This window comes from Camellia sinensis, chromosome 9, assembly GCF_055761805.1.
Source record: "Camellia sinensis isolate YWXY chromosome 9, ASM5576180v1, whole genome shotgun sequence".
In the NCBI taxonomy this organism is placed as follows: Eukaryota; Viridiplantae; Streptophyta; class Magnoliopsida; order Ericales; family Theaceae; genus Camellia; species Camellia sinensis.
In genome coordinates this window covers 55,721,244-55,793,332 of record NC_138969.1, presented here as the reverse complement: position 1 = coordinate 55,793,332, position 72,089 = coordinate 55,721,244, and the positions used below count along the sequence as shown (strand labels likewise).

At 38.4% G+C, this 72,089-nt stretch overlaps 3 protein-coding genes across 4 annotated transcripts; 1 reads left to right on the top strand and 2 right to left on the bottom strand.

The window, feature by feature from the left end:
- Positions 1–24,994: 24,994 nt before the first annotated feature.
- LOC145799437 (uncharacterized) lies at positions 24,995–25,396 on the bottom strand. The gene has a single exon (XM_082889021.1). The coding sequence runs from the start codon at positions 25,394–25,396 to the stop codon at positions 24,995–24,997; it is 402 nt and encodes a 133-aa protein (XP_082745147.1).
- Positions 25,397–33,574: 8,178 nt separating this feature from the next.
- Positions 33,575–43,755, bottom strand: LOC145799436 (uncharacterized). Its single transcript, XM_082889020.1, has 2 exons — positions 42,439–43,755; positions 33,575–33,640 (listed from the first exon to the last, which is right to left on the bottom strand). The coding sequence occupies exons 1-2, from the start codon at positions 43,753–43,755 to the stop codon at positions 33,575–33,577; spliced, it is 1,383 nt and encodes a 460-aa protein (XP_082745146.1).
- A 14,469-nt stretch (positions 43,756–58,224) lies between these two features.
- On the top strand, positions 58,225–61,100 carry LOC114259868 (transcription factor bHLH112). Of its 2 annotated transcripts, none has more exons than XM_028199912.2 (7): positions 58,225–58,690; positions 58,958–59,477; positions 59,583–59,693; positions 59,766–59,831; positions 59,945–60,004; positions 60,163–60,210; positions 60,313–61,100. In XM_028199912.2, the coding sequence occupies exons 1-7, from the start codon at positions 58,350–58,352 to the stop codon at positions 60,463–60,465; spliced, it is 1,299 nt and encodes a 432-aa protein (XP_028055713.1). In that variant the 5' UTR covers positions 58,225–58,349; the 3' UTR covers positions 60,466–61,100. The 2 variants fall into 2 exon arrangements, with proteins under 2 accessions (XP_028055713.1, XP_028055706.1); XM_028199905.2 differs by having other exon boundaries at positions 59,945–60,010.
- The last annotated feature ends 10,989 nt before the right edge of the window (positions 61,101–72,089 follow it).

Genomic DNA, 72,089 nt, shown 5'->3' with positions numbered 1-72,089 from the left:
TGTAATTTTATTCGCTCTTTTTTTTCAGTGAAGATATGAGTATTTAGATACGAATCCAACCCGAATTGTGCTTATGCAAAGAAGTTTATAATCTCGAGCCTTTCATGTTTGCCACTTCGCTAAAAGCTCAAGCGGTTATTTGTGCACTCGAGCGGTGAATAGGAGCATCCAGTATTTTTGCCTACAAATTGAACTTCTGGTAAAGATATTTCACAACTTGAGTGATGAAATGTGCACTTGAGCGATCTATACGTTTTACATCGCATTTAGTCATATCACTCAAGTAGTGAAGTGTGCGCTCGAATGGTTTTCCCAACCCTGTTTACTATAAAGTGCGTTGTTTACTGTTTTTAAGATTTACGTCATCTAAATTCTAGGAGAGTAGAGCTACCAAAAGTTTCTATATTGGAGGGTATTTTCGTAAGTGTTTCCTTAATGATTTGAGTGTGATCGATGGATCTATAAGTTTTATATTGATATCATCAAGGGATTTTTCTTTATTCTTTTATTAACAAAAGAGAGAGGTGTTCTTCGGTAGATTCCAAGGAACATGGTGTTAGGTTTTTGAAATTGGCAATCTCATTTGACAAAAATCCTTTCAATTGTAATTTTATTCACTCTTTTGTTTTAGTAAGTATGTAAGTGTTTAGATGTGAATCCATTTCGAATTGTATCTATGAAAAGGAGTTTATGATCTTGAGGCTTTCATGTTTGTCATTTCGCTGACTATGTACGGGAATCGAGCTGTTCAGTCAGCTCACGGGGGTCTAAGATATAGTGTTCCGTGGCAGGTTCGGGATAACGCCCTGACAGGGTCGAGGGGTAGCGCCTCCAAACCAAAAGCAAAAATGCAGTCAAAATTGTTTGACTGCTTAAGCAATCATTTGTGCGCTCGAGTGGAGAAAATGATCATTTGGTATTTTTGTAGAACGTCTAAACTTTTGGGAAATAAGTTTTACTACTCGAGCGGTGAATGTTGTGCTCAAGAAATCAGACTATATGTTTTGCACCACCTTTACTCACATTGCTCGAGCGGTGAAACGTGCGCTCGAGTGGTTTTCGCGATCCAGTTTATTATAAAGTGCGCTGTTTGCTCATTTTAAGGTTTGAGCCATCTAAATTTTCAATGAGGAAGAAAAAACTAAGTGTTTTATATTAGAGGGTGCTTTATAAGTGTTTCATTGATGATTTAATAGTGATCAATGGATCCATGAACTTTATATTAACATCATCAATGGGTTTGTTTGTTTTCTATTCACAAAAGAGAGAGTTGTTCTTCGGTGGATTTCAAGAAACTTGGGCCTGAAGCTTTGGTGGATTCTGCAGTGGCTCATCATCGTAGATTCGACATCAGCGTTGTGGATTCAACATTGGGTAAGACAATTCTGAGATGAAGACGGTGGTGGGAGAGGCACATCGGGGTCGGTTCAATTCAGGCGTGGATTCGCTAGGTAATTGAGGATACATATGTGTAATTCTTTTTTGTCTTCTTAGTAGATTGTTTTATAGCTTTGGCCTGTGATTTTTTTCTATCACAATTAGAGGCGCACTAATTGTAATTTTTTCTACGTTAAATTGTTGTGTCGATTTGTCTTTAATTATTTGATTATGATTGTTATTCATTGTTTAAAATTGAAACATAATTACAAATCAAAATCTCAAGAATTTTAGATTTTTCACTTGGGCCTGAAAACTTTGATGGATTTGGGGGAACTTGGCATGTGATAACCCAACTCATATTATGCTTAATTATACATGTGTTTATGTGTTTGATATGAAATTGATTTTGGGTTTATATCTGTTGAATGTAGGAAAATCTATTGTTATTGGAACCTTGAATTGAAAATTGAAAGCCTTAGAGGCACGATAAGCTAAAACCGATTTCATATCTGTGTTTAGTATGATTTTTAGAGCTTATTGACAAATTTTGAAAAATTACGATTCGTAATGAATTAATTGAGTTTAATTAGCCAAACCTAGATTGAGTTAACCTAAGTTGGTTTAGCCTAAATTATGTGTATCTATATGAGCCTTTTAGTAGAGTCTTGGGGTTAGACTAAAAAATGTCTCATGGAGAGATAGAAACAAGAGAAAGAAAGAGAGAAAGAGAAGAGCTCCAAGAATTGTAGAAGAGGACTAAAAATTTACAGAGATTCAAAGGAAAATTGAAGGATTTGAGTTAAGGTATGTGAATTCAACTATAATCTTTGTGGGTGTTTCATCTTTTGCATGAAATCAACAAGAAATTGAAGATTTAAAACCTAAATGAGTTAGGGTTTTGAGGTTGTGTGATTCTTTGAACCAAACTTAGGAAATTAGGCTTTGATCTTCAAGAATTTGTTTGATTTAAGTTTAATCTTGTGATTCATTCATGAAATGAGTTCTAGGGTTGTAAATAACAAGATTTTGTATGAGAATCATCCGTGTATAAAGTGTATCTACATGATCTTGGTCATATATTATGAAATCTTGAATTTATGAAAAGATGAGACTTTGATTTTGAACTCTAAGCAAGATTGATGTGTTTGAATTGTGATTACACTTGTATAGGTTAGTATTTCATATTTTGAAGGAAGATTACGTGAGATCTTGACTTGGAATTGGGTTTGAAAACTCACACTTTGAACCATTTTCGGACTGTTTGATTTTGCCTAGACCGTACGAGCTGCCATGGGCTCGACACGAGCGGAACATAAAGAAAAATGGAGATTTTCATTCGGCTCTTTGGGCGCTTGAGCTGCCATTGTTTCCACTCGAGCGGATTTGGGCCACATTAGTGGTGAATACTTCCGCACGTGCGGAACACCTGTTTCAGGCCAACTCAAAAAAGGCATATCTTCTTCATCTGGACTCCTTTTTGAGTGATTCTTGAGCCTAAATTCAATCCCTAGAAGTCTATTTTCTAATGGTGGTGGTCTCACATCCAAATTCTAAGTTTACAAATAAATATGCTCAAATTAGTGAAGGCTGTTTATTTTTCTTTAACTGTTTCATGCCATTTCCTACCCTAACTTAGTTTCCTTTCGCTTCTTGCTATTTCCTTAAACCTTAAATATGTAAACATGATATTTTCAATGAAAAACATATGAAATTTTTGTAGGAAACATTAATTTAAGTCATGAACATTTAGGGCCGCTTAAAATATATCTTCGGCACATGTTTTGTACATGATTCACATGCAGAGAATATTAGTATTAAACACTTGAGAGAAATTAAAGAATAGGGAACGACTGAATGGATATGTAATGAATAAATCGATTGAGTGAATTGAAGGCAATGTGTTTTGAAATGTTATGCTTGGTTATGTTTTTGCAGGCTGAGTCGTTAAGGAGTATCATCCAACAAAGCACTATGACTAATTTCTTTGTAAGGATATTTTCATATGAAATATTTTAGAATTTTGAAACTTATACTTTGTATAAATTATGTGCGTTGACGAGTGTTTTCAAAATGATAAAACACGCTTGAAATCTTCGGAGTAATTATGCTATGGGAAGTTTCTGAAAAAATGTTTTGATAAGAATGAATGAGTTTCCTTTTGAGTAACGATTATGATAAATTGGGAAAATATACTTTGACCCTCAGTAACTGTTATTTGTCTATGATCTGTCATGGACGTTTTGTATAAGCTAATGATTCGTTATAAACGTTATGTATGATGTCAATATTTGACGATTGTCCTGAATGGTAATTCAATAAGTTAATTAAGGCCTAAATCACGATGAGTAATAATCTTGTAAAGATATGTTCCTAACTGAATATTTTGATCCAAGTACAGCGACTTATTCTAATATCGTGTTTTGATCAAAATGAACGAGTTTATGAACATTAAATGACATGTGCGATATGGACCTAAGCTCGTTCTGTTTTGATATATGTGGGCCTGAGGTTGTTTTGAAATATGATTGGGCCTAAGGCCATTTTGATATATGTGGGCCTGAGGCCGTTTTGAATATGATTAGGCCCGAGGCCGTTTTGATACATAATTGGGGGCGAGGCCATTTTGTTATATGTTGGGCCTGAAGTCGTTCTGTTATATGTTGGGCTTGAGGTCATTCCGTAATATATTGGGCCCAAGGCCATTCTGTAAATATGATTATGGATATTGTTGTGAAGGACGAAATTAAGAAAAGTATTGTGTTCACATAATATTCTTCCTTTGATTCCAGATTATTCATTTGATAATCTTTACTTTATTATTACTCATTGAGCTTCGCTCACCCTATATTATGTATGCACATGTAAGTGATCAGCAATATGGAGCCCAACCTTAGAGTCAGCTTCAGGAGCCATTTTACGAACCTGTTAAGTCATGCCTCCAACATGGAGCTTTTGCCTTTGACTCACATCATGCTTTAACCTTTGTTTGATTTTTGTTATAAGGGTCTTAGGATATGTAAACTATATGTATGAATTTTCCTATGGTACATAAGTTTTTGCATGGCCTGTTTAAATATGTAAATGTGCTATGTCGTAAGTCATATAATTTTGATCATTTTGGCATGGCTCAATGGACTTCTTCATTTGTGTTATGCTTTCACTTATGGCTCAATTATTATAATTATTCTGTATGTTTGTTTGAGGCCAAAGGTAATCAAGTGATTACTAGCTAGTTATGGTCTAAAGCTCTAGGGGCGGGTTTGGGTCATGACATGGCAATCCCATTTGAGAAAACTCATTTCAATTGTAATTTTATTCGCTCTTTTGTTTCAGTAAGGATGTGAGTGTTTAGATACAAATCTAACTCGAATTGTGTCAATGAAGAAGAGTTTGTGATCTTAAGAGCTTTTCATGTTTGTCACTTCACTAACTATGTACATGAATCGAGCTGGCGGGTCCGGGGCAGCACCTAGGCAGGATCGAGAGGCAGTGCCCCTGAAGCCAAAGTTGTTTGACCGCTCGAGCAGTCATTTGTGCGCTCGAGCCATGAATGACATCATCTAATATTTTTGCAGAGCAAACTGAATTTCTGAGAGAATTCGTTTTGCGCTCAAGCGATGGAGCCTTGGCTCAAGCGATGGGTCCGCGTTTTAGTGAGTTCGCTCAAGCGATGAAGTGGTTGCTATCACTCGAGCGGTCTTCGCAGCTCTATTTTTTATAAAGTGCGGCGTTTGCTATTTTTAGGGTTTAAGCAGTCTAAAATCTTAGAGAGAGAAAAACAAAAGAAAAAAAAGACAAAATATTTTCTATTGGAGGGTGTTTTACACGAGTTTTCTTGGTGTATATAAGATGATCGATTGATCAACAAACTACAGATTATCAAACATCAACAAGGGTTGTTCTTGTTCTTTTATTCACAAAGAGAGAAGCGTTCTTCGATAAATTTCGCAAAACTCGGGCCTGAAACTTTGGTAGATTCTGGAGTGGCTTATCGTCGTGGATTCAACATCGGCGTCATGAATTCAACGTTAGGCAAGACGATTCCGAGGTGAAGACGGCGGTATACTTGGGGTCCATTCAATTCGAGCGTGAATTCGCTAGATAATTAAAGGTATACTTGTGTGATTACTTTTTTTGTTTTCTTAGTGGATCATTTTGTGGTTTTGACTCGTGATTTTTTATCACAACTAGAGACACTCTAACTGTGATTTTTTTTCACGTTAAATCATTGTTTCGATTTGTCTTAATTGTTTGATTGTGATTGTTATTTATTATTTTAAATTAAAATATAATCACGAACTAATATCTCGAAGATTTTATATTTTTCAATATTAATTATTTAAAATTAAAATATAATTACGAATCAATATTTGGAAAATTTTAAAATTTTTAAAATTGACTTGAGTGAACATGGGTTGACCCATGTGGGTTAGCGCTACATGGTGAATCAAAGCTAGCACACACTTTGGAGTCTTCATGGGTCCCATTATGTTTGTTCGGTGGTGAGTGAGTACACAAATGTGAATGTAAAATGTGTCAAAGTGTGCTTCACATTAACAGTATATACAAGAACCATATGCGCCGCTGCGCATTTAACGGCAGCTGTGTTTCACAAAACATATGTGCCATTTTACAACCACACCACGTGTATTTCGTTTCTTTTTAATTTTTCTGTTTTTTTATTTTTATTTTTATTTTTGTTTTTTTAACTTCTATATTTTTTAGGATACTTATAATTATTAAATTATGCAAAATTTTAAAGGTTAGAATTGCAAGATATGATGTAATAGTTATATATTTTAAGACAAAAGACAAAGGATTTCATACCTTTATTTTTAAGGTTAATTACACGTCGACTGTTTTAAATATCACTAAATATCATATCACGTTCCTCAATTGTAAAATTGGATACTTATTAGACTCATCAACTATAAATAAATAAAAAACCGTACATATCCTCTTTTGGAGTGGGTGAAAACTAAGCAAAGTGAAACAATTTTGATAATTAAAGAACCTATGGGCATGTTTGATTGGAAGGATTAAAGCATGGGATTAGGATTATTAATCCGTGGGCCCAATCATCCTATGTTTGTTTTGACATTTTGGTTTAGGACTATTAATCCAATGGATAATTAATCCAATAAATTTGTAGGATTATTAGTAATGGGGTAGGGGTGGGATAGTTAATACCACACTAATTTGATAGGATTATTAATACCTCACTATTAGTATTGTGAATCAAACATGACCTAAAGGCATTATTTAAGAACAGAATAAATTAATTAAAAAGTTAATATAGAAAGTCAATTTATTCTTTATTTTTTTATATATTTTTTCATAAAAAATTAAAAAAATAATTTAAAAAGTCAGTTCCTAAACAAATTATATCTACGATTTTAAAGTTGAAGGAGATAAAATGATGGTGGTATTTTAGGAAGTTGGTAAAAAGTTAATTTTTTAAATTTTTTTAGTCTATTTTATCTTTTTATAAGTAAAAAATGTGAGACGTGATGTGACTTAAAATAAATAAAAAAACTAAAAGTTGACTTTTTTTTGAAAAAACCCCTTAGTGATAATTAATTAGATACAGTATAGTTAACCCTTATTTTTATTACTTACAAACACCATTTAGATTTCGCTAATATTTGTTTATGATGTCAAAAAGTGGCTTTTGAATTTTTTTATTAATATTTGTTTATGATGTCAAATCATAATCAAATGACTAAATTATCCCTATTTAGTTTAAAATATTACAACTTCATCCATGTAGTATATTTTGACTCATGAGGGGTAAAATTGTAATTTTACCTTTGGCTAAAAACCACCTTCCCAAATGAAAAAAAATTCAAAAAAGCCAACTTTTGGCTTTTGCTACAAATCAAAAAAAGTGACTAAAAGCCAACTTCCCAAAACAAGCCTAACATGCAATTTTGACTTTTTCAATTGACTTTTTGATTTTTTAATTGGTTTTTTTAATTTTTTGACTATTTTAATTTTTTTACTTTTTTAATTTCTGTAAAAAAAAAAATAATTATAATTTGAATATGACATTTTATATTATTAATTTATTTAATCTATTTTATTTTTTATATTTTTTTAAGTCAAAAAGTTAAAACACATGAATGTTATGACCATTGTTGCACTACTGAGAAAAGTAGTTGAACATATATGGGTAATGATTTTGGCTAGCTACTCGAGGGTCACTAGTGTGAACACAATTAACAAATTATATTTTTTAAATCATTAATTTGTTAATTATACATTGACCATGTGTACATAATTAGGGTATAAGGAAGGGGTTGTTTGAGATATTCTAAATAAGTGTATTTTTTGACTTTTGAGACTAAAAAATTAAGAAAAAAAATATAATTATTTGGATTAATTTTTTGACTTTTTATAAAAAAATGTGTATTAAGAAATTATATAAATTAATATATAAGAAAAAATTAAGATCGGAAGTTATGCAAATACTAAAAGTGTGAGTTAACAAATGTTCTTAATCACAATAATGGTTGGTAAAAACATGCATCAATTATGCAAATGCTAGTGGGGCTAAAGACAAGGAGCCTCTATGAGTGGGCCTAAGATAATTATCTCAGTGGAAGGGTTAATATTATAATGAGTAAAACATAATTCAATTACGTAATTTCTTTTCTCAAATCACCTAAATGGGTGATAAGTAAAATTTAAAATGTTGACTCATATTTAAATATTTCTTCAAAATTCTTCTTACATGCATTCTATCTTGTCACCTGATTAAGATGATTGTGAAGAAAATAAATTGTGTAGATGTAACACTACTGTTATAATTATCATTATCTTATTTGTTTTCTATTTCTTTAATTGATAGGAAATAAATTATAAATATTTTGAGAATTATATTTAACTATGAAATAAACTTGCACACCCATAAACAAACAATAAACCTAACCACAAAAGCAAAACTTATATAAGGCCTAAACTAGATAGAATTAATTAACTTAACTTAGTTGGTCACTTGTATACAGTCTTAATTGAGAAGTCAATCTTTGCAAAACAAAAGATTAGTTGTTTTTTTTTTTTTTTTAAGTTTTAATTTTATTTTATTTTTAAGATGGTGAAAAACAAAAGATTTGTTATTTACTCCCTACTAGAGGAAGGTTATTTCTTGTAATGATAGAAGGTTTTTGTTTAGTTATTTATTTCTTACCTGGGTTGTTTCTAGTAATGGTCTTATATGGTTGATTGGTTAACAGCAAAAAAAAAAAAAGCAAAAAAAAAAAAACAAAAAACAAAAAACAAAAAAACAAACAAAAAACAAAAACAAAAACAAAAACAAAAACCGAGTTATGTTATTAGATTTTTCTTACATATAGTTGATTGTCTAGTTTAATCAATTACTGAAAAAACAATTAAATAAATAAACTAGATGGGAGAGAGTCAAGTGTGAATATTGAATATAATAAGATGTAAAGAATGTTTGGTCATCATTTTAAATCACATTAGAACATTCTTGAACAACTCTAAGTATATGGTAGAGGTCATGAGGCATGACATGAGCATTAACAAGAGGCCAAGTGGGGACTATAATTCATTGGAGAGGGAACATTCCTCAAACCATAACAAGACAAGTAGATAATCCAAGAGTTTTTATTTTTTATTTTTTAAAGGTAATAATAATCCAAGAGTTGGTGAGTGTGACCTTGTTCCTTTTTGCATCAATTGGAAAGCGACTGTGGTCTCATATTGAGCCACATTGCAATCCTCCCACATAGCCCTTTCTCACTTCTTGTCATAACCTAACTATCCTACTCCATTAATATTTGTTAATTTTGTTATGGTGACTAAGATAGTGTTTAGTATGCTTTATTTGAAGTTAACATTATCTTTGAAATAGCTTTATTAATTTTCTTTAAATTGGGCTTTTAGTCCTACCTTTTATAGAAACGATAAACAATAAATGAGTTTCTTTGGAGTTGTTGTTAGGCCTCGCAAATAAACATTTTGTTCCATTTTATTTGTGTAAAATAAAATAAAATTATGACTTTGAGTTACATTATCATTCGGGTATTCACAAACTACCATTGGCAACTCAACTCGGATTTCATCACACTCAGTACTCAAAAAATTGGCAAGAAGGCAACCAAGTTTGCTGCGCTCACGCAGATCATACACCGGTGGTAAAACTCTATCCACCTGGTCCCCCGAGAAATAAAAGCAATCACCGCTCAAGGTATATACAGTAACCCTCTGACGATAGTAGTCTATACCAGCCCGATAGGATGACAACCAGTCCATACCCAATATAATATCAAAACTAGTCATGTCAATCAACACAAATGCAAAAGGAGTCGGCGGCAAGCAACCTTTATGTCACAACCCCGACACCCTTGCTTCAAAATAACCTCACCAGCAATAGGTGACTCTACATAGATAGGAGATGCTAACCGAGCCAATTCTAACCCCAGACGAGATAAATGAATGGGATGCACCCGTATCAATTAACACATTAGTAACTAAATTGCAAAACAAGAAGGTACCTCTTACTACCGAAGGTGCTAGTACCAGATCTGGCGTGGTAACAGCATACACACGCTCTATTGGCCTTTGATCTACCTGCTCTTCCCTCGGAGCATAGGCTTGCTGCACTGACTGAGCCGAAGAGGCTCCCTAATTAGCCCTTGAGGTCTGCACTGACTGTGCTGGCTAGTGACTTTGTATCTGTCTAAAACCAGACGCACCAGGTCTGCCACCCAACTGTGGGCAAAATCTCTTCATGTGCCTCGCCTACCCACACTGATAACAAGTGAGCGGCTGTTCTCTCCCTTGACTCTAGCTCTGAGAACGAGTTGAAGACGGTGCAGACCGTTGCCCTCCCCCTCTCTGCAAGCAAGTTGGAGACTTGTGGCTCAACTGATCACATTTGAAGCAAGTAATGTCTCCCTAACCACCATTTCCAGAACCCGAACTCGGTACTGGAAAAGTAGACCTCGACTAAGCTCTTTGAGATGGCTGTGGATTAGAACCCCTCTGTCTCTTATTGTCCCCCTGAATGTCCTAGCTTTTCCTGGAAACCTTCATCATCTCCTCATCCATCTGTATCACGGTCTCCAAATGAGCCACCGCCTCTACAAGGCATCCATAATCTCTAATCATCGACCCGACCACCTTAAACATTAGCCCGGCCCTCAATCTTTTTTTAAACTCTAAACAACGGCGCTCCTCAGTCGTCACGAGTTCCAGTGCAAACCTCGACAGACTAATGAACACGGCCTCAAACTCGGCCACCGGTGTTCTCAACTACTTGAGTTGAGAGAATTGATCCCTCAATCGTCACGAGTTCCAGTGCAAACCTCGACAGACTAATGAACACGGCCTCAAACTCGGCCACCGGTGTTCTCAACTACTTGAGTTGAGAGAATTGATCCCTCAACTTCTCCCTAGCCGTGGTTGGCAAAAACTTGTCTTGGAAAGCACTAACAAAAGCCTCCCAAGTCCCTTCAATGCGCCCATGCGCATACTTCCACCATTGACCTGCATCTCCCTTCAACTGGAAGGATGCCAAGGTCACTCTCAATCCGTCGTCCTTGATGCCAAGCATCTCGAACGTCTTCACTATCAGTTCTAGCCACTCATCTGCCTTCAGTGGCTCTTTGGGATCACCCATAAACTCATCTGGGTTCGCTCGGAAAAACTTTCGCTTCAGAAAAGATGGCCCTGCCTCAGTTACTTGGGTCTGGACTTGATTCTCAACCTTGAGAATGTCCATGGATTCCGTCAATGCTCCAGCCATTTCGCAGGCTAAGGCGCCCATGGCCTGTTGACCAACTGGTTCGGCCACATTGGCCTAACCAACACCCTCTTCCTGTGCAAGAATTTTATTCGATAAAGACACCCCATGCCTCCTAGGCGTACCATGCCTACCACCGCCACGTTCTGGCATCCTAATGAACGTAATAAAAGAGATTAGCATATTTACAAATGTGCCGAAGCTAACTTACTCGCGTTCTAATGCGGTGGACAACAGTAATTCATTCCACATAAGCATATATTCACGTAGACACATACAAACTTCATTCCTGGATAATGACCATCCTGCGGCATTGCTAGAGTTCTAATTAAAATCAGCAGTGATCAAGTGCTCTTCTAATAAGACTTCCAGAAACCTGTGGATTTAGTCAATATCCTAGAAATTTGAATCGCATACCCATATAATCACATAAACATATTAGCACATAGCATTGCAAGCATATAAACATCTCTGTCAAATGAGATAAACCCATTTTGGTACAAACCACTCCTCATGTACCCAAAGTATTCAAACTAGGTACGCTCTGATACCAAGTTGTAACACCTTGAAAATAATACAATAATTCAACAGTAAAGAATAATACAAAATGACATAAACAGAGTATTAGGCTTTCATTAATGAGAGTCCATTTACAAAAAGGGCACATGCATTACACATTCATAAGCTCTACCCTGAATCTATAGTACGTGGCACCAAACTAAATAATCAACGAAATAAATGCCCTACGAGCTTACAACTTTTCAAGACGATACTTGGTTACAACAAAACGAGTCAGAAGCTCAATACAAAATAAAGCCCTAAGCTTGTACAAACGCAAATACAAAATAAATAAAAGTGAGCTCTCAGCTCCACAATCCTCCCAAGCTACTGCCTTGGTAGCGGCATATCACCGGCACCTGAAAATGGTTTTTCCCAAATAGGATGAGCCAAAGCCCAGTAGAAACAACCTAGCACAATATATGAATTTTAACAAGGTTATAAACATGATGCACATGACCAATGCTCAATGATAAAATCATTTATAACCTTTTTTCCAAGACCATATTATGTCAAGTATTATATTCCAATCTATTTTATATCAATTCGTTTCACGTCATTTCATATCTCCTCAATTCATGAGTCATACCCATTGTTATCCAAACAATCCAGATTACAACTCAGTGGTTTTCTTACCACACAACCATTACACACAAATATTTCAATTTGCCATTTTACGAAAATTTCGTCCGCCTCCCATGTATACACAATGTTTTCATGACTTTCACCCTAGAAGCACAGGCCAACTTAATTCAATGGAGTCCACTACCTTTCTCCTCTCAAACATGGAGTAGATCCCCCTTCTCCTCCCAAATATCATACATATACAATGTATTAAACACGGTCATATGCAACGACAATCAATAAGAGATTAGTTTCAATTCACTTAATCTTCATACAATTCCTATAATAATCATGACTATCCTCCACTGATAGCCCAAAATAGATATTTCTAAATATATATACAATCTTTAGAATAGATAAATTATGCAAATTTCCAAAGGTGGGAGATGATACACATCCAACTTTCCCATTTATATAAACATTCATCTAATTTCATATTCCTATTTCTAATTTCATTATTAATGTAATATAATTACTTGAACATTTTAGGAAAAAACCTTATTTCCTTCCAAATCTCATCCCAACCACCAAATCATATATTTTAACACAACACAAGTTCATATCCATTCCTATAATCATTTCCAAGACATCCTTTTTAAAACTCATCTTTTGAATTTAAACCCCAAACCCTAGGTTTGTTAAAATCACCTCAAAACCCAATGTTTCTCACACACCAAGGAATAGCCAAGTTAAAACTCATAGAGAGTGTAGAGAGTCCCTACCTCAAGCTTAGAAAACCAAGGAAAGATGGAGAAACTTCAAAGATGCCGAAACCAAGCTTCAATCGGATCAAAAGAAAGCTCTTGAGACACACTACCTTTTTAACAAAGGCACACGGGTAGGGTGATCACTAGATCTAGGTGAAAATGTAGAGAGAAGATGAGTTTTAGAGGGAGAGTCTCGATCTAGGGTTTTGGTGGAAAAAGATATGAAAACTTAATGTAAAAAGGTGCTGCTGCGAACTGATATACGCACAGTCCGCTCGAGTGCAAGAGTTGACGCTCGAGTGTCAGATATAATAAATTGTTCCGCTCGAGTGCAAGAAATGATTACTCGAGTGCAGAATACACACATCCAGTAGTTTTGTAGACAGAAGAACATCGCTGGAGCACAAACCCGCTCGAGCGTAGAATACACTCTCCTAGTAATTTTGCAGACCTGCAAAAGTATTGAGAGTTTGCAAAGCCCGCTCGAGCGCAAGAAGTGCCACTCGAGCGCAAGAGCAAAATTCTGGGAACCAAGAGTTGAGAAACCGAATAACCAACCTATTCCAAACACAACCACAACAATCCTATTGCCAAGTTTAAGGGAAAAGAAGATAAGCAAGACATATTCAACAGTACGAAACCAAGAAACCCGTATCTAGATTACAACAAGTATCGGGTCAAAACCGAAATCACTATATTTTACAACAAAATTTTTACTTTTAAGAATAAAAATACTTTGCCCCAAAAACTCTATATGTTGTTGTAATTTCTAAAAAAACCTTGGAAAAGAATTAATGGATTATTTATTTCATTTCCCCAAACAGACTAACATCAATACTAATAGTACACAATTAATTAAAACAAAACCATCGTAGAAGGTTCAATTATTTGAATTAGACTTCACAAATTTATCATCAACATTGAATCCTGCACATCTCACATATGTAATACCAGTGGTTTCTAAAAAAACCATCAACTCACCAACACACTCTGACCTAAACAAGCCCAAATCAACTTGTGCAATTTGAGCAAGTGTGCAAGTGGGATTGGACTAGCCAGATGATAAAAATTGATTAGTTAATTGTCATGTAATTTAAAAAGTGACTACTTGACTACAAATTTACCTAATCTACTTATACATAAAATTACCTTAAACTTGTTTAATACATATTCTAACCCTAATATTGTTAATAAGATGACACTCACCTCTCATTTTTATTGCATATATATATATATATATATATTTAATTGATGACATTATGTATTTGATTAAGTTCTAGGTTTTGTGTTGGGAGTTGAAATTAATAATAAGTTTTTGGTTAAAGTTGTGAAAACTATTGTTGTATGTTCAGTGACATTGTTTCAAATTTTATACTTTGGATCTGCCTAAAGGAAACAAAATTCACTAGTTTAAAATCGTGAAGATATTCAATTAACTCACCCATTTTGAGGGATCAAGGGGCATGTTGCGCCTATAAGACATAGCATGAGGGTGGTGAGATTCAATGGGGACTTGTCTTGAATTTATTTTGATAATTTAAATCGTTTATATTATAAAATTTATCAAACAAATTATCCACACAAAATCAAGTTAATTAAACATGTGTAATCCTATGATCAAGACCTAATTGTTTTAAAATAAATTATCAAAATTATTTTAACTATTTATTTTTTTGAAAGCAAATGTGATTTTGTTTTGAGTTTACAAATATTCAATGAATTTGATTTTTTTTCATGAATGATCTACTCGTCGAACTCTACAATATGAACGGTTCAAATCAATAATATAGATTCGGGACAAGGTCCCTAGGCCTTCACAACACTGTGTCGTACAACATGCACCAGGTTCCTATTTCGAGTAGGGATGTAATAATAGCCCGACCCGGTCCATTCGAGGTAGGGCTCGGGCCGGCCCATCCGAGCCTCACAAGCTTCTGCTTTTTTAGCGGGCTGGCTCGACCCAGTCCATGGGCCAAAAGGTGGGGCCCAGGCCCAAGCCCACTCATAATAGGGCCTAGGCCGTGGATCACAAACTTGGTCTCGGGCTACGGGTTGGGCCTAAGCGGGCCTTTTTTTTTTTTTGAAAAATAAACGATAAATACATTATATATGTAGATTATTTATTAGAAATAAAAAAATAAAAGAAAAATTGAACTACAGTATTTTAGTTAACATTAATGAGATGATTTGTTTGGTTATGTTTCATGGTGGTATTTAAATTTAATTATGTACGCCTTATTTTTTTTTAATTATGAACTTATAACTAAAAAACTATGCAATTATGTATTTTTTTTCTTTCGAAATGAATAATTTTTATTTCAAAATGAAATAAAATATTACAAACTTTTATATTATTAAATAAAATAGGTGACAACTATTGATGATAGTAGAGCAATTGCATCACTATAGGTCAAGCATATCCCAACTAGGTTTGCACCTACTAGCCTACAAATCACTTGCATTATACTCCATCTCAATAATCTAATACAAAAAAAAAAAAAAGAAATGAAATACAATAGTAAAAAATAAATTGTTGATCAATCATCGGAGAAGACAAACATTTCAGTCGTGTTGTCCGAGAATATGTTATCCAAATTATTTTGAATTTGCTCATTTTTGATATAATTTTGTCTTATTATAAGCACATGCATATGATATCTGGATATCATAGTGCCTCAACCATTTGGGGTGAAAGCCTACTTCGATAATCGCTCAGCACCCATCCACTTGCACTAAAAGTTGTTTCTAAAGCAATTATAAAAATAGGAACAGTTAGTATATCACGGGCCATTTGTGAAAACACATGCCACATAATTTCATTTTGTTTCTATGATTCCAAAATGTCAAAATCATCGGAATCATCCACTGACGGCTTTCCAAATAACGTTGTAGTTCAAAACTACTTACACTTGTATATTGAGATATTCTTCTACTTTTTATTGCTGAAAAAAACACTTAATCTCCCGCCTTGAGATGAGATTGCTAGTGTAGTGTGTGTAGGTGTATTTACTGATGCAGCTACCCTGTATTCTTCAAATAATCTATTACATGTTTGCTTAATAGGGGCAAATTGTGTTTAATCAATGAAAATACGTTTTAAAAATTCTTGTAAATCAATTTCTTTACACTTAGGATCAATTATTATGGCTAAACCTAAAAGATGAGGCAAATGATCAAAATATTTCTCAAATTTTGCTTTCATTGAAGTAGTAATGGTTATATAATATTCATTACTCATGTATTTTATGAAAAATTTAATTATTTCTACTAGCATATATAAAACAAATAGTGAAGTAGGAATATATATATACACAAGAAAATAATTTTTTTGAAACATCAAAAACTTTTAAAAAATATTTATACAAGGATACTTGGAGCCAATTAAGTTCTGTGCGAGTCAGTACTCCTCCTATTGATGTTGTTGTAAAAAATAAATATATTATTTTTCTTTATTTACAAGCTATTTTTAACATATTATACATTGAATTCCACTTACTATCTACATTTAAAATTAATTTTTTACATAACATATTTTCTTGTTGACAATTTTTTTTTTATATCCCGAAATTTGATTAGCAGAAGATATAATAGTAACAACTGCATTTTTTATTATAAGTACAAAAGTCTTGGATACATGCATAGCTTCTCTAACAATCAAATTTAAAATATGGGCACAGCAACGAACATAAAATAAATCACCTTCAACAAGTAATTGTAAAGTTGATTTTAAATAGACTATAGTTTGATTATAATATGTTGCATTATCTAAACTAATCGTAAATATTTTATTTTGTAAAGTCCACTCATATAATATATTTATTATTTCTACATCAAGTGAATGACTAGTTTATGAAAGTTTAACTAATTTAAATGAAATAATTTTTTTATTTAATTTCCAATCATTATCAATAAAATGTGCAATGATACATTGATATTGAAAACCATTATTTGACCACATATCAGATGTTAAACAAGCTCTTCCATTCAAATTTTTAAAGATGTCAAATAATTTACTTTTAACATCATTAAATTTCTTTAAAATCCTCTTTCTAGTAGGATTCTTGAAAAACTTTGATATTGCGGTACAAAATTTTTGTGAATCATTTCGGTAAAATCGAGACATTCACTAGTAGTAAAAGGTTGTTGTTCTTTTTTAATAATATAATAAACTACAAAATTTTATGCACGTGTATAAGATTATATGAAAATGTTTATAAATTACCAGTTGAAGAAATCTCTAATTGCATTTGACTTCGAATATCAAGTTGTTGACTTTGTAAATGTTTGTTATCATGCATTTTTAGATGACTAGTACCCTCTGCAGATGCAACAGTACATAAATGTGCACAATATTTACATTTTGCTTTAAATGTAATTGTACCATTAGAATTATTTATAGATATTTTTTCAAAATCTTTCCAAACACTACTAGTTCTGCTTCTATATGCTGATTCAACTGTTGGAAGAGAGATATCAGAAGGAGAATCAACAAATTTATGTTGTGTAGTATGTGTATCAATATCAATATAAACATTAGGAATATTAGGATCCATAGTAATGTAAGTAAAATAATATATAAGAATTAACAGTTAATTTAAATAATGTGTAAAAAATAATAATTAATATATGTACACAAATAATTAATGAAAAAAATGAGTAGATAATAAATTTAATTAAACTAACTAATGTTACCGACTGGTGAATGCGATACAGAAATTAGCTTTTTCTGATAAAAGTTTTTTATTGCACAATTGCAATTGTCACTTAGGGATGACACTTCAAAATTAATTGAGAGTTGAGAGAGATTGAGAGTTTTAGAGAGATTGAGAAAGTTTGAGAGAGAGAGAGAGAGAGAAAGAAAATTATTTGTGAGATTTATTTTGAAAAAGGAAAGATATTTATAATAGTTTGAAAGTGTGAAGTAAATTTATAATATATATATATATATATATATATTACCATTTGAATTATAACCGTTTGAATATATATATTCATTCAATGAATGAAGAGTGAGTTGAGTGCTTGAGATGTAACAGGGTAGGTTGGTAGGGGGCAGGCCACAGGCAACAAACCGTTTGAATTTTATTTATTTATTTATTTATTTTTCATTCAATTGTAATTTCAAATTTGCAAGTGAAAAGGGTTGTCAGGGGATGATGCGATGGTAGGTTGGGCAGGGTAGAAAGAGGGTCTAGAATTATTATATATATATTTTTTTAATTCATTCATTTTAAGGACATGACATTAACTGTTATGTTTATTTTGTTTTTGTTTTTATTTATTTTATTTATTTTTGAAAGATCAATCTTTTGTTTATTTTATTTGTTTATATTATATATATATTTTTTAATTATTTAACCGTTGCAAATTGTTTTTTATTTTTATTTTTTAAAATTTGATCATTAGTAGAGAGAGGGTTATGTGGGGTGGGTTGGGCTGGGTTGCCCGAGGGGTTCGAAAATTTTTGGGTCGGACTGGGCCGGACTTCAAATGAAAGGCCTAGGATCAAGGTACTAGGCTGAGCTTAGGCCCAAGCCTAGTCGGACCGAAACTGGCCGGACCTATCTCGAGCCTCGAGCACGTTTTGGGCCGCCCACAACCCTCGAGCCATTTTTACACTCCTAATTTTGAGTATACACAAATTGAGGGTGAGCTAAAAAATTTCAACCTACTTAGAATGATTTGGTTGATTTGTTAGTATGTTAAGTTATTAATAGCTAACTCAATTTACAATTTATACTACTCTATCACTATTTTTTGCATCAAAAGATACGAACAAAAGTTGGTATGAATATTAACATTTAGATGGATGGAAATGACGGAGAAAGAGGAGACAGAAAATTGTAAATGTCTCTAGAATAAAATTTCATAAACTGGGAGTGAAGTAGAAAATATAAAGAAAAAATGTAACCTTAATATGTCCCAAATAGGGGTGTTAAAATAAATAAATAAATAAATAAATGTGGAACTGTCAAACAAATGTACATCGATTTAAACTGTTCGGTTTAATCTAGTTTTTTAGGGAAATAATTTTGTTCTAGTAATTAACAATTTAATTATGGTATGTTTCATGAATTGGGGATTTTGTTCGGTTTGGTCTAGTACTATTAGAGTACCATTGCTATAATTATATTATGGGTAAATTACACTGACACCCCCTCAAATTTATGTTTATTACAGTTCCTCTCTTCACCTTTTGAAAATTACATCTCCCCCTGAGATTTAAAGTTTCATTACAGATTCCCCCCTCATCCCTTTTAATTTTTTTAAATACCAATTTTACCCTCATTGGGTAAATTAAATTGACACCCCTTACATTTTAGAAATTACAATCCCCCCTAAGGTTTAAAGTAATATTACCAATTGCCCCCTCGGTTAGTATTAGTTGGAAAAAAAATTCATTGAAAAAACAAAATTAATTGGAAAAAAATTAATTGAAAAAAAAATTGTTAGTAAAATTTTTAAATTTTCGTTTAAAAGCCAACGCAAACTCATTTTTTGAATTTATGTTTTTTTTCTCAAATTTACTAATTGAGACAACCATTTATAAATCAAAAAAATTATCAAACAAGTTTTTATGACAGTTTTTAAAATTTTTGTAAATATAAATTGAAAACTGAAAACGAAATAGTTACCAAACATGCTTTAGATGGTAAAAATGTCATAGAATTAATAAATAATTAAATAAGTTACCAACATAAGAAATGACTTATCAAAAGATTCTTAGGCTATGTATGGTTTGATTTTTAGAAATTTTTTTAAAAAATTAAAAATTAATTTTCTTAAGAAATAAAAAATAAAAAAATAATTTTCATTTCGTTTAAAAAATATTTTTTTTATTTTTTATTTTTTAACCAAATTAATTTTTAATTTAAAAAAAAATTATAAAAATTAAACCATACATAGCCTAAGAATCTTTTGATAAATCATTTCTTACGTTGATAACTTATTTAATTATTTGTTAATTTTACGACATTTTTACCATCTGAGACCTATACGGGAGTGAAATATCCTTCGCTTTCCGTACTCCTTGAGCTCAAGCTTCGCGTAACGTTGTCTGACTTGGAAACAGAGAAACGGTTAGCTGCCCGGCGGTGTGTTGCCAGATAGACTCTCCGACGATCAAGTCAGATCACTTGAAGAAGAAGAATGCTGTTTTAGAGAGAGAGAAAGAGAGTTGTTTTGATAGCATACCCCCAACGTTCGCCTCCTTTCCTTTTTCTGGGCTGGCCATGCAGCCTCAGGGATTGTGCGCGCACTACCTTTGCTGTCATTCCCTAGACAGCTGGCAGTGCTTGCCTCTTATTACCTTACGTGTGTAAAGGCCAAAACCTCCGGCGGTATGTAAGGAACTGCCAAACGGTATTGACGCGTGCCAGGAGTGGATTTCCCTTCCGTCACGCCATTGGTCCAAGTGGCACACTCCACCAAGCCGTCAAGACCGACCTGTCCCTTAGAAAGAAACACAGCCATGATCAACAAGGCCGAGCCGTAGGATGTCAATCCGCCCAAACTGCTTGGCCATGTACCGGACAGGCCTTTACCCTGGTCCAAATTCATTCCGAGCCATGCTTTGCTCGGTCCAGTCATACCAAAGCGGATTCGATCAAACGCGCAGCCGAATCACAGCTCAGTCTGGCTCTACGCACAGTTCCACGCTCCGGTCGACAAATCGCTCGAGTCACAGCTCGAGGAATCACTCTGACCGAGCAAACGCTTGTCCGTCATGACCCGCGTTATTTGTAGCTCGATCGTACTTGCTCGGCGCAAGTCTCCCTCTCAATTGCCCCTTAATCCCATCCGAGCTGAGCGTGATTAGGATTACCGCCACTGCCGAGCTATCCCATTTGGTCGGTCTTCTGCGTTACACCAGTAGTCTTGTCACCGGTTGTACAGCCGTACTGACAGAGTCGTCTTTTCGACGCCACGTGGCCTCACGCCATTGGTCCCACACTGCCCCACAGTTGTTTTCCCCACGAGCAAAATTCAAACGACTGCCGCCCTTTGGTTTCCCCCTCCTTTATACACGCACTCGAGGGGTCAAACACGCCCTACTGTTCATCTTCTTCTCTCTCAAGAAAAACCCTAGCTCCAAAGCTCCTGCCATTACTGCCATCACTGACGTTACTCCCCATTCGCTTCTTCTACGTCCATTTTTGCTCCTTTAGAAGCTACAATTAAGCTTGTGAGGCTGAACTCTGTTTAGCACCTGATATTGGTAAGCTTTTCTACTCCTCCCTCATATTTTCTGTTTCCGTTCTCCAAGTTCTTCATCTTTGTTCTTCCTGTTCTTGCTTGGGAATGTTAGAATTACACCAATTCCCCCTCTTTGGGGTTAACACTGGTACACCCTAGAAAAACTGGAATTGAAGAAACAGCTGGGGCTACCATGCCCTTGGTTTCCCCAAGTTTGAATGCATAAATTCATCATTTAGGATAAACAGTCTGAACCCTGGGTAAGACCGAGCCAAATCCATCACTTAGATCCATAAATAGGATTTAACCGACCAAAAACTTGTTTGTGGCCTCATTCTAGGGCCTCGACCTAGCTGAAAGCAGGAAACTGAACTAGGGAGGCCAAATCGGCAGAGAGTCGAGCCGAGGTAGGAGTTGAACTGGTCAAACGCCCAAAAACCTTTTACAGAGCTAGGAACTCCACATTGAAGCCGTGCAATTTATGCCGCGCTAACCCTTGGACTTGTTTCTTAACAATGCAGAACAAACTAGGACCGACCAGGCCCATTTAGCATTACCATCGGTGAAGCTCAAAGTCCGAGCAAACACAAACTTTTCACCGAGATACGAAATAAATCACCCAATAACTAAAACCGAGGTAGATGGGGAAATACCGATTCATGGTGAGTTCTCCCAGGGCAATGGTCGAGTTCCGTAGAGAGTATAGCATTCAGGATGATGTTCATCTAGAGCTGGCCAAGAAAGGAGACACCCCATGGGGCGACCTAGACAAGTGCCCCTTCACCGTTGTGTTCATAGTTGATGGAGGATTACGCTTCTTGGTCCAGCCCCTTATCTGCGAGTTTTTGAGGCAGCCAAGGCTTTGTCCGACCCAAGTCTCCAACAACACATACAAAATAATAAACGGTGTGGCCGAGCTAAATAGGAGACTCGGTCTGAATCTCGGCCTTGCCAAGATATTTCATCAATACAGTCTTAGCAAAAATAAAGGTGGGCTTTGTTGGTACCTGAAGGTCAAAAAGGGCCGAGCAAAGCTCATAGAGGGTAATCCAGATAAAGAAGCAAACGATGACGATTTCCTGTGGGTGTCAAGTCATTACGAGGACACCGAGGCGCCCATACCGGGCTTGTACATTAGGAAAGATTTTGGGAGTGCTAGTGAGCAGCTCGGCAAACCACATTATCTTCTTTCTGCATTGGTTTTTCTCTTGCCGATCTAACACTTCATCTTTTTGCAGATTACAAGCTTTTGGTAGAAGATTACTCCCGCGCTAACTAGGAAGCCATAAGGGTTTTGCTGCGTCACCCAGCCGAGGAGAGAGAATCACCAAAGCTACTCGGCTTTGAACCGACCTACCATTACAAGCTTTTGGTAGAAGATTACTCCCGTGCTAACCAGGAAGCCATAAGGGTTTTGCTGCGTCACCCAGCCGAGGAGAGAGAATCACCAAAGCTGCTCGGCTTTGAACCGACCTACCATTACACAGTGTTGCGCAAGAGCAGGGTAACCGACTTTCTGCGTGCACCATCTCCAGAACCAGACCCAAGCCTTCCACCGATCAAAATAGTCCCGTTGACAGCCAAGCAAGAAATGGCCAAGATCCGAGCAATTAAGTCCATGATCACCGGTGAAGCTAGCGAGTCCCAGCCACCGGAGGCATCTGGGGGGACTTCCTCCATGCCAGTTGCGCCAGAAAAGGGGGCTGTGCTAGCTCTGGCCAGCGAACAAGCAACTGGCCAGTCAAAGAAGAAACAGAGGAAAGATATGATCGGACAGCATCTGGCAGACGAGGACTCAACCGAGCAAGCTTCAACCGACTTGGGGGACCAGACCACGCAACTAATCTCCGGGCCATCCAAACAGCCAAATGCCCCCCCAGTCTAGTCGCTTGAGTTCAAATACAAGAGCGGGGCTGTCTCTGTTGCCAATTCAGTCTACGCGGACAAGGATTATTCTCTCGGCTTCAATATGACCAAGGGGCTGAGCCTTCCCGCCGACATGAAGAAGCACGACGAGCTGTCCGACCTGAAGGTGCTTCGCTCGGCAGCAAAATCAATTGTGTTGGTAAGTTGAGAGACTAGTTTGTTCACCAAGTTTTTGCTCGGTTTGTGAATTCTAACAATCTCCATTTGCTTTCAGGCCGCGCAGAAAAACTACCTGGCTCACGAGCGCATGATTACCGTGCGACAAAGTTTGCGAGATGCAATTTTTGACAACAAGGTCAAGACGGGCGAGCTGGCCAAGCTGAAGGCCGTGCAAGAGGCGGTGGAGGCCGAGCGCGACAAACTAAGTGAGCAATTGGCCCGGGCTGAAGAAGACAAGCAGAGGGCTGTTCAGCTAACGAAGGCTCGTTACCTCACCGAGCTGCGTAAGCTTCGGGATGCCCACAAAGTCAAGAAGGACAAGGCATTAGACGATGTCGAAGACTGGGGGTATATGGAGGGTGAAAGGACTTATGAGTGACAAGTCCAGGCGACCAAGGACATCTTTTTCCAGTGCAGTTGGAAAGCTGCCGTGGAAAAAGTTGGCCTTGGTCAAGATGCCGAGAAGTTCCAAAATCCTCATGCTGCCTTCATACCGCCCTACATGCAAGCGTACACAAGCGCTGCGCAAAAAAGGCTCATCGAAGAGGCAAAGAAAGCAGCAGAGGAAGAAGCTACTATTGCGCAACCTGCCGATCAAACTCCTCCTGAAGCTTCTGAGAGGGCCGAAGATGAAGAGACCGAGCAGGGGGTCGTTGCTGTGGAAGACGCTGATGATGAGGACGAGAAGGGCTTGACTGAGCAGACAGTTAAAACTGTCGAGCAAACAGTTGACATTGAGCTAGATTAATATTCGACTGTTTTTGCTTCTTTTTTTTTTTTTTTGAATATAACCGGGCTTGGCCCCACTTTTGTAATGCAACTTCCATTATCAATGAAAATTTAAACTTTTTGCCCATCGCGTAACTATTGCTGCGTGGTTGTAATGTGCGAAGTTTCTTTCGATTTGAAATGTTCATGAATCACAACTGGCAGCTTGGCTCTCAGATGCTACGCAATATGCTAACACGTTATTTTGGGCGAGCAAAAATCAGATCGGCCGAGCTAAAACCAGCTCGGTCCTTATAAAGTGTGCAAAACGTCAACATTTAGATTCGGGTGAGCAAAAATAAGCTTGGCCCTTATAAATTGGACAAAACACCAACATTCCATTTTGGGCGAGCAAAAATCAGCTCGACCCTTATAAGTTGGATAAAACGCCAATACTTCTTTCAATCGAGCAAATTTCGGCTGGGCCTTGCAAATTGGGCAAAACACCAATATTTCCAGGGGTCGAGCAAAATCATCTCGGCCTTTACAGGTTGGATAAACACCTTTCCATTTCATTTGGCTAAGCAAAATCAGCTCGGCCCTTATAAGTTGGACAAAACACCAACATTTCGTTTTGGGGCGAGCAAAAATCAGCTCGGCCCTTATGCAAGTTGGACAATACACTAACTTGTCTAATTGGACAATACACTAACTGTTTAATTGGACAATGCACCAACCGTTTGTACGGTCTCTTTCTATTTCGGCGAGAGAAAATCAGTTCTACCCGGTGCAGGTTGGTCTCCTTGCCCCTAGCATCCACAGTGGCCCAATATCCTTGCGATGCCATTGTACAGAAAGACATAATGTAAGACAAGAAGTAGGGCTATTTTTCATTATAAAAAGAAGGGCTATCCTTACATCAAATGCCAAAAGGTCAAAAGTTCAAAAGGCTATGTAACAAAAACGATTACATTTCAAAAGTAAAAAATCTTAAGGTTAGCTGCATTCCATGGTCCGGGATAGCTTTACCATCTAAGTCTTCCAGATGGTATGCCCCTTTGCCTGCCAGGCCAGTCACCTTATATGGCCCTTCCCAATTTGCGCCAAGTTTTCCTTCGCCGGGGACTATCGTGTTGCCCAATACCTTTCTCAAGACCCAGTCCCCTATCTTGAATAGCCTTCGATGCACAGCCTTGTTATATTTCCTGGAGAGTTCTTGCTGATAAGCTGCTATGTGGATTAGAGCCCGTTCCCTTCTTTCCTTGGCTAGGTCAAGCTCCAATGCCACCGCTTCATTGTTCAAGTCTGGCTGAAAACTCTCAGACCGGATGGTCGGCATACCAACTTCCAGCGGGATGACGGCCTCCATGCCATAGGCCAAGGCTGTAAACACCCCATTTTTGACTGACCTCAAGACTCAGACGTCACCAATTGAGCGCTCGGTGATGATGCATATTGTGCTCGTTCTGAGGTTTCAGAGCCTCGGCTGCGAGCCTTGCCTCCAGACTTCGGGGCTCTTTTGTCCTTTGCCTCGATTTGCAGACTAGGTCTTGTTTTCTTTGTTTTCTCTTCTTGAAGAGAGGGAGAGGTCTCGTAGACCATCTCTCAGTGGCCGTAGGCTACGTTTCGTGGTTGTAGGCCATTTTTCCCGTTTGGAGACCAGTTTCTGGTTTTCGGAGCCGTCAGCCGTGTGCCTCGATTCGGGACCGCTTAACTACCTCCGTTTGCTCCGGTTTTTGGCACACACCTTGTTTCCTCTCTTTTGAGGGACACTGTGGCTCGAGAGACCACCTTCGTGGTCGCACGCCACTTCCGGTACCTAACAGCCTGTTTTCGGGGCCCCAGGCCGCGTGTTTTGGCCCCTGAACCCTCGTTTTGCATCGGTTAGGGTTCATTTTTGGTATGGACCCTATTTTCATTGTTTGGAAGATGGTAGAATGGTGGGAGACCAGTAATTCTTTTGAAAATTATTTTCTCTCTCCTCCATCTGATTTTTCTGACAGAAAGCTGGTTTTTCTCACTTTTGGGCCATAGTTTTTGGTTTTTCATACTACCATTGTGTTGTGCTCATCTGGGAGGCCACCAATATGGGTAGGCCGACCAATATTTCTTCTTGACCCTTTTGAACCTTGCTAAAAAGCTGGTTTTCCTCTCTCCTAGGTCACATTTTTTGATTTTTCACCATACAGCTGTGTTGCACTCATCTGGGAGGCTACCTTTCCGGTATGGCCGACTAGCATTTCTCATTGACCCTTTTGACCCCTGGTTGGCTGACCAGGGGGAGTGGCCGGCCAACCACCTTAACTGGTCGGCCTGCTTCTTACTTTTTTCTTTTTCTGAATGCATCACAATTGTGCCAGTTGGGGGGCATTTGGACCATCCAACTGAAGCTTCCAAGAGAAGCTTTGACCTTTCTTCTCTATAAGAAAGGCCATCCTCTTCCATTAGAGGGGTTGAACAATTTTTTTTAAGGCTTATACACCTCTCCCTTCATAGCTCACTATTCCAAGCTCCAAACCCTAATATTCTTGCACCATTTGCACCACACCTCATAGCTTACCACCTCTACCATCCATTCCAGCACTTTGGGACTGATTTTCAGGAGTTGAAGGTTCACCAACTTGGTCCAGAAGTTGCTGCATTGCTGTGCTACAAGGGTAAGTCTCCATTTCCCCTTTTCTTGCATTATTTTGCTCCATAGCTTAGCCCTATTTGAAAGCATTTCTGGACTTTGTCATAAACTGTAAAGTGCCTTATTTTGAGTTCCTCTTGAAGTTTGATTCAGGATACTTTTCTTTTTGAGGTCTCCTACATCCTTGTATGCCTTATCTCTTTTTTCGGGCTTATTTTGCATGATGTCTTAGCCTTACTTACAAGCATTTTCGAGATTTTCCATGAACTAAAAAAGGTCTTATTTTGAGCCCCTCTTGAAGTTTGATTAAGAGAATTTTTCTGTTTAGGGGTCATCTACCCCATTTCATGCTTTATTTCCTCATGTTTTGAGCTATGCATGTGAGCATTTGCATTGGCCTTGGTTTGGCCTCTTAGCTAGTGGCTTAGATGTGTTTTTGAGAGCTAAAATCAGAAGGGGGTGACCCCATCTCTCATTGTCTTGTTTGTTGGCGCTTTTGGCCTTCCAAAGGGCCCCTTACTTGCATGTTGTGAAGTCACTTTTTAGGCCCAATTTGGTGAGTTTCAAGGTCTTCCTTAGCTCTGTCCGGAGCCTCTTTGACCATATTTTATGTCTATAATGCATGTGTAGAACAATTCCATTGAAGGCCTCTCAAAGGGACCTTTCATTGCGCGCTTCCTTGACCCATTTCAGAGCCAATTTGGTGAGTTTTAGGGCTTTCATAATTGATTTCTAGAGTTGGTTTTTCCATGTTAAGTGTTCTTGTTGTATGTGTTGAGTAACCCCTTACATGGCCCTCCAAAGGAGCTCATCATTTTTGCATACATTGGATGCATTTCAGTGGTTATTTGGAGTTTATTTGACATATCATGTTCCTATTTTTGGCTGGTTTGGTGACCTCTCTTATGCTTCATGTACATGCCATGTAAACCATGCTTACTAGCCTAGGTTGCGTGTTGTTTTAGCCCCTCATGTTTGCATATTTTGGCTATGCCTTATACTGATAATGCGCTTATTTTGGACTGCCCTAGCTTTGTTTTTGGGTCTTGTGGTTGAATGATGTTAGTTTTGCATGCTTGTAGTTCAAGGTCCATGCTTAGCTTTGAGTTTTGAGATCCATTCCATGCATATACTGAGGTGTGTTCATGTTTTGAGCCTATTATTCATCACATTTCAGAGCTTGTTTGAATGCCATGTTTCCATATTTTCATTTCTTTAAATGCGTTTGAGAGTCGAGCTTGTATACCCCATTTACCGACCATTGAATGAGCTCCATTTCGTTGCATTCCGAGTCATCATTTTAGGTCAATTTCCCACTGTTTTAGACCTGCCTAGGGTCTTTTTTGGGTTGGTTTTGCCTTTGGTGCAGTGCTTTGGGTACCTCCAGTGTAACGCATTTCATTAGTTTCGGTACCCGGGCCCCTTAGCTTGCATTGGGTGCCATATTTCCATGATTCGGGACCATTGCGCATCATATTTCAGTGCTGGAAATTGCATGTTTGTATGCCATCTTTCATCCCTTTCCATGCTTTGGTAGAGTGGCATTTGATGCCTTAGGTTCGGTCCTCGGTATACGTGCATATGTGCACACATTTCGGTTGTCTCATTTTCATCTAATGGCCACTGATGTGAGTGTGGCTGAGGTCCACTCATGTTGGTGTAAGTCCATCGTGCATTGTGTATGCCATTTCGGTCCATAGCATTGTGTATGCTGAGTTGCATGTTAGAGCATTGTGTATGCCATGTTACATCGAGCATTGTGTATGACATTTCATAGTATTGCATATGCTTGGTTGTATGTTAGTCGCATTGTGTATGCCATCTCATTTGCAACGTGTTTGGGATAGGAGTTAGCCCAAGCACGGGAAACGAGGGACGTTTCATATCCCGAGTGAGGGAACGTGTCTCAATTCCTGGTCGCCGACACTCCGGATTACCCATGATGGAGTTTAGGTCTTGTTGTGTTTTCATGTGCATTCATTTCACATCGAGTTGTGCAATTCGACTCCTCGGCCATCATGCATCGAGATGCGTGATTGGTGGCACGAGGATCGAGGACTACACTCCTTGAAGAGTAGTCATGCATACATATGTGAAAATACTTTGCCATGCCCTTTTCTTGCTCTCTGTTGCAGCAAATCAGAAATCAACAGCCTTCTGGAGCTTCGCACAGCATTCCGGGATTAAGTGTAAACAGAGGCGAATCGGGGCATCGCAATGGATTTCTGCGCAAGGCAACTTGAACATGCATCATTCATCATTCGGAACAAAGCTGAGGCGGTCCATAGCTTGCATGCTAATTTATCCGCTTTCCTAGTTAAGTTGTTAATTAATTAGGATTTTGTACTTATTCGAACTGTAATTATTTATTCGGACTGTATTATTTATTCGGACCCTCCAAGCGAGGGCACACTTGTAATAAGTGTGCGTGCGTGTGATGTATGTCTTCCAATCCCACGTCTTTCTCCCTTTTATTTACCAGCTTATGATGCTTAGATTAGGGCATGTTTCAATTAGCATACTTATGCTTGCATGTTTGCATCATTCATCTGTCTTGCATGCACCGGGCTCGGCGCATCATACTAACTGCATTTGTATTTTAATTCCAAATTTAATACGTGTTAGTTGTAGCATCATCACATGTCATCTTTAGAATGGCCGAGTGCATCGGCGCATCATTCCTGTATGTGTTGTATTAGGCATTTTTGTATAGTTAGGATCATGCTTGGATTTCTAACATAGCTTCTGTTTTGGCTTGGAGTACTCGGTAAGTGTTTATACTTTAGCATCCTTGCATGTGTGCGAGTGACTGCCATGATAGCATGCTTACCATGAGACTACGTGCTTACGTGGTATACCTGTCTGAATGCCTGTGGGTGAAGGTTGGGTTATTTGGATTGGAACAATTCATCAATTGTGAGTTTTAAGCCCACTTGAGAGTAGCAAATCATCTTATTTTCTAAGCCCACCCGAGGGTGTCAAAATCTGCATTTTAAGCCTACTTGCGAGTAGCAAACCATTTTCAAAACAAACATGAGATGTGTTGTTCTAATTCAGGCGATCCGGTCTACATTTGTATGCTATGCGCATCACATAGTAAATCTACGCTAATAACCGGAATAAGAGCACATAACGTTTTCAAAACTAGATATCATAGTTAGTAGAGGCCGATCTTTGATCGGGCGAGCAGGGGTGCTCATGAAGTGACCTTCCCCAATCGTACCCAAGTTCTCGAGCCGAGGCAACTTTGGTGATGACGGACACGTGGCCTTAGGCAACGAGTCAGGGTTTCCTAAATTCCCTCAAAATAAATATTTAGGTGGCGACTCTGTATTTGGCAAAGTAGTCCATGTTTGGCACTTCTTTCAAAAAATCTGTTTTGAAAAATGATTTGCCGGATTTGGACTCTTTGATGATTCATCGGTCTTGCATTGCACTCCGCGAGATTAGATACAAGACTGTGACAATTGAGTCCGAACTGTAGTGAGGCCCAAGGGCGCGTCTACAGTTTCTGGCGACTTTGCTGGGGACTTAGAAAACTTGACTCGAGCTTGTGATATCTGGTTTTGACTACACTTATGTGTTTCTTTGCATTGCATGTGCATTGGTGCGCCTAGGACACTGTGTTTGTCGTATGCTATTCCTGAACGGTTTGCCGGCAGCTCGCTTCGAGAAGCGTGCCATAAGGCTGACCGGTTGCCGGCTCTGCCACGACGGGAACACAAACCCTGGTTTTACCGGGGCACCCTTTTTGACCATTCGACCTAGTGCATATTCAGAATCCATAGTGACCATTCCAAAGCTAGGACAGGTTGCTTACCCGATTATAGGTTGTTTGAAACCGCTGTGTGCGTAGTGAAACCCTAGTTCCTAACAAAATAGGAGAGGGAAACCCTACCCCCAACATAGGAGTGTTTTGGCTCTCATTTGCTTGCTATGTGCTTTTAGAGTGTGCCTCTACAGGAATGCATGCATCAGTTTGCAAATTTGGGTATCAGGCCTGCGGGCACCAGCATCAGCATTTTGGAACAATCAGTTTTACCTGAGGGTATCAGATTACAGGCGGACTTTTGGGCAGAATTTGGTAGAGAGCACGGTCATTCAGCTACACTCATATCTATTTTGGTGAAATCAGGCTGAGATGCTTCATGTTTTCTCTTTTGCTAGGTAGTCTTGGAACCGTAGCTTCAGAAGACTCCAATATCCCCCAAGGTTCATCGGACTTGTGCTGATAGACTTTGTCAGGTTAGAGATTTAGTTCAAGGGAAATCAGTGTTCCTTTGCCAGAGGCAGGGTAAAAAGGCCAGCCAGGCACAGATCATCAGTGCAACAGTCTTCGGATCAGCAGTCATTATCCATTTCACATGTGCGCAGTTGGGTTGAGATATCTGTTTTTACAGAGATAGATACACTGGCAGTTCAGATAAATCAGGGCAGTATGTCAGGGGGCAATATGTCAGGGATGGAAGACATGGTGCGTCAGCTCCAGGAGAGCATGAAAGCCATGTAGGAGGACGTTGTTCGTCAAGCAGAATTTGCCAAACAGCAGGCCGTTGTCATGGCTCAACAGGTATAGTTAATTACCCGACTACAGCAGCAAATCGGAGCATCTGTTTCGCACCTAACCCCTCCTCCACCAGGAGTTCCAGCACCCGAGGAGGCACCAAATGTCCAAGGAGATACGGACATTTCGACAGGACCAGCTCCGCCCCCAATCCTACCCCAATTATCCAAAACACCCACCAACCTGCCAGATTCTCCCTTTGAGTCTGAGGTGAACCCCACAGCATTAAAGGTGAGCAAGCTTGAAAAACTGTTCAAGAAATCTCAGGGCGTCAAGTCCATCCCGGACATTGAGGATGGGTATACCGATGCGGCCGTAACGCTGCCAGACCGCTTTAAAATGCCACATATTGACCGCTTTGACGGGTCCGGGGATCCCATGGTACACTTACGGTTGTTTTCAGACATATTAAGGCCGATGGGCCTCACCAGACTACAGAAGCTTTCTTTATTTGGCCGGAACCTGTCGGGTGTGGCGGCCATTTGGTACGCAAAACTGGAAGACGATGTTAAGAGGAATTGGGATGAGATGGCCGAGGCTTTTGTCACTCAGTACTCTTATAATACATAGATCGAGGTCACAACCCGTGATCTTAAGACAACAAGGCAAGAACCTATGGAGAGTTTTTCTGATTTCGTAGCCCGGTGGAGGGCCAAGGCCGCAATGATGACCACTAGGCCCACTAACAAAGATCAGATTCGGATGATTGTGCGCAATCTCCAGCCCAAGCTTATGCAGAAAATGATTGTTCTCCCATTCCCTACCTTTTTAGATTTACATGAAATGGGGGTACAAATTGAGGATGCTATGAAGCAGGGCCTCATTGACCAGGAGAAGGAGCAGCCCATGACGGTGTTTTCCCGCAGTTCGAATGCGACCACCAGTGGTAATGCAGCTGCAAGATCTTCTGAAGTAGGTATGGTCACCACTGCCGCATCAAAAACAGCTAACCCATTCACCGGTGCGTCCGGAAGTAGCTCAAAGAAAATCAAATATCCACCTCGAGTCAAGAGGGTTTTTACCCCACTTTATATGCCTTTGTCAAAGGCTCTAGAGGCCTTACTCTGGAAGGGATATCTGAAACCATTGGAACAACGGCCTCTACCCGATCCTATCCCTCCAAAGCATGACCACACTAAATACTGTGCCTACCATTAGCAAACCGGTCATGACACTGATAGTTGTTTTCGTCTTCGCCATGATGTACAAGATCTGTTTGACAACAAGGTCATCGCCGCACCAGCTCAGCACAGTCTATCGGCACTTGATTAGTGAACTTGTGGGGGATAATGTGATGTGATCAGGGGATGAACCACCTGCGGACGGCGCTCAATTTACTCCCGATGTGGCGTATGGCACGCACTGTTTTGAGCATTTGTGAATGCTAGTTTTTGTACTTTCAGACTTGGGTAATGGGTCAGTCTTGTCGTTTTGTATATAGTCAGTCTTTTTGTACTGAGTCATTTGGGTCTGTCTTGTTGTATCGAGTCAGTCTTGTTTTGTTAGAGTCGGGTGATTTTGGGGGTGTTACCTCGGACATCACTTGCTTGTTTTGTGTTTGTCTTTTTGTTTTCTTTTGAGTCTGTTTCTGCCTTGGGGCCAGTAATGCCAACAGATTTTGAATGAAACAGTAGTGATTTCACACTCTTGTGTTTGCTCCTGCCTTGCGCCAGTTGTGCCAGAAAGTTTAAATGAAGCGGCAATACTTTTCACCTACTCTTCTGTGCCTTGAAATTGTTGCATTGACCTAAGTTTTTCAAAACTTTTTCGTACACTGCGGTGAAAACGAAGAGGAAGGAATTCCTCGGGTTTTGCAAAGTTTGATCAATTGAGAGAAAGAGAGGCATGCTAAGCCCTTAATAAATGAAATCATGTTTGTTAATGTGAGTACTGTGAAGGACCCTGGCTTGATCCAAATTGGTTCTACACTATCTTCAGTGCGAGCGACTAGTCACTTTCTTAAAAGATTTCAAAAAATGTTTTGCGCAGTCCTGCGAAGACCTGTGTAAAATCGCTCTTGAGATTGTGCAGCCTAGGATCGCTCTCAGCCTCGAGACTCGACCCCTTGCTTTCGAACCTTGAACCTAGATTCAGAATGTTCAACGGTCAACCACCATGTGAAGCCTGTGTGGCCGGATCAGAAGCAGCCCTCGAACTAGGGGCAAGGAAGTCAGATCAAGAAGATCAGGTGTCGTCAAAAGAAGCTTGCAAAGCTAGATCAGAAGCAGCCCTCAGACTATGGGCAAAAAATGTCAGATGCGCCCGAAGAGTCAAAGATGAGTCTTTTTCGGCAAACCAAGGAAGACTGGCAAGAATGCCAAATTCCAAAAGGGGCAAAGAAGAAAGTATTGCTAAAGGACAACCAAATTCCTATCCACAACACCAGGGGCAAATTCAGCTCCCCATTGGGTGGACTCCTGCATTGTCAGCGAACAACAGCCATTCTCCTGGATTCAGATGACTTCAGGATCTCAAAACCATTTGACATGGACAAAGCTACACCTTTACCCTTGAGAGGCTCGCTGGGCTAAAAACCCGGAAGGACAACCCAAACAAAAGTTAGAGAAAGAAAGAAGAAAAGAAAAATGCAAAAAAAAAAAAAAAACAAATGACAAAAAAGAAATAAAAAAAAAATCTTGAAAAGATTGAAGAAAAGAAAATGAAAAGAAAAGAAGAACAAAGCTCGCAAGGTTGAAAACCCAGAAGGGCGGCCTTGGCAAAAGTTAGAGTGCGAAATGAGAGGTTAATACTCGAGTGTACCTTAACCCCGAACTACGTAAAGCTTGATTCCCATCTTTGGGATACGTAGGCAACTTCACTGTGAAGTCCAGCCGTAAAAGACTTCAAATCTGACTGTGTCCATGTGATGGTTCTGGTCATCTTTGTCTTCTCTGTATCCGAGAATTTGGTTGTAATTGTCACTGTGAGGACTGGTTGCCATGTGCTGCGGCGCTAGTGAAGACTGGTTGCCATGTGCTGTGGCACTATTCAGATTAGGGGAAACTTTTCGTTGCCATACAATGTGCCGCGGTGCTATTCAAACAAGGGACAACTTTCCGTTGCCATGCAGTGTCCTTCAAGCAAAGGGCAATTTTCCTTCGGATCTGAGGCTGTGCATCTCGAGGGTAGGTTCCGTGCTCGTTAAGCAGTGGTCGTTTGTAAAAACAGTTTTTGAGAATTTTTACTGAGGTTGACTATTCTTTCGAAAATTATTTCACTTTTTCAAAACTGGACCATTTCTTGGGCCCAAAAAGGGAAATTTGCAGTGCTCATAACCTAACTTGCATGATTTTAAATCAGAAAATCGAACAAGCATGTTAATCTAACTCTCATGTTGGTCAAAATTGTTTTAGCAGAACGTAAAAAAAAAATGGTCAAAATAATGAACTAGGGGCACAATTGAGTCAGGCTTCCTGTCTTTCCCCCGTTGTCAGTGCATTTGCCAGAAAGGGCACCATACTTGCCAAGAAGGGCACTCTCCCTGCCAGAAAAGGGCATAGCTAAAACTGTCAACAAAGGAGCTGAAAGCTCTCTCATCCTCCAAGCAACGAGGTATCAAGCCAAGTGCGAAGCACGAACTGGAATGGATCAAGATATCCCACTCCCTCATCTGGACAGATCTAACCACATCCAAACTCCCCGGCAGAGCATCGACAGCCGATGTCAGCTGCAGATTCGCTGCACGCTTAGTTGCAGCACAATTCCTCTGTAGGAGGAATTCACTAGTTGTGCGTAGAAGAAAGAGAATCTAGCAGAATGTTAGGGGCAAGAGCCCGCAACTTCTTGTTTATCCATTAACTACCCAGGGGAGGGATAAAAAATGAGAGATTAAAGAATTGAGAGATGTGCGCTGAGAGAAAAATTGAGCTTGAAGGACGAGTGATGTGAGAATCACAAATGAGAAAGGGTGGAAAACAATACCTAGAAAAACAGGCTCCCTGTGCACGTCTGAGTGTCGTGTCTTTTTGTTTTACCTCGATTCTTGTCTTGAGTCGTTTTTGAGTGTCTGTGTTTGTGTTTAGGTTGTTTTGCCTTTGTTTTCCTTTGTTGAGTCGTGGTGCGCTGTGTTCAGTCGTAGGCTCAATACCCCGGTCAAAAATTCATCTCTCAATTTCAAAAATAAAATCATTTTGCACTCCGAGTGCCGTGCCGTTCTCCACATCTGTGCAAAACAAGATTCGTTCTTTCGGAAAACCATAGGATTCAACCCAGGTCATGTCAGAACAGTAAAACCAGGACCTATTTGAAGCTATATGGGTTCCAGACTACAAAGAAAAAGAAAAGAGGGAAAATGTCGGGCATCTGAGTTTGTTCCAACTTCAGTAAGCTTCGAGATTGTATTCCGTATACACCTCGTCAGGCCTTGTCAATGCTCCGAAGTATGAGTGTGTCTCTACTTCAAGCTCAAGATCAAGTCTGCTTCAAGCTAGAATGGCGATCAGAAGTGCTCTTCTCGAGTACCGTTTCGTGCCAGGGACATCTTGGCCATGTTTGCAATGAGTTCCTAGGAGACCAACTGCGACGGTGGAAACTAGAGTTCGAATGGCTGATGCTTAGAACGTAAAGGTCTGGGATTTCCAGGATTAAAGTCTGGTTTAAATACCCAGGGGTGTATCCCCGACTTGAAATCTGTATGGAAGCCCCATAGGTTGAGATAGCGTGTATGCACCTCAATTCTGGATACTGAACTAACCTAGTCTGTCACCCCGTTGGAGAATAGGGAAATTTGTGAATATGATCAGGAAGAAAGGCAGCATCCAAAGTGTTCTACGTGAAGAACCCTTGTCAGTATTTCGGAGCCTTTGTACTGTAAGTTGAAAGTAAGTGTTCAAAGAGCACAAGGGGAGATCCCCGTTGGAGAAGAGCGGTTCACCGCCACTCACCTCATGAGGTGCTTTCTAAAGCGCCGCTACACTTGTTTATTGCGTTCCTTAAACATCATGCATTATATTGCATTGTACCTATCAAGTTTCTTTCTCATTCATGCACGATATTGTATGTACGGTTCATTCAAAGAAGTTCTGTTTAAGATCATTCACTTAGTGTATCAATCGCACTTCATTTATTTAGTGTATCAATCACACTCTCTTCACTTAGTGTATCAATCACACATTCTCATTTTGTGTATCTATCACACACATTCTCATTTTTTGTATCTATCACACACATTCTCATTTTCTGTATCTATCACACATATTCTCATTTTCTGTATCTATCACACACATCCTCATTTTGTGTATCTATTATGCGCATATTCACTTCATTATCTTTTGTGTATCTATCATACTCTGTTCACTAAGTGTATCTATCACACTTTGTGTTCATTTTTAGTATATCTATCATACTTTGTTCACTAAGTGCATCTATCACACTTTGTGTTCATATTTAGTATATCAATCATACTTTGTTCACTAAGTGCATCTATCACACTTTGTGTTTCACCTTTAGTATATCTATCATACTCTGTTCACTAAGTGCATCTATCACACTTTGTGTTCATTTTTAGTATATCTATCATACTCTGTTCACATAGTGCATTTATCACACTTCGTGTTCATTTTTAGTATATCTATCATACTCTGTTCACATAGTGAATCTATCACACTTTGTGTTCACCTTTAGTGTATCCATCACACTGGTTCACATAGTGCATCTATCACACTTTGTGTTCACCTTTAGTGTATCTATCACACTTGTTCACTTAGTGCATCTATCACACTTCGTGTTCACCTTTAGTGTATCTATCATACTTGTTCACTAAGTGCATCTATCACACTTCGTGTTCACCTTTTGTGTATCCATCACACTTTGTTCACTAAGTGCATCTATCACACTTTGTGTTCACCCTTTGTGTATCTATCACACGCTCGCTTTGTGTATCCATCACACGTTTACTTAGTGTATCTATCACATGCTCGCTTTGTGTATCTATCACACGTTTACTTTATGTATCCATCATAGGTTCGCTTTGTGTATCCATCATACGCACGCCTTGTGTATCCATCACATGTTCACTTTAGTGTATCTATCACTACACTCGCTTTGTGTGTCTATCGCACATGCTTACTCACTCTGTGTATCTATCACACCTCGTCCACTTTTGTGTATCTATCGCACATGCTCGCTAAGATTGCATAATCTTTTTATATCCTTTCTGCATGTAATGTAGTTTGGTTTTTATTCTTACTTAAAACTGTTGCATTTATTGTGAATATTTGCTTCATTACAGCTCGCTGCTTTGCATTGTCATGAGTTGCATTTGGCTTTGTGCATATCATTTTGCATTTTGCACCCTGCCTGCGGGCACATCTTTGTTTATCTCGCCTGTTTGTCTAAGTCTTCGGCCTTGTCAAAAATGGGTCGTCTCTGGGTTTTGACATTCACTCCCGTCACTTATGACTTTCGAGTTCTGTCAAAGAGGGGCAACTGTAGACACCCCATTTTTGACCGACCTTAAGACTCAGACGTCACTAATTGAGCGCTCGGTGATGATGCATATTGTGCTCGTTCTGAGGTTTCAGAGTCTCGGCTGCGAGCCTTGCTTTCGGACTTCGGGCTCTTTTGTGTTTTGCCACGGTTTGCGAACCAGGTCTTGTTTTCTCTGTTTTCTTTTCCCGAAGGGCGGGAGAGGTCTTGTAGACCATCTCTCAGTGGCCATAGGCTACGTTTCGTGGTCGTAGGCCATTTTTCCTATTTGGAGACCAGTTTTCGGTTTTCGGAGCCGTCGGCCGTGTGCCTCGATTCGGGACCGCTTAACTACCTCCGTTTGCTCTGGTTTTTGGCACACACCTTGTTTCCTCTCTTTTGAGGGACACTGTGGTTTGAGAGACCACCTTTGTGGTCACACGCCACTTCCGGTACCTAACAGCCTGTTTTCGGGGCCCCAGGCCACGTGTTTTGGCCCCCGAACCCTCGTTTTGCATCGGTTAGGGTTCATTTTTGGTATGGACCCTATTTTAATTGTTTGGGAGATGGTAAGATGGTGGGAGACCAGTAATTCTTTTGAAAATTATTTTCTCTCTTCTCCAGTCAGTTTTTCTGACACAAAGTTGGTTTTTCTCACTTTTGGGCCATAGTTTCTGGTTTTTCATACCACCATTGTGTTGTGCTCATCTGGGAGGCCACCAATATGGGTAGGCCGACTAGTATTTCTTCTTGACCCTTTTGAACCTTGCTAAAAAGTTGGTTTAACTCTCTCCTAGGTCACATTTTCTGATTTTCCACCATACAGCTGTGTTGCACTCATCTGGGAGGCCACCTTTCTGGTATGACCGACCAGTATTTCTCATTGACCCTTTTGATCCCTGGTCGGCCGACCAAGGGGAGTGGCCGGCCAACCACCTTAACAGGTCGGCCTGCTTCTTGCTTTTTACTCTCTCTGAATGCATCACAGCTGTGCTAGCTGGGGAGCATTTGGACCATCCTCCAGATATTTGAAGCTTCCAAGAGAAGCTTTGGTCTCTCTTCTCTATAAGAGAGGCCCTCCTCTTCCATTAGAGGGGTTGAACAATTTTGTTTAAGTCTTATACACCTCTCCCTCCGTAGCTCACTATTCCAAGCTCCAAACCCTAATATTCTTGCACCATTTGCACCACACCTCATAGCCTACCACACCTCATAGCCTACCACCTCTACCATCCATTGCAGCACTTTGGGACTGATTTTCAGGGGTTGAAGGTTCACCAACTTGGTCCAAAAGTTGCTGCATTGCTGTGCTACAAGGGTAAGTCTCCATTTTTCATTTTCTTGCATTATTTTGCTCCATAGCTTAGCCCTATTTGCAAGAATTTTTGGACTTTTTCATAAACTGTAAAGTGCCTTATTTTGAGCTCCTCTTGAAGTTTGATTAAGGATACTTTTCTGTTTGAGGTCTCCTACATCCTTGTATGCTTTATCTCTTTTTTCGGGCTTATTTTGCATGACGTCTTAGCCTTACTTACAAGCATTTTTGAGATTTTCCATGAACTAAAAAAGGGTTTAGTTTGAGCCCCTCTTGAAGTTTGATCAAGGGCATTTTTCTGTTTAGGGGTCATCTACCCCATTTCATGCTTTATTTCCTCATGTTTTGAGCTATGCATGTGAGCATTTGCATTGGCCTTGGTTTGGCCTCTTAGCCACTGAAATTCAATGGATTTTCAGTGGCTTAGATGTGTTTTTGAGAGCTAAAATCAGACCCCCTTTTTCCTTGTCTTGTTTGTTGGCCCTTTTGGCCTTCCAAAGGGCCCCTTACTTGCATGTTGTAAAGTCACTTTTTAGGCCCAATTTGGTGAGTTTCAAGGTCTTTCTTAGCTCTGTCCGGAGCCTCTTTGACCATATTTTATGTCTATAATGCATGTGTAGAACAATTCCATTCAAGGCCTCTCAAAGGGGTCTTTCATTGCGCGCTTCCTTGACCCATTTCAAGGCCAATTTGGTGAGTTTTAGGGCTGTCATAATTGATTTCTAGAGTTGGTTTTTCCATATTAAGTGTTCTTGTTGTATGTGTTGAGTAACCCCTTGCATGGCCCTCCAAAGGAGCTCATCATTTTTGCATACATTGGATGCATTTCAGTGGTTATTTGGGGTTTATTTGACATATCATGTTCCTATTTTTGGCTAGTTTGGTGACCTCTCTTATGCTTCATGTACATGCCATGTAAACCATGCTTACTAGCCTAGGTTGCGTGTTGTTTTAGCCCTTCATGTTAGCATATTTTGGCTATGCCTTAAACTGATAATGTGCTTATTTTGGACTGCCCTAGCTCTTTTTTTGGGTCTTGTGGTTGAATGATGTTAGTTTTGCATGCTTGTAGTTCAAGGTCCATGCTTAGCTTTGAGTTTTGAGATCCATTCCATGCATATACTGAGGTGTGTTCATGTTTTGAGCCTATTATTCATCACATTTCAAAGCTTGTTTAAATGCCATGTTGCCATGTTTTCATCTCTTTAAATGCATTTGAGAGTCGGGCTTGTATACCCCATTTACCGACTATTGAATGAGCTCCATTTTGTTACATTCCGAGTCATCATTTTAGGTCAATTTCCCACTGTTTCAGACCTGCCTAGGGTCTTTTTTGGGTTGGTTTTGCCTTTGGTGCAGTGCTTTGGGTACCTCGAGTGTAACGCACTTCACTAGTTTCGGTACCCGGGCCCCTTAGCTTGCATTGGGTGCCATATTTCCATGATTCGGGACCATTGCGCATCATATTTCAGTGCTGAAAATTGCATGTTTGTATGCCATCTTTCATCCCTTGCCATGCTTTGGTAGAGTGGCATTTGATGCCTTAGGTTCGGTCCTCGGTATTCGTGCATATGTGCACGCATTTCGGTTGTCTCATTTTCATCTAATGGCCACTGATGTGAGTGTGGCTGAGGTCCACTCATGTTGGTGTAAGTCCATCATATATTGTGTATGCCATTTCGGTCCATAGCATTGTGTATGCTGAGTTGCATGTTAGAGCATTGTGTATGCCATGTTACATCGAGCATTGTGTATGCCATTTCATAGTATTGCGTATGCTAGGTTGTATGTTAGCCGCATTGTGTATGCCATCTCATTTGCATCGTGTTTGGGATAGGAGTTAGCCCAAGCACGGGAAACGAGGGACGTTTTATATCCCGAGTGAGGGAACGTGTCTCAATTCCCGGTCGCCGACACTCCGGATTACCCATGATGGAGTTTAGGTCTTGTTGTGTTTTCATGTGCATTGATTTCACATCGAGTCGTGCAATTCGACTCCTCGGCCATCATGCATCGAGATGCGTGATTGGTGGCACGAGGATTGAGGACTACACTCCTTGAAGAGTAGTCATGCATACATATGTGAAAATACTTTGCCATGCCCCTTTCTTGCTCTCTGTTGCAGCAAATCAGAAATCAACAGCCTTCTGGAGCTTCGCACAGCATTCTGGGATTAAGTGTAAACAGAGGCGAATCGGGGCATCGCAATGGATTTCTGCGCAAGGCAACTTGAACATGCATCATTCATCATTCGGAACAAAGCTGAGGCGGTCCATAGCTTGCATGCTAATTTATCCGCTTTCCTAGTTAAGTTGTTGATTAATTAGGATTTTGTACTTATTCGGACTGTAATTATTCATTCGGACTATATTATTTATTCGGACCCTTCGAGCGAGGGCACAATTGTAATAAGTGTGCGTGCGTGTGATGTATGTCTTCCAACCCCACGTCTTTCTCCCTTTTATTTACCAGCTTATGATGGTTAGATTAGGGCATGTTTCAATTAGCATACTTATGCTTGCATGTTTGCATCATTCATCTGTCTTGCATGCACCGGGCTCGGCTCATCATGCTAACTGCATTTGTATTTCAATTCCAAATTGAATACGTGTTAGTTGTAGCATCATCACATGCCATCTTTAGAATAGCCGAGCCTATTGTAATTGCATTCCTGCATGTGTTGCATTGGGCATTTCTGTATAGTTAGGATCATGCAAGGATTTCTAACATAGCTTCTGTTTTGGCTTGGAGTACTCGGTAAGTGTTTATACTTTAGCATCCTTGCATGTGTGCGAGTGACTGCCATGATAGCATGCTTACCATGAGGCTACGTGCTTACGTGGCATACCTGCCTGAATGCCTTTGGGTGAAAGTTGGGTTATTTGGTTTGGAATAATTCATCAATTGTGAGTTTTAAGCCCACTTGAGAGTGGCAAATCATCTTGTTTTCTAAGCCCACCTGAGGGTGGCAAATCTGCATTTTAAGCCTACTTACGAGTAGCAAACCATTTTCAAAACAAACATGAAATGTGCTGTTCCAATTCAGGCGATCCGGTCTACATTTGTATGTTGTGCGCATTACATAGTAAATCTAGGCTAATAACCGGAATAAGAGCACATAACGTTTTCAAAACTAGATATCATGGTTAGTAAAGGCCGATCATTGATCGGGCGAGCGGGGGTGCTCACGAAGTGACCTTCCCCAATCGTACCCAAGTTCCCGAGCCGAGGCAACTTTGGTGATGACGGACACGTGGCCTTAGGTAACGAGTCAGGGTTTCCTAAATTCCCTCAAAATAAATATTTAGGTGGTGACTCTGTATCTGGCAAAGCAGTCCATGTTTGGCACTTCTTTCAAAAAATTTGTTTTCAAAAACGATTTGCCGGATTTGGACTCTTTGATGATTCATCGGTCTTGCATTGCACTCCGCGAGATTAGATACAGGACCGTGACAATTGAGTCCGAACTGTAGTGAGGCCCAAGGGCGCGTCTACAAAGGCGAATGGTGTCTCCCCGATCGATCGCCTTGGCGTAGTGTAGTATGCCCATAGCACGTTAGGGGGTTCTTCAACCCACTTCCTTTTGGCTTTCTCTAACCGCTTCTTCAGCCCGTCCAAGATAGTCTTGTTTGAGGCTTCTGCTTGACCATTTGACTGAGGGTAGGCCGGTGTTGAGTTGTAGAACTCAATCTTTAACTCCTCGCAAAAGCCATGAAAAAGTTTCCCATCGAACTGAGTGCCATTATCTGATATGAGGGCCTTCGGTATACCGAAGCGGGTGATGACGTTTTGCCAAACAAGCTTCTTCACATCTTTTTCCTTTATGGTTGCCAACGGCTCGGCCTCAACCCACTTGGTGAAGTAGTCGGTAGCGGCGATAAAGAATTTGCGATTGCCCGGAGCTGCTGGGAGCGGTCCAACAATATCCAATCCCCAGAGCGCGAACGGCCAAGGACTTGTGAGGGGGAGCAATGCTCTGGCTGGCTGGTGGATTTGGTGAGCAAATTTCTGACATTTTTCACACCTGCGAATGTATTTCTGTGCGTCTGCCTGCATGCATGGCCACCAATAACCTTGGGAAATCGCTCGGTAAGCTAAAGACCTACCCCTAGTATGACTTCTGTAGATGCCTTCATGGATCTCATAGAGGAAAGCTTCCACCTTGTCGGGGTAGACGTACTTCTGATATGGCCCAGTAAAAGACTTCTTGTATAAGGCTCCGGATGGAAAGAGCCAAAACCGCTCTGACTTAGCCCGGATCTTGTTGGCTGTCTTCTTTTCTTCTGGTAGAATTCTACCTTTTAGGAAGGCGATGATGGGGTCCATCCAGGAAGGTCCCAAGTCGGTGCAAAGTACCTCGGACACTTCTAGTTCCTCAATGCTTGGCCGAGGTAAGAATTCTATCATCAAGGGATTAGGGAAAGCAGTCTGCGTAGATGCAAGGCCGGCCAGTTCATCACCTGTGTTGTTTTCTTCATGGTTGATTTGTTCCACTCTTATGGCGGCGAACTTCTTGATCTCTGCGCGCACCAGCGCCTGATACTTCGCCATTCTTTCATCCCTGGCTTCATACTCCCCAGAGACCTGATTGACCACCAGCTTGGAGTCGCTGAATACCATAAGGGCCGACGCTTTTATTCTCAACGCACTTCTTAGTCCGGCAAGGAGGGCCTCGTACTCCGCCTCATTGTTGGACGCTGGGAAGCCGAGCGTAATTGCTTGCTTGATAACCAGCCCGTCCGGGGAAGTCAGCACGATACCCAGCCCAACGCCATGCCTGTTGGAGGCCCCATCGATGAAAAGCTTCCACATCTTGCCAATGAACAACTTTCAGCAATCCGATGGGTTTTGCGAGCTTCTCAACTCTAAGGTTCCGATTAGTTCATTCTGGTCTCTTTCCATGTCTTGGTTGGGTTTGTCTTTTGATGAATTATCTAGCTCTTCCAGTTCGGCTGCCATTTGCACTTCTTCCATTTGTGATTCAACACTTGGCTCCATTGCCTGAGCCATGGGCTGTGCCAAATCCGCACTACCCAAATCAACCGGGCAAGTCGGATGCATTCCGGGGGCAAACTCCGCCACAAAGTCTGCAAGAGCTTGAGCCTTGATCGCGGTACGCGGCCAGAACTTGATGTCGTACTGCTCCAATTCCACGGCCCATTTCAAATTTCTCTCGGTAAAGTCTGTCTTTTCAAAGAGCACCTTAAGCGGGAACTCGGTTAGCACAACTATTGGGTGAGCATGAAAATAGTGCGCCAGCTTTCTCAAAGCCATCATCAGGGCTAGGGCTAATTTTTCTAGCGGCAGATATCTTGATTCAGCAGCGAGCAAGGTCTTGTTTACATAGAAGATAGGTAGGTGCTGGATGCCTTTAGCGTGGACTAGAACGGCGCTCACCGTATGTTGAGAGACTGCCAAGTAGAGATACAGTTCTTCACCTGATTTTGGCGTAACTAGGATAGGGGCTGAGGAAAGGTACACTTTTAGATCCGCCAGTGCACGGTCACACTCGTCATCCCAGAAGAACTTGGCTTTTAAAGTTTTGAAGAAGGGCTTGTAACGATCTGAAGACCGGCTTATAAATCTGTTCAGCGCGGCTGCCATCCCGGCAAGATGTTGCACGTCATTTGTGGAGTTCGGGTGCTCCAGCTCTTGTATGGACTTTATTTGGGATGGGTCGGCTTTTATCCCTCGGTTCGTGACCAAAAAACCCAGAAAATTTCCGGTGCTGACGCTGAAGGCGCACTTAGAGGCATTTAGACGAAGCTTGTGATGTTTAAGTATAGCGAACATCTTTGCTAGGTCGGTGAGGTGTTGAGACTTTTCCCTACTCTTTACCACCATGTCGTCGATGTAGGCCTCCATGGTACGGCCTAGAAGGGTAGCGAACATCTTGGTCACCATCCTTTGAAAAGTTGCCCCGACATTTTTCAGTCCGAACGGTATGACTTTATAACAATACAGGCCTCTAGGAGTAGTGAACGATGTGATCTCTCAGTCTAGTTCATACATGGCTATCTAGTGGTAGCCGCGATATGCATCCAGGAAGCTAAACCTCTGATGGCCAGCGGTTAAGTCCACCAGCTGGTCGATTTGTGGGAGGGGAAAGCTATCCTTTGGGCACGCACGGTTGACCGTCTTATAATCGACACACACCCGCTATTTGTTGTTCTTTTTTGGAACTACCACTGTGTTGGATATCCACCGAGGGTATTGCACTTCTTCTATTGCCCCTGCTTCCAACAAGTTCTTGACTTTCTCTGCCACTACCTCGGTATGGTGCATGGCTGAGCGGCGTGTCCTTTGGATGACCGGCTGTGCATTCGGGAAGATGTTTAACCGGTGGCAAATGAAATTTGGGTCGACGCCAGGCATATCGTAAGGCGTCCATGTGAAGGCTTCTATATTGGAAATCAGGAAGTCAACGTACTTATGCCACTCTGCGCTGGACAGGGATGAGCCCAAGAGGAAGAACTTATTTGGATCATTCTCGTCCATGCGCACTTCCACCAAATCTTCAATTGATTTCTCTTCGGCCTTTCTCCCCACGTCTTCCAAGACTTCCTTTCCCTCCGGTCCCTCTATCATTTGGACTAACCCTTTGGCGGCCCGGCTGCCATTTACCGCGACGAAGCACTGTTTTTCCATCACTTGATCTCCCTAGACCTCTTCTATCCGCCCGGTTGGCGCCGGGAAGTGCAGAACCTGATGGTAGGTCGATGCTATTGCTTGCATGGCGTGCAACCAGCCCCTGCTCAAGATTAAGTTGTAGGTTGATGGGACCTTGAGCACCTAGAATTCAACTTGCTTTATGACCGAGCCCGCCTTGACCGTAGTATGATCTTTCCTACCGGCCATTCTGGCTGAGAGTTGAAGCCAACCAAAGGGACGTCGTAGGGCCAAGTCCTTGTCTTGTAACTTCATTTGCATGAACGCGTCGTAATACATGATCTCGACCGAACTCCCCTGGTCAATCAGGATCCTCTTGATGTCGAAGTCTTTGACGCGAAGAGTCACTACGAGAGCGTCATTGTGGGGCATCTGAATTCTCTCCAAGTCCTTACTTGAGAAGCTAAGGATATCATTTTCTTCGGTTTTCCCTTTCTTCGCAGCGGGCTGAACAGAGAGCACTTCCCTCATGTGCTCGGCTTTCTTAATCATTCCTCTTAGCTCGCAGACCCTTGCCGGTTCAATGATGCTATGGATGACATTGATTATGCCTTGGGGCGCTGCCTTGAGGGTGGCTAGGCCATTTGGCTCGGTTTTGCTCGGTGGAGCAGCTTTCATACCCCCATCTATGTATTGGTCAAGATGTCCCGCTGCCACTAACTCTTCCAAATGTTGTTTAAGCGGTAAGCAGTCCTCCGTTCGGTGCCCCCGTTCCTCATGGAAGCTGCAGCGATATCTTGAGTTGAAGCCTCTCTGTGCACTCCCCAACTTAGCCGGCTAGCGAACGAAAGGCTCACTTCGGATTTCACTCAGGATGCGGTAGATAGGGATTTTAAAGACCGTGGTGATACCGGTTCGTGCCTTCAATTTTCTCTTGGCATTTTCCTCCTCGTCACGGGGAGCGTTAGCTCGGTCGCTTCTGCGACTTTTGTTTCTATCATCACGGTTTGAACAACGACGTTGATCTTTTGACTAGTCGTTTTGGCGGTTGTCCTTCTGCCCAATCGAGTGAACCTTCCCCGTAACCCTTCTGTCCGCAGCGACCGGATTTGCCTTCTCGATCGCGGAAACGGCATCATCCTCCACACGAATGTGTTCATTAATCCGTTGCATCAAGGATTCCATGGTTGTGGGCTAGTGCATTGTAAGCCAATCTTGCAGCCTATGACCAACTGGGAGGCCTCGCTTGTATTGAGTAATCGCCAGATTGGTGGGGCAGTCGAGGATCTCATTGTAAGTTTCCCAGTACTTCGTATTATATGCCTTCAACGAACCTCTAGACTCCATCTTGATGCCCAGGAGATGGTCGACCTCCTTTGGTGTAACGCCCTCAAAATAATAACATTAAACCCATCAAATAAGACAATGCATTAATATGTAAAAGTTCCACATTCTTCCATATATCAGAATTTCATTACATAAGTATTACATGTTAACAACAAAAGCAAATGCCCTATGGGCTTACAGCTTTCCAAGTTAACACTTGGTTACAACAAAAGAGTACTAACTCATTACACATTAAGCCCTTGGCTTGAACTACATGTAATACATCAAAAAGTAAATGACAAAAGTATGTCCGCCTCAAGCCTCCAAAGCTATGTCCTTGGAGGTGGCATGCTACCTGTACCTGAAAATGATATTTCCATATAGGGTGAGCCACAGCCCAGTAGAAATACACTAAACCAACCATGAACAATGACTAAAAGATTAGCAATTGATAGATGGCCAACACAGATACATTCACATAAATCACATATTTATGTCATACGACTTATGAGTCCAAGTTACTTTTCATCTTCCTTTTTTCAACAGATAGACATATAAGCTCTATCTACATTCTCAACAGATATGTATAAAAACTATATCCCACATTCACAGATAAGCACATAAGCTATATCCACATTCTCAACAGATATGTATAACAACAATATCCCATATTCACAGATAAGCATATGAGCTATATCCACACTTCACAAAGATAAGCATATAAGCTCTATCTTCACTTCTCTAGACAAGCATAAGAGCTGTATCTACGGAGTTCATCCCCTATCTTCTCCCAACACTATCCGGTTTAGAGGTACATCCCCCATCTTCCCCTAAACCACGGAGTACATCCCCCATCTCCTCCTCTACACATAACGTATACAAACACATTAGTTCTATATACAATCACTCAATACATACAATTAATGTATTCTATCAACCGTCAAATTCCATGACACATTCCATTGATTAGTTTCCGTTTGCCTAATCATCATGCATTGTCTACAACAATCACGACTATCCTCCACCGATAGCCCAAAGCAGTTATTTCTAAACAGAAAATAAATGCACAATGGATATTCAATCAACATTTCATTTCCTCATTTCTCACAATTAATTATCCCAATTAATCAAACAATGTAATTAGGTCGTTATCCAGAATTACCATTTCAACCCTTAGGTCCCATTTTCATCAATGATTCAACATTTATTCCATTTCTCTATGCCAAACATGCATCTAGGTCTATTATGAATAAAACCCCAACTTTTGTAAAATTGCACAAAAGCCCCAAACTTTCACAAAATTACCAAACCAACCCCAACATCTCAAAATACCAAAATTTAAAGACAAAATCCATAGAGAGGAGTAGGATATCCCTACCTCAAATTCGGAGCCTCAAAGGAGAAGATGACAAAACCCAACATGCTCCAAAACTCGAAATTTTCAGATTGAAAAGTAGCCCTCGACGATCAACAACTTTTTTGTAAAGGCCAAAGATGAGCAAATCACTCCTACTAGATCAAAACCTAGAGAGAAGGTTGAGTTCTAGAGTGAGAGGCTCAACAATGGTGTTTTTAGAAAAGTAGGGGAGAGAAGAGAAAGTGAAAAAGTGATTTGAAAAGTCAAAACAAGGAACTTAAACCCAGTCGGCCCGCTCGAGCGTAAAACACTTCGCTCGAGCGTCACTCATAGACTCCCGCTCGAGCGCCAACAATCCCGCTCAAGCGGCGAATACACACTCCCAGAACTTCTGCAGAACCAGGTCTCCGCTCGAGCTCCCAACTCCCCGCTCGAGCGGCATTCACGTAACCCCGCTCGAGCGGCCAATACCACGCTCGAGCGTCCAATACTGCACAGAAAATACTGGATGGGTGCAATCCCCGCTCGAGTGCCAACATCCCCGCTCGAGCGGACAGGCCAAAATCTGGGCAACTAGTTTGGGTTTCTAAACTCAACCAACTTGTAACAAACCTGCCCAACACATCCTATAACTCAAATACGAAGTAAAAAGGATGCAAACAAGATAATAAACAACTACCCACAACCACGGACACATGTCCGGATCACTGTACAACAAGGGTAAACCCGGGATCGCTATATTTGGCGTTCGAGTGTTGATCTTGAATCTGGTGACGAAGGCATCCGCTAACTGCTGCCACCCCTCAATACTCCCCTCCGGAAGCCTTTCGAACAATTTTAGGCCCAGTTCTCCTAAGATTGTTGGGAATATGAGGCACATCAAGGCGTTATTGCGTTGGTGTCCAGCCATTACTTGCCGGTAATGACTCACGTGCATGTACGAATCCGTCTTGCCGTCGTACAAGGTGAACTTAGGCTGGTGGAATCCGATAGGGAGTGGTGTACTCTCAATTTCTAGAGACAGCGGCATAACTGTGAGTCTCGCCAGCTCTTTGTCCACAAGGGCTGGGGCCACCACTCTGGGCACTGGCATTGCCACTTCTTTACTACACCAGATTTGGGAACTTAGCCTCTACAACGCCGGCAATCGCTGAGTCTCTTTACGGTGTGCCCTCTCCTCCAACACATCTCTCAGGTCTCTGGAACGGGCTGAAAAAGAGTATCGCGACGTCGACGATGGGCACGAGGGACGGTATGTGCTGTCGTGAGTGAGAGATTTGCCCTCCTGTGGGTTGGAGTCCCTAACCCCATAGCTCTTGATGATAGAGAGAGAATGCGTCCTTCCTTGGCGACGACTGCCAGAACGAGGAGACGGGGTGCGCTCACTGAGGTTGCCCTCTCTAGCAACAACCTTTCTCTTGATCTGGCGCTTCAGCACCTCCATTTCAGCCGCCATCTGGCAAATGAGGGCATCCTGATCTTTGAGTTTGTGCTCCAGGTGCTGTGCAAGCAAATCTCCCCGCCGCCGACGGCCCTCTGGGCTCTTCGAGCGATCAGTACTCCTTGCGCCTTTGTCTCGCGCACCTCTCGAAGAAGTCTCTAGGCCCGCCATGGCTGGAATGTTTGGGGGGCCGTCTCTCCGATGAATAGACTCTGGTGTGACTACATCGACGACGGACAGTGGAGTTTCGTCGTTGTTAGCCATGGGAACGGTCGAAAAAGCTTGAAGAGCAAGGTTTGTGTATCAAAAAACTTCCCACAGACAGCGCCAATTGTACGGAGGTGAAATATCCTTTGCTTTCCGTACTCCTTGAGCTCAAGCTTCACGTAACGTCGTCTGACCTAGAAACAAAGAAACGGTGAGCTGCCCGGCAGTGTGTTGCCGGATAGACTCTCCGACGATCAAGTCAGATCACTTAAAGAAGAAGAATGTTGTTTTAGAGAGAGAGAGAGAGAGAGAGAGAGAGAGAGAGTTTTTTTGATAGCATACCCCCAACGTTCTCCTCCTTTTCTTTTTCTAGGCTGGCCATGCAGCCTCAGGGATTGTGCTACTTCTGTTGTCCTTCCCTAGACAGGTGGCAGTGCTTGCCTCTCATTACCTTACGCGTGTAAAGGCCAAAAGCTCCGACGGTATGTAAGGAACTGCCAAACGGTATTGACGCGTGCCAGGAGTGGATTTCCCTTCCGTCACGCCATTGGTCCAGGTGGCACACTCCACCGAGCCGTCAAGACCGACCTGTCCCTTAGAAGGAAACGCAGCCATGATCAACAAGGCCAAGCCGTAGGATGTCAATCCCCCCGGACTGCCTGGCCATGTACCGGACAGGCCTTTACCCCGGTCCAAATTCATTCCGAGCCATGCTTTGCTCGGTCCAGTCATACCAAAGCCGATTCAGTCGAATGCGCAGCCGAATCACAGCTCGGTCTGGCTCTACGCACAGTTCCAAGCTCCGGTCGACAAATCGCTCGAGTCACAGCTCGGGGAATCACTCTGGCCGAGCAAACGCTTGTCCGTCATAACCCGCGTTATTTGTAGCTCGGTCGTACTTGCTCGGCGCAAGTCTCCCTCTCAAGACCTGTTTGGTAACCATTTCGTTTTTAGTTTTCAATTTATATTTACAAAAATTTTAAAAACTGTCAGAAAAACTTGTTTGATAATTTTTTTGGTTTATAAATAGTTGTCTTAGTTAGTAAATTAGAGAGAAAAACGTAAACTCAAAAAAAGGAGTTTACGTTGGTTTTTAAATAAAAATTTAAAAATTTTACTAACAAATTTTTTTTTTCAATTAATTTTTTTCCAATTAATAGTTTTTTTTTCAATTAATTATTTTTTCCAACTAATACTAGCTGAGGGGGCAATTGGTAATGCTACTTTAAACCTTGGGGAGAGGATTGTAATTTCTAAAATATGAAGGGTGTCAATGTAATTTATCCAATGAGAGTAAAATTTGTATTTAAAAAAATTAAAAAGGCTAAGAGGTGAATCTGTAATGAAACTTTAAACCTCAGGAGGGAGATGTAATTTTCAAAAGGTGAGGGGGAGAACTGTAATAAACATAAATCTCAGGGGGTGTCAGTGTAATTTACCCTTATATTATTTATTATCAAATTATAACATGACAATACTATTATAATATTTGTCATTGGAAATACTATCAGTGTGTTTGATTTGAGTTTTTTGAATTAAATTTTTTGAAAATTGAGTTTTTTTATTTTTATATATTTTTTTTGTTTTTAGTGAATATTTTTAAAATTTTAAACATTTTTTTTTACTTTTTTAGATGCATCTTTCTTAGATATATCTAAAAAGTAAAAATTGTGAAAAAATATTGTAAAAAATTAATAAATACATAAAAATATAAAAAATGTACTGAATTTTCATATTTTTTTTTAAATTTTTGGTATTTAGTGAATTTTTAAAAGATTTTTTTTCATAATTTTTTTATTTTTCAAGTATATTTATGTTAGATATGTTTAAAAAGTAAAAACAATTACTTAAAATATTAAAAAAATTTAATAAAATAAAAAATATAAAAAATAAGAAAATATATTTTTTTAAAATATATTTTTTAAAAAGAGAACCAATCAAAGTGATTAGAATCAGAACAAATGTTTGGTTTGTGTTTGAGAGATGTGTTTTAGAGATAAAAAGTACGAAAAGTTGTTTGGTTTGATTTTTTTTAAAAAAATGTTTTGAAAAATTATTTTGAGAGAGAGTTTTGAAAAAAGTGATTGATTTGATGTGTGTGAGAGAGAGATTTATTTGGAAAACTTGTTTGATTTACAAGTTTTGAGAAATTTTTTTGAGAAAATTTGTTTGGTTTGATTACTTTTAAAAACTTATTTGTAGAGAAAATTTTTCAAAATTTTTTTAGAAATACAAACCAAACGAACCCATAGTGGCAGCATCACAAGTCAAAAAATATTTACATTATTTTGATAATATAAATTTTCTATGTGCATTGTACAAGTCTTTTTTATATTTAATGTAAAGTCCTTTTATGTGTCAGAATTGGATAATTTTTTTTATATTTATAATGTAATTATTATCTCAGTGTACACTGATTTGTAATTTATTTAAATTTTAAAAGAAAAAAAAAGATTGAAAAAATCATTGTGCAGAGAGAGAGAGAGAGAGAGAGAGAGAGAGAGAGAGAGAGAGAGATAATTGGGGTTTTGACTATTCCGACGCTACAGAGGTCCCAGGTTTCATGTCAGGCGCGCATGCCATGGTTAACATATTTCACTACCTTGATTCTCTGGATTGGATATGAAATATGTAACATCTAAAAATGAAAGTGGGAAGATAATATATTACAAGATATCAAATAGATTACGTATATTGTGTTATTATTTACATCATGTTTAGTTACGATGAAATAAGAAGAGAGATTGTTTTTATCTTTAGATGATAGATATATTTAGGAATATCTATTTTAATTTGATTTGTTAGAGTGCGCTTATATTTGTTCGAATAAGATAAATTTTACTTGATCTGGCACTTACATGAGTGGTGTAGATTATATTTTGATCATCTAACCTTTCCGATCCAAACTCAACCTTATATAATTAAATATATATATATATATATAAATAAATAGTATATATGTATATATATAATATAATTAGATATAAAAAAGAAATACTACAAGTTTGTGGTTTTGTTTAAATATAGATGAATAATAATCCTAAAAGTCTTACGGTTTATATATATGAAAATAAGAGAAATTATTTAGTGTGTTAAGAATTTAAATGATTCCCAATTTTCTTAACTATTTGAAACGTGGTTGGGTACCTGTAGGGGTAGGAATGTGGTTGAAAAATTTCACTTGTAATAGGGTTGGGGCTAGAGCAGGGGCGGGGATGGAGTCTATCTGTGGAGGTGGAGGTGAGGGGTGAAAAACCAGCCCCATGGCCATCCCTAGCTATATCTGATGGTGGGGATACACATTTTTTTTTCTTTTTTTGTTACAGGAAAAATCATTCCACTCTCCCGTAAGTTCAAGGCAGCGCCCCTCGTAGAGATTACTAAGGTGTCTTGTTGTCTGTTCTAAGTAAGAGATTATAACCTGAGAACTTATCATGATCCCTCAACACAAGTTCTGCTTAAGTTAGGATTTCGAACCTACACCAAGTGTTATAGTAACAACAACTTGAAACTTAACCTGCTAACCAATTGTGCTACACCCAAGAGATTGACCCAAAAACTTTCGAACTGCAGATCTAGGGTCTAAACCCCCAAGCCTTTACTAAGTGCACTACTGTCTTAGGTTGAGATATACAATATCATGAGAAGTAATATTGTATATCTCATTTTGCATCATATACTATCTGGACTCCTTATATGCAGAACAACCAGACACGGGATATAAGAAAAAAAAAAAAAAAATGTGAGACTCATCTCATTATATTTGACCCCAGTCTCATATCTGACCCTTATATACGATAAACAATCAGGGCCATAAGGTTTTAGGAATTTAGTTTATATTTTCAAAATTTATTTGAAAATGAATTTTTATTGATTTTTTTTTAATTGTTTTGAAACTTTTAGATAAATCAAGATTAGATGCATCTAAAATTAAAATATTAAAAAAATGAAAAAAAAATTAGCAATGCATCCTCCTTATAATTGGAGTACTTGGTCTTTGCCAATCCCCTCTATCCGTACGATTCGTACTCTATCTATGGGATTCATAGTCAATTGGGATTAACAATCAATTGGGATTATATTGCAAACAAATAATTCTAGCAAGTCCTAGTCACTATTAAACTCGATTACATGCTCTATTTCTGAAAGCAAGCGAGGCCTAAGAAAGATCCAAGGCCTAAGAAAGATCCAAGATAATTTCCATTCCTAATTGAGACTTCTAAGTGCTATTATTATGAGGGATTTGGTCAGAACCTTTATTATTAGTAGCTTGGGCCTTTTATCCCACCATTTAGATTGGCCGTGTTTGGGATTGGTTTATTTATTTATTTTAAAAAAAAAACTAAAATAGTTAATAAAATAAAGTATCACATTCAAATCACAATCATTTTATTTTTTCTTTCACAATTATCAAATCAATTACAAAAAAAAGAAAAAGAAAAAGTCAACCACCTTCTCAATCATAATTTTTTTAGCCAGGCTAAAAAACTAAAAAATCAACTAAAATAGCAAAGTTTTCAAACGAAGCCATTGCTTAAGTGATTTTAAAATTTAGAGTCATGATAGAGACCCCCTCTAATCACCACCCCCACAACCCCCACATATACATGGCGGGTGGTGATTGGAGGAGCAGGAAAAAAAGAAAAAAGAAAAAGAAAATGTAACCAATGAGAGAGAGAGGGGGTCAAAGGGGGTGGGGGAAAAGGGGGCATGAAACATTTTTGTAAAATTTAATAACTTTTGATTTGCATATCTAATTTTATAAAATTTATATTTTTAGAATTCTATTGACAAGATCTTTCAAGATTCATGAGTAATATGAAATTCTGAGGAAATAAATTTATAAAATTTCACTGACTTGGTTATTGAAATTTCACTGACCATCCAAGATTTTACTAACATGACTTGGTCATTGAAATTTTATTGACCAACTGAAATTTCAATGACCTGACATGGTCATCAAAATTTCATTGACCAATCAAAATTTCACTAACTGACTTGGTCAATTATTATTATTATTATTATTATTATTATTATTATTATTATTATTATTATTATTATTTATTTTTAGAATTTTGTATTTATCATGGATCTTGTTTTACAGATATTAATGAAAGGACTTCAAATATATAAATTTTATTAAAAAAAAAAAATAGAGATTTAGATAAAAAGTTATAAAATTTTGAAATTTTCAAATGAGTTAAAAAAGTTATAGAATTTTATCACCATGTATTATGGAAAACCTAAACTAAAGAGAAAATTCTGTAGTCCTTATCCCTCTAAAAAAATATCACTAGAGATCTTAAACTAAAAATTCAAAAAAAAAAAAAAAAATTTAGTAAAAATAGCCGAAGATCTGAATAAAAATGCACACAAATTTTTGTTCAATTTTTTTTTTATTTATAGCATTTTTTTAAAATAATTTTATCCAATTTGTTTTACTTTTTAGATGTATCTTAATTAGGTGCATCTCATAATTACAAAAAAATTGATTATTCTATAAAAAGATTCACTAAAAATAAACCAAAACTCTTGTAAAAACAATTTTTAAAATATAAAACCAAAACTCATGTAAAAGTATTTTAAGATAGGTGAAAAGTATAATGAAATTATAAAAATTTAACCTTTTATAGTAGTATTTATTGATTTAGCATAATTTAATTTTATATTTGATTTAAAGCTAAATTCTAACCTAAATGAGACAAATCAATGGAATGTTGTAGTCAATAAGCCAAGAAACTATCCCTAACTTAACGGTCATTTTTTTTTTTGTAACGAACTTAATGGTCTTTGGCAAGTACGAAAGTGCACTAATTTGTTTGGTGTAATTTTTTTCAGGTCAAAAATTGATAATTAAAAAATAAAAGGTAAAAATAAAATTATTTTGGGAATAAATTATTTTAGTACTGCGAAAAGATGCGTAGAAAAATAGAGAATGATGTGATAACTTATAGGCCTTTTTTGAAAAGATGGTTAAAAGTCAAAAATCAACTTTTAACTTATTTTGGGTCACATCATCTCTTTATTTTTTTTACATGTTTTTTAAAAAAAATTCAAAAAGTCAGTTTTTAGTCAACTTTGACTAAAACATATAGTTATCAAACGAGACTTTAATTTAAAAATAAAATAAAAGTTAAAAGTATCACTCTCTCCACTTTTAAATTATTTACTTTCAAGATATTAAGATATTTTTTTGTCTCCTAAACTATAAAGAGTTGTCCCAAATATTTTGCTAGCAACTCTCAAAATAAATAAAAAATAATAATAATAAAAATTATAAACAAGCTTGTGGCTTTGGAATTAGTTTTGAGACTTTATAAATTTATTTTATTTTATTTTTTATTTTTTTTAAATATGTGTAAGAGTGTTGAGTGTAGCTTCAGTTTGAGCTGGTGAGAAATTGTACCTATGGCTTTCCTCTAGTCTTAGATTGGATTAGAAAGTGTTGTTGAACTCGTGGAGTCCATCACGAGTCCTTCGATAATTTAAATTATTCAATATGTAAAATTCGTCGAGTATTATATGACTGTAAAAAATCATGTCGATCGGATATTGATAGACATGATCAAATCAGTTTTGTATAAAAAAAAAATAAACAGTGAAAAAATAAACGATTGACAAAAAATTGATCCGATGAGATAGTTATTAATATCCGATCAATGTAATCTTTTACAGATATGTAATACTCGACCAGTTCTATACATTAAACGATTTAAATTATCGAAACGAGACCCGTAGTGAGTCCTTACTGGCCCAACAGCACCAGACAGCCCCTACTTAAACCCCAATCTCATTAAAAGACTTCAAAGCATCTTAAGAAAAATTTATATCTATATATATAAAAACAAATCACAGAAATCACAAAAATAACAAGGCAATATCATTTTTGTAAATAAAAAACTATCTGTATAGGCATTTTGCCACATCTTTCTTTACCTAAATTTTTTATGGAGTAATTTCAGTTCACTGACAAGTAATTAAAAATATAAACTTTTTCATGATTTTGTAATAATTTTATAGCAACCCATTGACAAGTAATTTTCCCCTTTTTTTTTAATCATTTTCTTTTTAGGAAAAATTACATTTCAGTTTAACGTTTCAAAAATAATTATAAAATCATAAAAAATTTGTAATTTTAATTCTTATTAATACATTTTTCACTGATTTATAATTATTTTTCTGAAAACTACTGATTTGATATTTCCTTACTTTCTTAACCGTGAAAGTGAAGGGCATATGGTCCCGAAATTCAGGTTCATGGGAATATAAAAAGAAATCAGCGGCTGGATCTAACAAACAAAAAGTAATTCGTCCGATTTCTTTAGTTGCAGCTATATTAAACACCCAACCAATCATGAAAGAGACTCTCATTTTGTATTTATAAATACATTTATAATTATACAACAATGCTAGAGGACCACAATTTTTGTGGTCACAATGGCTCAAAACTGTCAAAATGACGTCGTTTTGGCATGTTTTGCACTCAAAACGACGTCGTTTTGACAGTTTTGAGCCATTGTGGCCCCAAAAATTGTGGCCCTCAAACATTTTTCATAATTATATGATAAGAATAGTGAGTCTCATATCATTGAATGTGTAACTAATACAAAATTAATACTGATCAAATCATATCGTTATAAATTAAATTATCAAATATTTATAAAAGTCTCAAACATTTTTCATCAACGACCTATTCATCATACCACAGCCCTTTATTGAAACAAGGAACAACCTTTTTAAATTTTCCATTACAAAATGTCTAATAGAACTTGATCAAATTGTTATTCAAGTTGAAGCCGGCAAATAATTTAAAAAAAAAAAATCACATAAATAAAATAAACAAATTTATAACAAATAAATAAGTGAAGTGGATGAATTCAAATTGCAAACTATGGCCGAACGAACACATACTTGACTTTTATTTTTCAATTATTTAATATTCTTTTCCATAAAATAAAATTATATATATATATATATAAAACATTGGTATACAACTAAAAATTAGACTCAATTTTCAAACCCAATGATATGACAATTAATTAAAATATTAAAGATAGCATTTTTGCTTATTTTTTTTCTAATAATTAACTAATTGTATCACTTATACATCATTAAGTTTAGAAAATAGATTTAAAAAGTAGAATTGAATATTATTTTTCAAAAAGGAAATACCTCATCTTCTGTTTTTTAATCTATTTTTTTTAATAAATCGATATGCTATTTGGTTTGTCTAATCATCATCGTCTCTTCCAAATGTCAACAAGATTCCTATAATTTCCACCGTCCGATCCGTACACACCAAGCCTCTATAAATATACATAACTCGAAAGTGTGTGATTCACTTTCATATACACGAAACTCATATTGAAGGAAAACCCAAAACTACACACACACAAAAAAAAAAAAAAACAAGAAAAACAAGAGGAAGAAAAGAGAGTAACACATCATATAAGCGATCTTTTGGGCATGGCAGATGAATTTCAAGCTGGGGTTTGTGGTGGAATATGGTGGAATTCGCCTAGAAGCTCACTTGGGTTGTTGTCTCCATGTTCGGCCGCCATTAATATGCAAAGCTTTGGATGGCTAAGTCCTCCTCCTACTGGTACTGATCATGAGCAGTCTGGTTCAGTTTCTGATGAACTAGTAGTGTTCCAAGACATACAAAAGCCTCATCAGAGGGAGACTTCAGACTCCCGTGGTGGCGGTGTCTTGATGGATTCAACCTTGCAAATGATGGGTGTTGGCCTTTCATCATCATCATCATCATCATCATCAGCAACAACACCAGAATGGAAGCAAATTCTACTGTGAGTATATTTTTATGTAACATAACATAATAATATTCTTTGTAATTAATGTGAATTATTGTTGAAGTTTTAAATCAAAATAATAGGCCTCATAGTGCTATAACTTCCACTACCAAGTTAGTTTGATATTCTTATGATTTGTTTTCAATGTAATCATTTGAAAAGTGAAGTCAATTTCATCAATCAATTCTCTTTGTTCTTATCTTCTTCTTCATTTTTTTTTTCTTTTATTTTATTAATTTACTTATTTATGTTTGCATTAATTAGTGGAAGTGGAAGAAGTGAAAGCAGTTATCATTCTTCTATGCTTCAAGAAGACATGGATTGTCCTCAAATCAAAAAGGAGTGGAGGAGGAGTATGAATTTGAAGAGCTTTTCTGATTCAACTGTCAATGAATTCAATCAATTGAATCAAGGTTTAAACTCTGCCACAAGCTCCAACAACTGCACAGTGACTGCCAGCTTTCCAATGGAATCAGCTTCATATGGCTGCCCTTCAAAATTGCTGCAAACTCTATATGATACTGATTCTACTCCACAGAGATCTCTATTTGACAACCGGTCCATCAACTATCTGTCTAACACAAATTACCAGACTAACTTCAACGAAATTTCACCGTCGTTGGCAAATTTGTCTACCCTACTAAGGCAACAACAACCCATTAGTCCTTTAAACTTAACAAACAGCTCACAGTTGTGGAATTCTAGCTATTTTCCTTCAACACAAGCACAATTCCACGCATCAAATTTCGAAGAGAAGCCGAGTTTCCCCAATATAATTGCAATGGTAAATAAGGCGATTTTAGTTCATAATAATCAAAAAGTTCATAAATTGCTACATGGGTTTTGGAACTGAATTTTTTTTTTATATATATATATGTTTAAATTCTAGTCTAATAAAGAACTAGTTCAAGACTCGGGTTCAGTGGTAAAGAAAAGGAGTGGCGAACCTCCATTCAAAAGACCGAGAATTGAAACACCATCACCATTACCAACTTTTAAGGTACGATACTTTTAACATTAATACTTTTTTGTCCAAAGAAATGGATGAGAAGTTGTACCTTTATTATCCCAGGTCCGCAAAGAGAAGCTAGGGGACCGGGTAACTGCTCTTCAACAATTGGTTTCTCCTTTTGGAAAGGTAGTAATTTGGAATTTTCCTTTCTGCGTTTACAAAGAGTAATTTTCTTTTTGATATTATCGCTTAAGGGTTAAGGCTTGTTTGGCTTAATTTCAATCGTGTCATCATTTCAGACCAATACTGCATCTGTTCTCCACGAAGCTATAGAATACATCAAACACCTCCATAATCAAGTCAGTGTATGTTTTAAATTGCAATATCCTCATCTTCTTGCTTGAACAATTGGCATATATTGAAGGCTTCAAACTAAACCTTGCTGAAAGAAAAAGGAAAATTGAACATATATTATAGTTCTTAAGTACTGCTGAACATTTATCTTTGCATAATTCAGGTTTTGAGTACTCCATATATGAAAAATGGACCTATTCATCACCAACAGGTAAAAATTTAAAGTTGTCTTCTTTTCAGATTGAAAACTAACCCTACCACACAACACAAGTAAAAATACAATATTATGGTGAGTAATTCATTTATTTTGCAGACTTGTGAAAAAGTGAGGGACTCTGAAGGGCCAAAACAAGACTTGAGAGCCCGGGGACTTTGTCTTGTACCGATATCAAGCACCTTTCCAGTTGCCAATGACACTACTGCTGATTTCTGGACATCAACAATGTTTGGAAGAACATTCAGATAGAGAAGAGAAGAGAAAGCAAAAGAAATTCAAGCAATTAACTCAATTTTCCATTACACCAAGTTTGGATACGGTAAATGAGTAATGCTATAGAATGATTAAATTATTGTACCAAATCATTTGACGTGGCATTAATATAGTAATAGCATTATTCACTCACCCAAAATTCCACTTTAGAAAGAGAAAGAAAAAAAATAAATAAAAAGCAAGGAAAGCTTGGAAGCCACATTGATGTACTGAAGAAGACCTGAACAAAAGCAAGACAGAAAAAAAGGAGAAAACAGAAAGAGAAGTGACCCCTCAAAGAAAAACAGCCAATGCTGGGCCAAGCTGTAGTAGGCAGGCTTGCAGATGATTAGGCACCTCTTTAGGATTATATTATGTTATTATCACTTTAAATAACCAATGTATTATATAGTTTAGAGGTGGCTTTTGGAACAGGAACATGCGTTAAATTTAGCTGAAGTTTAGATTAGTTTAGAGGGTAATTGTTGTTTAGTTGAGCTAAATTTAGCACAAGGTGGGTGATAAATAAAGGTACTCTTGTTCCTGTTTCTATATGTATTGTAGGGTTGGCGGTACAATACATATAAAAAATGATTTTTATTTGAAAAAAGAGATTATTATTGAATTCAAGAGCAGGAATGAGTGAGTGTGTTTGTGTGGAGCTCATTTGATTGGGTCTGTAGCTAGCTTTTGTTTATTTGTTTGGAATGTGGTAGTGGAAGTCAGAGGCGGCCCATTGTTCTTACTTTTAGGGTTTTTGATATTTTTATATAGAATTATAAAGAATGCTATCTTTATTTGTGGTTTATTTATTGTTAATCGAAACACCGACTATTTTGTCTCGTAGTTTTGAAAATGCCAATATCATATTAATTTAGTATAAAAATTATGCTTGTGAATTATTTTTCAATTTAAAATCCATCCACGTGTGCGTTTGAAAACGCCAGGCATGCATTGTGATTTCTATGGAATGGCCACATTGAAAAAGATTCATTAACAAGTAAATATAAACAGAAACAATCCTAAGGTTGGTTTGGTGAAAAATTATTTAGCAGTTTTGCATTGCCACCGTGACATGTTTATGTGATGAACTAGGTGACCAACCAATTAATGCAAAATTCGACCTTTTTCTCTGTCAATAGAACAAAAAAAGGATATGGAAATCATTTTTGAACCAAAACTTATAGAAAAAATAAATCATAATAGTTAACATCCGCTACTTTGTGTGAACAAAATAATAATAAAAAAAAAAAACTACACAAGGCTTACGATATAATCGGGTTCATGGACAGGATACAACTACACATTCTTGTTTCTATTTTCTTATTTTTCTTATAGTTTGTTTCCATGATGCTAACTTGGTTTTCGAAAACAAAATTAAACATAGCAGAGTAACTCATGAAAATGGGTTATTATGATTCAATAGTCTTCTTTTCTAAGTAAGCAAAAAGGCAATCTAAATTTAATGTTAGACTTCTTTTTACTCAAGCCAGTTGCATAAGAATATATGAAAAGCAATTTAAAAGCTTAATCAAATTAGGAAAACTACGACAAAGCTTCATATATTGAAGAATCCCATGACAAGTGACTAATCATAAAAAAGTAAACTTTAATAGCTGAAAATTTAATTTCTTGCTTTGTACCTCTTGGCACTTGCTTTATAATCTTTTTGAAACTTTGAATCAATTGGTTGATGGGTATAATATTATTGTCTTTGAGCATCGGGATCAGTCACTCTTGCTCGTAAAATTATTGAATGTGATTAGCACATTTGTCTCAATACCATTTGAGACTATATATTTGTCTAGACAATGTAGTAATCATTTGAAAGTAAATTCATGGAACAGTTCGATTGTTTGATAGCAAAGTGATAATTTTGGTGATTTTCAAGTTTGTTGAATTAGGTCCAAAACCCCCAAATTTTGTCCAAAACAGCTAAATAAATTCAACTCGCAACTATGCGATGACTTGCAATGGATTTTTGACAAATTATATCGTATAAGTCTTTGAATTGGAAATTCTACTATATTTGAAAATATTTTGATTACTTAACTTCAGTCTAAATAAATTTGTTTTGAGCCACACTTTTTCTATGAAGCTTCTTTTATATTTTACATCCCAGTTTGAGTCCTTTTTTTTTTTTTTTTTTTGCAGTTTTTTACTTATGTAATCTTGGCTCGATTTGGAGCATGGATTTAGTCACCAAAACAATAAATTGAATCGCTTTGAGTTATGGCATTACATGATTTGACTACTCCATACATGGAATTAGTTCTTATTATTACATATGAGTTTAGTTAAGTAGAAAGAAGAAACATAAAGGAATACTAAAAGTAAAAGCATCTTAGTGTCATTGTGATGTTAGTAAAGTATAGGACTCCCCCCCCCCCCCCCCCCCCCCCCAACAGTTCCAATCTTACTTTGTTAGTAGCAGACTTTGCTCTTTTCCTTTTTTTTTTTGTGTGTGTGTGTTAGTCTTCTGCAAGAAGTTGTTTTCTCCATCTCAAAAGTGTGTTTTCTTTATTCACCTTTGAATCTGATCTTGCAAGCTTCTCTTTTTTGGGTACATGATCTTTGAAGCCTTTCAAACACTATACCAACCCTCCAAAGGTGATTTGATGTGCCAAAACTTTATTTTTTTATTTTTTTATTTTTCACCTATAGGGATGGTATTCTCTTCAATGAGAAACATCTTTTGTAAACATTTTTTTTCTTCTATAAAGGCAATCATGCGCAATATTCTTTCCCTAACATGTATGTTTCAACTTTTTTAATCAAACATTAGGAACATATTCAAAGGGAGGGATTATAATTTGGTTGAAGCAGGTAACCTAATATTAAAAGCTTGATCATTACAGCAACACAATGACCTAGTACCATGGTTCAAAGCTTCGTTCATGGCCAACTTGGTTTTCGACACACGTACAAGATGAATATGACCTTATCAAGCTTGATCGCTAAGCAAGTTCAAATTTTTTTTGATCAGCAAAGAAAAAGGAAACTTTATTGATGGGAGGATGAGCAAAACAAGCTACAATAAACATCAATAAAGGAGGGAAGTGCAAATCACATCATAGCTATCACTCCACAATCCCAACTAGGTTGGCACTAAGGAGAAAGCACAATCATATGCTAGCACTAAAGCCACAGATTAGTGAGAAGCTAATCCAAAACAGGTAAACAAAACAACAAATAGGAAAACAAAACAAAAAACAGGAAAACAAACCAACCAACCATACAACAAGGCAACCTTCCAACACTACCAATTTCACTCCCATCAAACAGCACCAAGAAATGCAACATCAACAGAAGGAGTTACACATCAGAAATAGAAACCAAACTGATCTGTTACTGTCATGATCTGAACCCGCCCCTATGGGTTAAGGGCATAACCGGCCAGTAATCAAGGGATTACCTACGACCTCAAACCAAACAAAACATAGCTCATCAGAGTAAAAGGGCCTAACAGAAGCAAAATTTAAAACTTTTGTCCATAGAGCTGTGCTTACATGGCACATCATAACAGTTCATATATATACCTGTCAATAACTCGCACCAAAAGGATAACAACACAAAGTTCTGTACATACATAGGATCATTCAAGTCTTAGTCAGCCTAACCAAAACTTATATACAAAAGTAATCCAATGTTTTCGCCAATATAACAAAATCATATCAAAAGAGCAAAAGAGGCGAAGACAAGTCTCGTGCGTGAGACGTTTGGGCTGACTCTCCAAAACCTTGACTGTTTCTCACATATTTCACCGGGGCTGGGTTTCAACGTCCCTTGGCTCACCTACATAGACATGAATGAGCGTGAGCGAAAGCCCAGTGAATAATATCAAATAAGGAAGATATATGAACAATCTTTGATACAGTTACATTAGACGGCCTTGGGCCCAATTCATGTTTCTATTTAATGTATCAATCGACTAAAGTTCTAGACGTATCAAACGTTCTCGGGCCCAATTAACTCATACCCGACGGCCTTTGGCCCATCCATTCATGTCTAACGGCCTTTTGGCCCAATCATTCGTATCCGACGGCCTTTGGCCCAATCGTTCAGATCCGACGCCCTTCGGCCCAGTCGTTCATATCAAACTATCATTCATGTCAGACGACCTTTGGCCCAATCATTCATATGTCAGACTATCATTCATGTCAGACTATCATTCGTGTCAGACTATCATTCATGTCAGACGTTTTTGGCCCAATCATTCATGTCATACGGCCTCTGGCCTATTCATTCATGTCATACGACCTCTGGCCCATTCATTCTTGTCATACAAATATTTGTCCCACAATTCAATGTAACAAACTTATAAGACTTATATAGAAATAAGCAATTGGACAAATAACATACTTCAGATATCTTTATTAAGATATTACTCACAGTGTTCTACCGGTGGATTCACCCTTGAGCTCGACCCTACACATTACATAACACATATGGGTCACAAACGATTCAATCCGTTCTTAATTTATACATCCCTCTTAGGCTTCCTTCTTATCCTTTTAATTCATTCATAATGCTCAATGCATGCCTAAGAGTACTTAGAAGTGAAAGAGAACGGAAAATGAAACACAGAACACTTTTACAAAATTTCTGAAATAGGGGTCCCCGCTTGAGCATGGGTTCCGCCACTCGAGCGGACCGTCCTGGTCTGCAAAAGTACTGGTTGCCTCATTTTTACGCTTGAGCGTGAACTCGGACGCTCGAGCTGAAGGTCACACTACAAGGTTCCCCTCTCCAGCGTGAATGTCCCCGCTCGAGCAGACATCAATGTCTGCAAAAATACTGGGAGCTCGTATTTCACGCTCGAGCGGCGCTTTCCCCGCTCGAGCGGACATCACGAATTTTGGGTTTTCCAGAACTGTTCTTGAGGCTCAAATTCGACATTCAAAGGCTTTAAATATATGATTTCGGCCCAAAAACGTGGAAACAGATTGTATATCATGAGTATACAAGCAATATGAGGCCAATTGCTCATAATCATAATCCAACCCTCAATTCATCACAACAAAACACATAGCTTCAAAATTCAATTTCAATATACATATGCTCAAATTCCAAAAACTCCTTGAATTATACATGCATGCTTACTTTTGACTCCAATTCCATTTTAAATGACACCATTGGTGTCTATAATCATGAAACTCAACAAAACCATGCTTGCATGTATGCTTCAATGCTCAATTTTTCATAATCAACATATTACATGCTAGTTTATGCAAATTCATGGCAATTTTATGCATGCATGAACATACCAACTTCAATTCAAGCTCTAGATGATCATCTAACTTGAATTCACAAAATCACAACTTCAATCTTATGAAATCATAACCAATTACTCACATAGAAGCTTAAATCTTCCAAATTATGGTTAATTCTTGAGTTGCACTCTAAGATCTTCAAGCTTCTTGAGCAAATCTTCAATGTTGGCCCCTCTCTCTCACTAGGTTCGGCCCTCTCTCCCTCTAGAGAGTTAATCTCAGCCAAATTGAATAAAAAGAAAGGAATTGAGTGTATAATGGCCCTTTTATACAAACTCCCTTAATCACATTTATTAACACTAATTAATTGAGCACTATACCATCAATTTAATCTATTTAATTTGATCCGAATCAATTTTCAATTAAATTTCACCGTAGACTCTAAAAATTATGCTAATCACAATGACGTAGTCAATTTCGATTTCTGTGGCCGATAGGGCCTTTAATTTAAATTTCAAAGCAGAAAGTTAGACAGATTTTCCTGCGGTGAACATATAGAAATTGAAAACCACATATATTCATATAAATGACACTCAAAATCATATCAAACACATAATCACATTTGTAATTAAGATTAATTAGCATAATACGGAGCAGAGTTATCACAGTTACAGCAGCATCACATCAGTACAGCAGCAACATCATAGAGCAACATCATCAACATCACAGCAGTATGAATATTAGAAACCCAATTCTACTACTGAACTACACATCAGAACAGAAACCATACGGATCTGTTACAGCAATATCACAAGCAATAGTAAAAACTTCTCAGCAGCAACACAGTTACATGAACATCAGAAACCCAAAACTGCCCCCAACATTAGGTACAATATAACCAGAAGAATAACAGATTAGCAAACAGCTCTCACACAGATCAGCACCAATTCAGAAAACCAATTCAACTCAGCAACCCAAACCAGTCATAAACCAAATCAGAATTGTCACAGCAGTTCACCTTAGCACAAAGATAATCCCATAATGCTACCAACAAATTACAGTAGAAAATAATTCCTTAATACAACATAATCACCCAATTAGCAGCAGCCTGCTCTGAACTCCAGCCAACAAACTCTTATAACCACTTAACCCTCCATTTGTAACATCCAAACATAACCCTCAATTTGCAGTATCCAATCAGCCAAAACAGAGCCAATATATTGCACTTGGTAACAAATCAGCCATAAGTTGGATATAATATCATGTACAGAATAAGGAAAATTCTTTAACTTAGACTTTGCCCAGAGGGCCACTCTAAGTTTCACCAGATCTTCTAAGTCCATAAAATTAGGTTGAGCATTATTAAACAAACATTCATTTCGAAGTTTCCATACTGACCACAACACAGCCAAAGGAACAATTTTCCAAATTTCCGTCACAATCTTTTTAACCTTAACCCCAGCCCACCAACTAAGCAAAGACTGCACAAACCCAAGAATGACCCAACACAAACCCCACTAACCCACAATCCTAGACCACACTTTCCAAATATAACTACAATGCAATAATACATGATTCTGAGACTTCACCTCAATTTTGCAAAATACACAAAGAATGTTTGCACCAGGCTTCAACACCCCAATCCTTTGCATAAAAACAGCAGATTTCATTCTTCCTCTCCAAGCTAACCATGTCATGAATTGGACCTTTGGAGGAGCACTATTATTCCAAATGGTCTTAGCAATTTTGAGATTAGACCTTTCACTTGAAACCATCCAACTCCACACTGAAGCTATAAAGAAAGCTCTAGATGGATGAGCCAACCATGCGCAAGAATCCCCTGCTTGAGTTTTTAAATTAGGTGCCCCCTGCAGGTACACAATCAAGTTCTGGAGCTCATCCTCTTCCCAAACAAAAAGCTGTTTTCAAAATCTGAAATTCCAATCATCTCTTCCACCTTTCATTTGACAAACATCAAACAATGAATCATCCTTCTCAACTGATAGTGAAAACAATCTAGGAAAAACAAAGGGATAAACTCTGATCATTAAGCCATACATCTAGCTAAAATTTTATTCTAAGACCATTCCCAATCATAATCTTGAAATTAGACACAAAGAAGTCCCTCAAAGTTGGATTATTGAACGATAAGGACATAATATCCTGCCACATGTCAGACAATATCCTGGACTCCACTACCACCACATTGACCATACTTACTACACACCACTTGTTTCCATAGTGCTTTATCTTCCAAGCTATACTTCTACCACCATTTAATTAACAAGCAGTCATTGACCTCACTAAGTTTCCTCACACCAAGTCCACCTTGATTTTTATTTTGACACACCTCCTCTCATTTAACGAGATGAACTTTTCTCCTCACCTCATCGCCTCTCCAAAGAAAATTTGACTGAATTCTATCTAACAGCTTAGCAATGCTAACGGGCATCTTAAACAAGGATAAAAAGAACACTGGTAAATCATACAACACAGACTTAATCAATGTTAATCTACCTGCAAAGGATAAACATTTCCTTTTCCAAAATGCTAACTTCTTTTTGAATTTATCAACTACCGCCTGCCATGTTCTCCTCCTTCTTGGATCTGAACCTAAAGGTATACCTAGATAATTCAGTGGCAATTTCTAAGTTAAACAATTCAACTTTTTGGCAAATTCTTTAACCAAATCATCCTCTACACCAATCCCACAAACTTTACTTTTATGAAAATTGATCTTTAACCCATACATTATTTCAAAACACCTCAAAATTCTTTTTATTGCAATGATTTCCTCCCAATTAGCCTCGCAAAAAATAATCGTATCATCAGCGAACTGGAGATGAGACAGCTTGAGTTTTGTATGACCCACCACGACTCCTTTGATCAGCCCCAAATCCTTTGCTCTCTCCATTAAAATATTCAACCCCTCTGCCACTAAGTTGAACAGAAAAGGTGAAAGGGGATCACCTTGCCTCAGCCCTTTATGAGAAGAAAACTCTGAAGTAGGAAACCCATTAACTAACACAGAAATTCTAGCTGTGGATACACAAGTCTTTATCCAACCTACCCACTTATCACCAAAACCAAAATTGTACATCATGGAAAACAATAACCCCTAGTTTATGGAATCATACGTCTTTTCGAAATCCAATTTAAGAATAACACCTTTGCTCTTTGTCTTCTTCCACCAGTCCACTACCTCATTAGCAATTAAGATTCCATCAAATATGCATTGACCACTCAAAAAACCAGATTGAACTTCAAATAATCATAGGAAGAACTTGCCTCAGTCTTCAGGATAGAACTTTTGCTAAAATCTTATACACTGAACTTACCAAGCTTATTGGCCTAAAATCCATCAACCCAATGGGACACTCCTTTGGTATAAGTGTTATGAATGAACTATTAACACCTTTAGCCAACTTCCCATTTAAATGAAATTCCTTCATCATTTGCATAACCTCAGATTTCATAACACTCCAACACTTTTGGTAACAAGCTAAATTAAATCCATCAGTCCCGGGAGCCTTATTCCCTTCACACTCCTTCACAGCAGCCCAAATCTCTTCCTCTAAAAATTCTGCCTCCAACATACTTGCTGATTCTGAGCTTATTTTAGAACACACACTAGCTAGTGTAGGTCTGTCCAGCCAAGCTTCTGAAAATAACTTATTAAAAAAACTCACTACTGCTTGTTTAATCAAATATGGCTGCTCAATCAAAATTCCATTCTCTACCACAGAGTCCAACATATTCTTCCTTTGTCATCTGGATTTTTGATGCCACATACTCTTTTTTTTCTTGTTCAGATCCCAAACTAAACTCTGACACATTCTTCTTTGGTGTTTTTCAAACTCCTGCAGGTCTCTGACTTCAGCCTTTAAATCTCATTCATGTAATTCATCCTCAGCTTTTTTAAACTTTTCATCAACATTTCCAAACACTTCACTATTCCATCTTCTTAACTGACCTCGCAAATGCCCCAACTTTTTTATAATCCTATAATTGGCCCATCCACTTACCTGAAAATTGTCCCAGGCATTTTTAACTGCTTCCATAAAATTTGGATGAGTGCTCCATGCATTGATACACCTAAATGGTTTAGGCCCCCCAGTCCCTCTCATTATTCATTATGAGTACTGGGCAATGATCAGAGATGCTTCTATTCAAACCCCACTGTTTAAAAGAGAATTGCTCAAGCCATCCAGTATCGAACAAAAATCTATCCAATCTGCTCCACCTTTCTCCTTCCACACCATTACACGATGTATATGACCACCCAAGCATTGGTATATCATGCAACTCCATGCTATCAATGAAAGCATTAATTTCAATCTTCCCCTATCCTTCCTAACACACCATTTCCTTTCACTCATAAGCCTGATTTCATTGAAATCACCTCTAATACACCAGGGACTTGAAAAATCTAGTTTTAGCTTTGCTAATAACTCTGATAATAACCTACGACCTACAACATCATTCGGTGCATATACATTTAACATAACACACTCAAAAGTTCGATTAATTATACCTACCATTAAGATGAAACTTTTGTTGCCGCAACACTCCTTAAGCTCAAATACCTCAGGGTTCCATAAACACAAAAGGCCACCTGCACTTCCTTCAGCACCCACCTCTAAAAAATCCACATCCTCACCTGGCCATAAAGACTTGATAAACAACTCATCAATGCTGCTTCTCTTTGTTTCCTGCAATAATAGTACCTCAATTTTTCTTTCTCTAACAAAATTCTTAATACTCCTCATCTTTTCTGGCCTTCTGAGACCCCTTATATTCCATGTTACAATCTTCATCAAAAAACATATGACACACCTCTGAACCCCTATAACTACCGAACAATTAGGCAGCCACATTAGCTTCTTCCACCATTTCCCTATCCTGCAATTCTAACTGGACAATTTTGCTAACAACCTCCTCCTCCTTACCTTGACAATCCAAACCAAGTGTTCTCCCAACTTGAAGTGTAGCTTGAGCTTCATATCGCAGCTTCCTCCTCCTTCTCGAATTATTACTTTGCGAAATTGACAGTGAAATTGCCGTTGCAACAGCTCTGAAAATTGCTCCATTTCTGAAACAATTGTTGGTCAGAACCCCTTTTTGATTTTGATGACTACGACTAAGCTAAGCCCTTTTTCTCTTCTCAGAACATACCCGCTTGCCCATATTCACTGTTGCAGCAGCTCCGCTCATTGGACTTGATGGATTACCTTTCTCCTTTCTTTGTACCTGAGTTGACTGCAAAATAAATGGGCCATTCGGTGAGTGGGCAACACAAACACTTAAGTTTGAATCTTCCAAATTGGACCCATTTGCTACTGCCCCAGACTGGTTCCCCTTTAACACTACTTGTAAATTGATATTAGGCCCAACACAATTTGTCCCGGAAATGCTTCTCACAAATCCAGGTGTACACACATGGCCTTCAACATTTTGAATTTCATCTGACGCCTCATTTCATGGCCAAGCCAACTGCTCCAAACCTTTCCCATTACCTTCTTCATTATCTTTTATATTTTCCAGGCCACACTCTATTTCATTAACCACCCTATCTGTCAAACCCTCATTAAATCCACCTTCATTCGGCAATTCACTTTTTACTTTGTCCTCATCATTGTTTGACACCATAGCATTATTTGGCACAATAACCACTTCCTTTGCTATCTGTAGATGCGCCCGTGAGGGCCTCATGCTACTACAGTTCGGACTCAAATGTCACGGTTCTGAATCTAATCCCGCAAAGTGCAATGCGAGACCTATAAATCACCAAAGAGTTCAAATCCGGCAAATCGTTTTGAAAAACTGTTTTTTAAGAAAGAAGTGCCAAACATGGACTGCTTTGGCAGATATAGAGTCGCCACCTAAATATTTTATTTTGGGAAAATTTTGGAAACCCTGACTCGTACCTAAGACCACGTGTTCGTCATCACCAAAGTTGCCTCGGCTCGGGAACTTGGGTACGATTGGGGATGGTCACCCCCGCTCGCCCGATCAATGATCGGCTACTACTAAACATGATATCTAGTTTTTGAAAACACATGTGTTCTTATTCCGGTTAATTAGCTAGAATTACTATGTGATGCACACAGCAAAACAAGTATAGACTAGATCGCATATCCATTTGTTTGGAAAATGATTTAAAATTTACTACTCGTAAGTAAGCTAAAATGCGGATTTCACCGAATTGTTCCAATTCAAGCAATCCAACCTTTACCCACAAGCATTTAGGCAGTTATATCAACTAAATAATTAGCCTCATGGTAAGCATGCTTTCATGGCAACATTAACACACATGCAATATGCTAAAGCGTAAAAGCTTACCTAGTACTCCGAGCCAAAACAATAACTAGTTAGTAATCAATGCATGATCCTAGTTCATGTTGAGAT

What these genes read in the sequence shown, in the direction of transcription:
- LOC145799437 (XM_082889021.1), bottom strand. Translation starts at nt 25,396, where the DNA reads ATGGAGGCCGTCATCCCGCTGGAAGTTGGTATGCCGACCATCCGGTCT.
- LOC145799436 (XM_082889020.1), bottom strand. Translation starts at nt 43,755, where the DNA reads ATGTGGAAGCTTTTCATCGATGGGGCCTCCAACAGGCATGGCGTTGGG. An exon ending in GGGAGACACCATTCGCCTTT is followed by an intron (nt 33,641 to 42,438) that starts GTAGACGCGCCC and finishes CTGACAATGCAG; the next exon opens with GAGTCCACCCAATGGGGAGC.
- LOC114259868 (XM_028199905.2), top strand. Translation starts at nt 58,350, where the DNA reads ATGGCAGATGAATTTCAAGCTGGGGTTTGTGGTGGAATATGGTGGAAT. An exon ending in TCCCCAATATAATTGCAATG is followed by an intron (nt 59,478 to 59,582) that starts GTAAATAAGGCG and finishes TTTAAATTCTAG; the next exon opens with TCTAATAAAGAACTAGTTCA. An exon ending in CACCATTACCAACTTTTAAG is followed by an intron (nt 59,694 to 59,765) that starts GTACGATACTTT and finishes TTATTATCCCAG; the next exon opens with GTCCGCAAAGAGAAGCTAGG.